General features: G+C 46.6%; 1 protein-coding gene across 1 annotated transcript; it reads left to right on the top strand.

Annotated features, from left to right (window-relative positions):
* The first annotated feature begins 15,413 nt into the window (after positions 1 to 15,413).
* Positions 15,414 to 42,689, top strand: PSAT1 (phosphoserine aminotransferase 1). Its single transcript, XM_046021736.1, has 9 exons — positions 15,414 to 15,546; positions 19,414 to 19,474; positions 20,824 to 20,893; positions 23,715 to 23,920; positions 24,722 to 24,894; positions 26,712 to 26,881; positions 33,847 to 33,975; positions 40,089 to 40,226; positions 41,477 to 42,689. Exons 1-9 carry the CDS (start codon positions 15,487 to 15,489, stop codon positions 41,580 to 41,582), a joined length of 1,113 nt encoding a protein of 370 aa, XP_045877692.1. The 5' UTR covers positions 15,414 to 15,486; the 3' UTR covers positions 41,583 to 42,689.
* Positions 42,690 to 71,079: the final 28,390 nt, after the last annotated feature.

Raw genomic sequence — 71,079 nt, 5'->3', positions numbered from 1 at the left:
CCAGTCTGAGAGAACAAAATGATGTGAAAAGAAAAACAAAAATGGGGGAGAAAGACATGTGCAAAAACACAGCTTACCGTGTGTGGGGGTTTTGTCCAGGTTGTCCATGAAGCAAAGTCTCCCCCTTGTCCACCGCCTTGAGGTTTGGCTCCCAGTTCCATGAATGGATTCATTTCCCCTCTGCCTAAGCTGGTCAGAGTTGAGTTTCTGTCATTTTCAGTGGAAAGAATCCAGGGATGCAGCCTAGTGCATATCCGCATGGGCCGCCCAGCACCAAAGGACGAGGAGAGTCCCTCGAAGATAAACCAGTGCAGGATTAGGCTACAGCCTTCCCTTCCTGAGGAAACAAGGAGTAGCAGGAAGTAGGCTTGAACACTGGATTCTGCCTTCTGCTCCATCCCTAACTGTGCCATCTTAGATGAGTTATCTTCTAGAATTCCATAAAACGAGGGGGCTAGACAATGCCATCCGAAAGGCATTTCAGCTTATATTCTTTCAACTATCGAAATGTCAGTTTAATTTATGCTACTGAGTCTTCTCTTGGTTTTGACTCCCAACTCTGCCTTTAATTCTTTTTCTGAGTCTAGCTCATTTTTTTTTTAAAAGATTTTATTTATTTATTTGTCAGAGAGAGAGAGAGCACACAAGAAGGCAGAGAGGCAGGCAGAGGCGAGAGAGAAGCAGGCTCCCTGCCGAGCAAGGAGCCTGATACGGGACTCAATCGCAGGACCCTGGGATTATAACCTGAGCCAAAGGCAGCGGCTTAACCCACTGAGCCACCCAGGCGTCCCAAGTCTTGCTCATTTTAACAGGGTTTAAATGTTAGTCCTTCCTGTGTTGGCTAGAGGGAGTAAGACAGGAAGAGATGGTGTACCCTGTATCTCCCCAGCTGAGATCTCAGATATTTAATAAAGAGAGGATACCTGTTAATGACAGCATAGGGCATAAAAAGAAGGCAGAAGAAAGAAGAATCACCAACTGTCCTTGGCATTTTCTGCTCCTGAGGCTGAATGCTACCATGCATTCAGCTGATGTTTTGTTGCAGGACAGAAGTGGTCGAAAATGCAGGGGATATGCAGACAGAGTTGAGTTCTGCTGTTTGGGCAGTGGTTGGAGTTGCTACTTTGGAAGACTTGGAAAAACTCCCTGTGTAGGTGTGATTTCCCCCAACCTAACTATGTAAGAGCCTCTCAACAGCCTGGGATTGTTGTTCTTAAACGAAACACTTTGGGGTTTCTCTGTTCTTTTCAGGAAATATCTTGTCTATGTTGTGAGGAAGGGGAGTAGTGTCGTGTCTCTTGAATAGGATAAGTCCCTCTGAAAAATATGCTTGCTTGTTCCTTTGAAGTGTGTGTGTGTGTGTGTGTGTGTGTGTGTGCGCGCGTACGCAAAAAGTTAAAGATTATCATTGGTTGACCCATGAACTTTTAGTTTTTGTTTGTGCTGGGAGAAATTAAAAAATGGGCCAGGGGCACCTGGGTGGCTCAGTGGGTTAATGCCTCTGCCTTCAGCTCAGGTCATGATCCCAGGGTCCTGGGATCAAGCCCCGCATCGGGCTCTCTGCTCCTCAGGGAGCCTGCTTCCTCCTCTCTCTCTGCCTGCCTCTCTGCCTAGTTGTGATTTCTCTCTGTCAAAAAAAAAAAAAAAAAAAAAGGGCCAGAGGATTCCTTACAATAATTCTGCTTTCAGAGAGTTGGCTGAACTTCACAGCAAAAAGCCTTTGTTGGCTGCCTGCTAAGGAGTGAGCTTTACCAGTTTGGGGCCCTGAGGCTATCTGGACTGTGGGGAAGTCATATTCTCAGAGAGATGAGGGAGGTCTGTATTTATATTGACACTGTATTTAAAATAAAGAATAAAGAAGAAGAAGCCCATTCTCTAGTTTCTCTCTCTCTTGGTGTGCTCTAATTTTCATTTCCTGGTGATAGAAAGAATCAAAGGGTATAATGGTTCCAGAGAGACATCCACAAATTTGGTTCTCCCTAAAGTAGCTGGATCTCACAGTTTCTTCTAAACAAGCAAGACAGGAACCTGAGTAGTTCTGGCCCCTCCATGGGCTCACCTGCTCCCACCTTCTGCTACGACCCATCAAACAGAATCTTCTCGTCAGATCTTATCCCTGATTTGTTTCTTCCTCCGGCCCATGGAGAGGAGTAAATTGAACAATCATCAGCTGAATTTATCTTGCTTAGTTATACAAAAGAAAGAAAGGGAGAACAAAAGTGTGTGTGTGTGTGCGTGTGTGCATGCCCGGGCACACACACAGATCTGTGTGTATGCATGTGTGTATATATGCATATGGCTTTTCTGTTTTTTTTTACATTCTGAATCAAAATTTGCTTATTATATCTATTATGTAGAATAAAAAAGCAAGATGTGAAACAGTGCTTATGTTACCTTATGTGTAATAGGGAGAGAGGGAATAATTATATATTTATATTTGCCTGTATTTCTTGAAGAAACTTGGAAAGACACGAAAGGAAATGACAAAAGTATCTACTAGTGGAGTTGAGATAGGAGCTAGCTGGGTGGAGAATAAGGAAACGTTCACCGTACATCTTTTATATGTTTGATTTTTAAACCATTTGAATGTATTACCAATTAAAAAAATAGGGGTGCCTGGGTGGCTCAGTGGGTTAAAGCCTCTACCTTCAGCTCGGGTCGTGATCCCAGGGTCCTGGGATTGAGCCCTACATGGGGCTTTCTGCTCTGCGGGGAGCCTGCTTCCTCCTCTCTCTCTACCTGCCTCTCTGCTTACTTGTGATCTCTGTCTGTCAAATAAATAAATAAAGTCTTAAAAAAAAATAGACTCAGTACCTAAACTAAAAGTGTCTCAAAGTTGGACATTCTCTGCCTATCATCTGAATTTCTATAATGTTTGAATATTTTATTTTATTTTTTATTTTTTTTAAAGATTTTTATTTATTTATTTCACAGAGAGAGAGAGAGATCGATCACAGGTAGGCAGATAGGCAGGCAGAGAGAGAAGGAAACAGGCTCCCCACTGAGCAGAGAGCCCGATGCCGATGCGGGGCTCCATCCCAGGACCCTGAGATCATGACCTGAACTGAAGGCAGAGGCTTAATCCACTGAGCCACCCAGGCGCCCTTATTTTTATTTTTAAAAATATTTTTTTATTTGAAAGAAACAGAGAGAGCATGAGCAGGGGTAGGGGCAGAGGAAGAAGCAGGCTCCTTGCTGGGCAGGGAGCCCAACAGGGGGCTCAATCCCAGGATCCTGGGATCCTGACCTGAGCGTAAGGCAGATGCTTAACTGATTGAGCCACTCAGGCACCCATGTTTGAACATTTTAAAAGCAATCATGTTTAAATATGCCTTGGGAAAACTTCACTTCACAACTTCACAATGCTGTTAACATTTTTCCTAGGTACAGAGATCCAAGAAGACAAAGGCAAAGTGCCAGATATTTCCCCGAGGACCCAAGACTGTGTTTAAATGCACCGAGTTCAAAAAGTAGGGAAGAAGAGGGACTCTTCCAACCACTGGGTTTCTAACACAATCGTCTCTAAACATAGATCACCGGTGCTTCTCCTCTGAGTCACCCTCTGCCACCCTGCTCCTCTACTCAGCAATTCCAGAAGGACTGACGACCAGCCTAACAGCAGCGGCTAACTTGCTGGTAAGTGGATGAAATCAGGTGATAGAGCTTGGGATGGAAAGGGACCACAGATCTACAGAAAAAAATGGGGGAAGTGTAACCAAGGCTGTTGGGGACACCTTGGATCAGTTCCAGGGCTGGCAGAGCAGGGGAGCAATGCGTATCAAAAGGCACGGGAACACTCTATGAAGTTCTTGCCTGCACTTTGGAGAGGTTGCAGCATTTTCCTGGAGGAGCAGAGGTGGGGCTAAGTGGGGCGAGTGCAACTCCCTCCCCAGCCCATGCCCTTCCCTTTCTAGATCTCAGATGGCCCAGGGTTCAGTTTGTATTTCTCTGAGCTTGCGCTCTTCTGGGAGAATTTAAATAATCTTGCTGACACCTCGAAGTCATTTTTATTTATTTATTTTTAATTTTAATTTTTTAAAATTTAACTTCAACTAATTATCATATAATGTATTCTTTCAAGAGTACAGGTCTGTGATTCATCACTCTTCTATAATACCCAGTGCTCATTACAACACATACCCTCCTCAATATCCTCATTGAGGACATTGCTCATTACAACACATACCTTCCTCAATGTCCATCACCCAGTATTTTTAAAGTTTTTATTTATTTGAGAGAGAGGGAGAGAGCGCACAAACAGGTGCAGCAACAGGCAGAGGCAGAGGGAGAAGCAGACTCCCTGCTGAACAGGGAGCCCAAAGGGGGGCTCGATCCCAGGACCCTGAGATCATGACCTGAACTGAAGTCAGACGCTTCACCAACTGAGCCACCCAAGTGCCTCTGAAGTCATTTTTGAAAGCAAGGAAGTGTGTATAAGACAAAGGGTATGTTTTCGGGACTCAGAACGCAATGGTTTGGTATCTTCTTGGCTCGATTGACCAGATTCTTGGTGACCCTAGACAAATCCTTGATCTGGGTTTCGGTTTTCCTTCTGCCAGGTGGACCAGGTGTTAGTCCTCAGCAAGAGGTAGCAGCCGTGGAGCCACAGAGGGCAGGACCGGCCCTAACTGTCCCTTTTCCTCGTCAGAAGTTGGAGGAGTTGCAGCAAATGCCTGAGATCTACGATGTGAATGCTGTTAGACAGATGTTAGATGTTAGACGCACCAGAAATAGTTCAGTTTAATACCTGAAAAGCATCCCATGATATTTAAAAGAGGACAGGTGCTTTTCATTTTATTCTTCAGAAGCACACTTGGTCATTTTCTTCCATCTGTAACCTTGGCACCTGGGTTCCAAATGGTCAGTGTACCTGGTTAGTGATGCAAGGAAGTTTAGTCATGCTTAGAGATTTGAGACTCAGGGGGCCAGCCTGGCACCAGGTCATCCTGTGTAACGTGAGGATTTTTGGCGATATGAGTTACAGGGATGCCAGGACCGACATTGTCAATATAAAGATGGCTATCAATTAAAAAGTCTTCAATCTTTCATCCCCTTCTGCAGTTCTGTAAACCTCCACCCCAGTCCTCAGGCAGTCAAAGGGGAGGGACTTCATGGGATTATAGGGGGAAGTCATTTTCCTCCCTGCTGCCCCAGGACAATGCTTGGAGAGGCTGGCTCTGAGAATGTGTGGGTGGATGATTCCAGATGACATTCCAAGATTCCTTGAGGCTCTGCAGGTACTCTGTCTCCACCCCCTGCCCCCCTGCTCCTCTATCCACCCCTTCTTCCCCGACAAAATGCATCGCTTCCACAACCTGCAACTCACCGAGGGCTGCCGTGAACCCTGGGGGTTGCGCCAGGTCAGGGCAGCACGGACAGGTCCAGTGCAGTGAGAGGTTTGCTGAACTCCCCCCTGCAGCCTCCCTTACCAGTGAAAACACTTGCCTAGAATTCTAATTGCATGGCGACATGTTCATACTCGATGCAAAAGGAAGCCTTCCAGTCTTGGCACATGCCCTGGGCAGGCGGGGCCCCAGCAGTCCCCATGTGGCAAAGTGGTAGGCCAAGATCACCAGACTTTCTCATGGTTGAATGCCTGCCCCCACCTACTCTTTAAAAATAGTCAACTTAAAAAAAATTAATTTATCTATTTGAGAGAGAGAGCGCGCACACATGAGCATGCAGGAGGGGTGGGAGGAGGGGCAGAGGCCAAAGAGACTCCCCACTGAGCAAGGAGCCCGATGTAGGACTTGATCCCAGGACCCTGAGATCACGATCTGAGCCAAAGGCAGATGCTTAACCAACTGAGCCACCCAGATGCCCCTAAAAATAACCGACTTTTAAAAAATGATTATTGTTTTTAATATTCACTATAGAAAATTCTGGAGCATTAGGAGATGCAAGTTCTTTTTCCTAGCAACAAAGACTGTCAACCTTGTTAATTCCTTCTTCCTGCTCTGGACATTGGCTCAAAAAGTATCACCAAGCACATACTGTGCTGATGCTGGGGGGACGGTGTGAATAGGGCAGGTGTGGTCTCAGTTCTCAGAGCACGTGTGTTCTAGTGAGAGGGTGGACAGTGACTAAGTATACGAGTATTTCAGACTGGCAAGTTCTGAGAGAAATAACCTAGGAAATATGGTAAGGAGCCGAAGGGTCTGCTGGGGCCACTGTGGCTGAGGTGGCCAGGCAAGACGTGGGAGGTGGTGTGAACTGCAGACTGTGGGATGGGCAGAGCCAGCCATGGAGAGGCCAGAGAATGCCAGGGAGGAAAAGAGCTTGAGAGGCTTCCAGGACTGACGGAGTAAAAGGGAGCTAAGAGGGGGACCAAGGACCAGGCCAGGTATTATCTTGTGGGCCTGTTAGGAGTTTGGTTGTTTTTCTAAAGGTAATGGCACGCTGTTAAAGGCTTTAAGCAGGGCAGTTATAAGATCTACTTCATGTGTGGTTTAAACTGTTGCTCTGTTTGAAGAATGGATTCTAAGAGGGCAAAGTGAATGCAAGGGGGCCAAGTTCTAGGAGTCTGGAAGAGAGAGACCATGGGAGCTTGGCTAGGGAAGCAGAGACAGAGAGAAGTGATGGGGTGGAGAAAAGTTCTGAGGTTCAACAGACTTGCTAAGAGATTGAATAGTATGGTGAGAGAAGGTGTACCCTCCTCTGAAACCTTGCAGAATGGGGTAGGGAATCGTTTATTACTAAAGGCAAGCAGCAGGGCACCTATGTGGTTCAGTCATTCGAGTGTCTGACTCTTGATTTCAGCTCAGGTCATGATCTCAGGGTCATGAGATCGAGTCTTTCATCAAGCTCCGCTCTCAGGGGGAGTCGGCTTGAGATTCTCCCACTCCCTCTGCCCCTCCCCCATGCTTGTACACCTGGGCACGGGCTCTGTCTCTCAAATAAATAAATAAACCTTAAAATAAAAATAAAGGCAAGCAGCTTTCTGTCCCTAAAGGAAGAGAGTACAACTTTGGCACAGACCTCTTTGTTTTAGGAAAATTATCATAGTAGATCTAGTATTTATTTATTAAAAGATTTTTATTTATTTATTTGAGAGACAGAGTGTGAGAGAGAGCATAAGAGGAGAGAAGGTCAGAGGGAGAAACAGACTCCCCGTGGAGCTGGGAGCCCAATGCAGGATTCGATCCCGGGACTCCCGGATCATGATCTGAGCCGAAGGTAATTGTTTAACCAACTGAGCCACCCAGGCGCCCAGATCTAGTATTTATAATCTCAATCTTTCTCATTCAACGAATCCTTGTGAGCTTACCCTGGACTAGACATTCATCTAGGTGTACCAGCAAATCCACAGACTCTGAATTCTACCACACAGGCTGTAGGTGGAGGGGCCAAGGACAGGCTTCCCTGAAATGTTCCACTTTGGATATTGATTATTAAAAATAAACGTTTCTTGTGCAAGAAGGACACTCAGCCCCTCCCCCATCCCCCTGAAAGCAGGAAATAACACTCCCCCGTGAAAAGTCCCCTCCCTCTACCAGGCCGTAAAGAGACATCCTTTTCACAAGTGATGGAAAATTTAGAGCAGAGAAGCCTGAATAAACAACCCGTGCTACTTCTTACTAATCTAATTTACTACCCTAGCCCAAACTCAGCTGAGAATTCCTTTCTAAGTGAAGCTCCCAGTTAACTTCTCTTTGTCCTGTCAATTTCTCACAGGTTTATTGTCTCTTTGTCTAAGAAGTATGAAATCTGCCTGCTTTGATCATTTCTTTAGGTCCCCATTTCATTACTGGGCCTCTATGAGCATGTAATAAAACTCTGCTTTTTCCTCTTAGGAATGGGTCTCATGTCAATTTAATTCTTAGTCCAGGGAAGACCCTGAAGGATAGAGAAGAATTTCTCCTTCCCTTCATACACACGAATAAATAATAAATGGAGGAATTCTATTGCATGTGAGAGGTGATTCATGCTTTGGAAAAAAGAGAAATGTTAGCAGGGTAAGAGTAATCAGGAGCCCCAGGTGTGGAGGGCGAGGTTTTGATATTATCAAGGTGATCATGGCAGGCCTCATTGAGCTGATGACATCTGCAAAATAGGAAAAGATTCTCTATAAACGTATCAAACCGCAGAAGCTGTGGGAGGGCAAGGACCATGCTTGAATTCTTTGAGGTACATGGTAGGAATGCAGTATTGTGGAATGAATAAATGGGACTGAATGCATTTGTTAATGTTCTGGTTTGGGACTATAAATTGTTGCCTAAGTGTAAGTAGGAACTGTGACACCAAGGAGGAGGCCTTTTTTATTTAAGTGGCTGAATCACTGTTATGTTTGCAGAATGGAGCTGGTTCATGGTTGCAGAGATGGAAAGCAGCTTTTGTTTTCATTTGATTTTTTCATACTGAACATATTCCTGTGTCATTAAAAGTCTTCATAGGAGGGCGCTGGACGGTTCTCTTGGTTGAGAATTTGACTCTTGATTTGGCTCGGGTCCTGATCCTAAGGTCCTGGGATCGAATCCTGCGTCTGGCTCCATGCTCAGCAGGGAGTCTGCTAGAGATTCTCTCTCCTTCTGGCTCTCCTGCTCATGTTCTCCCTCTGTCTCTAGTAAATAAATCTTAAAAAATAATAAAGGTCTCCATACGCATCATGAATAGGTATGTATTCATCGTGTGCTGAACAGTGGTACAGCAGTTCAGGACGTGCATAAATTATTATGTATTGAGCTGGTCTCTCCATGCTTCTCAGTCACTGCCCTCCAGCCACACTCCCCACCCTGCCTTTCCTCCATTTCTTCTCTAGGATTACAGAAATGGCTCTCATTTGCAGCCCTGAATTCTTGCTATTTTTTATTAATCTTTGCTGCCTTTCTGTACCAAATGTAAGCTAGTCAATCAATTAGATAAAACCACCATCTGTTTCTGAAGCAGTGTGTGTTGGAGTTGGGATTTAGTTTGGGGGATGAGAAAAAGAAGGATCAGGAACAGGAAGTTCTGAGTCCTACATGGGCTCTGCCCCCATTACCCTGGCTTTGCTCTATCTCCTTCCTTTGTCTGGTATTTGCTCTGGCCCCCAGAAAGAAAATAAAAGGAGAGGCACCCACCTGGTTCAGTGGGTAGAGTGCATAACTCTTGATCTCAGGGCTGGGAGTTCGAGCCCCATGCTGGATGTAGAGATTACTTAAAAATAAAATCCTAAAAACAAGTAAATAAATAAAAGGAAAAAACAAAATCACTACCACATCACTAACATTCTGAGACAAGTCATTCTGAGACTTGATGATTTCTATAATAGGTACACGTAGACTTTGGGTTTTTTGTTTTTTAAAATTTATTTGATATAATGAGAGAGAGAAAGCGCACAAGCAGGAGGAGTGGCAGAGGGAGAAGCAGGCTTCCTGCTGAACAGGGAGCCTGATTCGGGGCTTGATCCCAGGACCCTGAGATCATGACTTGAGCTGAAGGCAGACACTTAATCCACTGAGCCGCCCAGGCACTCTGACATATATGGACCTAGACAGGTGATTAAACAAGTGCTCTGCGGCCATTTTCATGCCTCCATGTGGAACCCTGGCATGAGGTAGCCCAGGTGAAGAATGCTGATCCAAAATGCACCTGTGAGCCCGGCTGGGCGTGGCGAACACCATGTCTACACACCAGATGGATGGTGGCAAGGAGTTTTGCTCCTTTCCTTAAAAAAAAGTACTGAAATAAGTACATTCTCAGGTTAAAAAAAAAAATCCTAATGCCTTTTCCATACCAGAATCTTTTTAGGCTGTTGAGAGATACAAGCGATGTGCAGTCCCCTGTGTAATTTTGCCCACTGGTCCACAGACAGCATTTCTCTTAAAAGGATTCCCTTAGAGCTTTTACTCGTGCAAAGCTTGCAGTAGAATGCTCTCTATACTGATCACTTAAAAAGGGAGACAGAGGACGCCTGGGTGGCTCAGTCAGTTAAGCATCTGCCTTCAGCTCAGGTCACGATCCTGGGATCTTGGGATAGAGCCCCACATTGGGCTCCCTGCTCAGCAAGGATCCTGCTTCTTCCTCTGCCTGCCACTCCCCCTGCTTATGTGAGCACGCTCTCTCTCTGACAAATAAATAAATAAAATCTTTTAAAAAAGGGGAGGGCACCTCATTGGCTCAGTTGGTAAAACATGTGACTCCTGATCTTGGGGATGTGAGTCTGAGCCCCACATTGGGTGTAAAGATTACTTTAAAACATTTTTTAAAAAGGGAGGGGTGTCCGTGTGGCACAGTTGGTTGAACATCCAACCCTTGGTTTCAGCTCAGATCAGGATCTCAGGGCAGTGAGATCGAACCCAGTGTCAGGTTCCGCACTCAGTGCAGAACCTTGGGAGTCTCTCTCCCTCTCCCTCTGCCTGTCCCACTCATGCTCACTCTCTCTTTCTCAAATAAATAAATTAAAAAAAAAAGAGGGGAGACAGAGGGATGAATGGGCAGAGCACTGCACTACTCTATATGATACAATGATGGTGGATATACATCATTATATATTTGTCCAAACCCACAGTAGGTGTGACAACAACATCGATCCCTAATGTAAACTCTGGTCTTTGGGTAATAATGACGTGTCAATATAGGTTCACTGATCTGTAACAAATGTACCACTCGGGTGAGGGATATTGATAATCAGGGAAGCTATCTAAGTGTGTGTAGGGGCAGGGGGTAGATGAGAAATCTCTGTAATTTCCTCTCAATTTTCCTCTGCACCTAAAACTGCTCTAAAAATAAAGTCTCCTAAAAGAAGTTTAAAAAATAGAGCAAAATGGATGCACCTTGAGGACATTGTGCTAAGTGACAGAAGTGACATAAGCCAGTCACAGAAGACAAATTCTGTATGTTCCACTTACAGAAGATACTCAGAGCCATCGAATGCATAGGGACAGAAAGCAGAATGTGGTTTATAGGGGTTGGGGGAAGGGGAGTGGGGACTTACTGTTCAATAGGTACAGTCAGAGTTTCAGTGGGGAAGAGGAAAAAGTCTGGAGGTGGAGGGTGGCAATGGTTGCCCAACACTGAACTACCATTAAAAATGGTTAAAATGGTAAATTTCATGTTATGTATATTTTATCACAATTTTTTTAAAAGATTTTATTTATTTATTTGACAGAGAGAGATCACAAGTAGGCAGAGAGGCAGGCAGAGAGAGTGAGAGGGAAGCAGGCTCCCTTCAGAGCAGAGAGCCGGACATGGGACTCGATCCCAGGACCCTGAGATCATGACCTGAGCCGAAGGCAGCGGCTTAAACCACTGAGCCACCCAGGCGCCCCTTTTATCACAATTTTTAAAAATGAAGCAAAGTAGGGGACAGAAATAAACTGAGGTAAGCAACATGGTTGCCCAACACTGAACTACCATTAAAAATGGTTAAAATGGTAAATTTCATGTTATGTATATTTTATCACAATTTTTAAAAATGAAGCAAAGTAGGGGACAGAAATAAACTGAGGTAAGCAACATGAGTAGGATGAGTAACTTTTAATGTCTTTTGGGGTCAGAATGAAGAATGTTATAGGATTTTGACTTTTTGTTTCTTTTTTGCTACTTAAACTACAATGACTCCCTTGTCCATCTCTCATTTCCTCTGGGAATAATGAATGATACAGAAAAAGGATCTCAGCTCCAGCTACAAAAAGGGCAACAGAAATCATCTCACCTCATTCCAAATGGGGTTCCTTCTCTCTTCAGTTGTCTACTCTCCTTGTGCCTCTGGAAATGGGATTGCCAATCTGACTGGAAATGGCAGCATTTTCACGTGTGTATAAGGGCCCAATAAATAATACTTCTGGAAGTTAACATTTACAACAAATGTCTTTCATTTGTCACCTTCTTTTTACCTACTCAACACAGCCCACTAAAAGGGGATAGGGACCTTCCTGAATGCGGGAATTCCCCGGGCTGCCCTTGTACATCCGTATTGCAAAATCGGCAGGGGAGCCTTATAACCAGTTACCAAAGGTATTTGTGCACTGAGTGTGAGGAAGAAACAAAAAGAAGTGGATTCTCTCTAGGACGAAAAAGAGGCTCCCTTGGGCTGGGAGGAAGAGAGAGATTGAGGCAGAGGTCTGCAAGTCTGTAGAGGGCAAAATGGAGTCTCTCATGTCACGCAGGAGCCTGTGTCAAGCAAGGGCCCATGCTCAGCAAAGACGCAAGCAGTTAAGGTACTGCAGCTAGGAGATATCACCAGGACTGACGTCAGCGGACACCCCAGAACTGAGAAGAAGGACCAGAGGAGGTCTGCAGAGACTCAAAACTGACTAAATCCCTTTGAAAAGGGGAGGACTTGGGAGTAAACTGTCAGAATCTTCAGAATTGACCCCTCTATGTCTGACCACTTAAAAAGGCAATTGCTGCGAAGGCTCTGCCCGACTGATCTCCGAACAGAACTGAGATCCTTCCCTGCTCGAACATCAGAAGCAATAAGTGCTGAGAGCTGACCCACACCAGACAGTGGCCTTGTCTCAGCTTCGCCCCCACAGACTGACTTTGCATTTTGGTTCATTAACTTCCTGCTCCCTTCTGTTATCCTGTTTATTGTGTGGTTTGTCTTCTGTCCTGCTCTGTGCACTGTGTAAGAAGCCAAGTTTAATCACATGGTGAACTGTCACTGAGTTTGGAATCCTGAACCCACCTTCTTTTTTTTTTTTTTAAGATTTTATTTATTTATCAGAGAGAGAGTACACACAAGCAGGCAAAGAGGCAGGCAGTGATAGAGGATGAAGCAGGCTCCCCGCCGAGCAAGGAGCCCGATGTGGGACTCGATCCCAGGACCCCAGGATCACGACCTGAGCCGAAGGCAGTGGCTTAACCAACTGAGCCACCCAGGCATCCCTCCTGAACCCACCTTCTAATTGTGATTTAACTCTGCTTTATGTTGAATAAATCCGACATTGTGGAAAGACACAAGTTGTGTGTGCACCTTTATAGCAAGCACGCTCACGACGATGTCCCTGAGTTGAGGGTCTGTGCGCCTCACTTCCCTGAAATATCATCTCAGAAACTGTAAGGCCCTAGATGGAATGACTGAATGTGACAAGTGTTGGCAGGTGGGATGATAGCCTACCCCCCCCCCAAATTTCCTATGTCTCTTTGATGAGGGAAACAAAGGCAAGAGAAATCCAGCCTGAATTGAATCTCCTTATCGCTGACAGCCCACTGATGGATACCTGAGACATGCAGAGCCTAACCTTCCTCAAGGAACTCATGGCTGCCTTGGTGCCTTAATGTTTATGTTTTATGAAAGACTGAAAGTAGCCTTATCTTTTTTTTTTTTAAAGATTTTATTTATTTGACAGAGAGAGATCACAAGTAGGCAGAGAGGCAAGCAGAGAGAGTGAGAGGGAAGCAGGCTCCCTGCCGAGCAGAGAGCCCGATGCGGGACTCGATCCTACGACCCTGAGATCATGACCCGAGCCGAAGGCAGTGGCCTAAACCACTGAGCCACCCAGGCGCCCCAAAGTAGCCTTATCTTAATGGCACTGAGCCCCTCAAGGACCAGAAAGCCTTGTTTCCACATTCCTTGGAGACATACACTATCCCTAAACCCCGCTCATTAAAAAGTGTGTGTGTGTGTGTGTATATATATATATATAAAATCTCCTCACAATCCCGGTATAACTCTTTCTACCCGTGGGTTCTGTCTCTGTGCTATAATACAATCACCTTTTTGGACCCCCAAAAATTCATTCTTCACTCATAAACCCAAAAACATTCACATTTAATCACCTTGTGAGACATAGAAGTGGTAGAGAGCTAATTGGCTGAATCTGCCATATAAACCTGGATGGCGGACACAACTCAGCCATATTTTCTGGGAATGGAGGACTAAATTAATGCCTGCTTTCCCCTCCATCCCAAACCTTAGGACCATGTAAATCCCCGTGGTTAGGGACTCCAGGAAGGAGGAAGGCCAGCTCTCCCAATCGACTTCCCCAGGGGACTAGCTAGAGCTAGGACTAGCTGTAGAGCTAGGTCTCTACAGATAAGTCATGATATAAAATAATGGATAAGTGATGATTCTTGCACATCTTAGTTTTTGGACTGAGATTCATATCCTCTACTCAGTTTTGCAATTTTTTTTTAACAGAAGCTGCTATGGAAAGCAGTGATCTTGTTCACTTCAGCTTTTTCTAAAAACTGCCTTCCAGCTCACAAGTCCAAAGCAGTACCTCTGCCCCCTGCCCTATCCGACACACATACCACAAAAAAAACCAAACCAAAACAAACAAAAAAACAAGCAAAAGCCCCAAACCCTGCTAGTTTACAAGCCTTTTCACACTGGGGTAATCGCGCTGTGGATGGTGTTAAAAAAGTCCCAGGATGGGCACTGCTTATATTCCTGGAACATCAATTTTGCTCAAAGATTTGGTACAATATTTTTATGTTCAAAGAAACTAGGTTAAATGAGGGAGTAGAAGGCAAACTTTGTAGTTTAAAAAATGATGAAATTCCGGACTTCAAAGAAATGTCTTTCCTGTAGGGAGGGGGCCTCCTTATTTCAGAGCCCCATGGGGGTTCTTTTGAGAGGGGTGCATCTGTGTAAAAGTTTGAGCAGCTCTGGCCCTGCGCCGGGCTTGGCTCAGGGCCTCTCCCCAGGCTTGCGCTGAGTCCCTAGGGACATCGTATTGCAGTTAATACCTCCTCACGTTTCTAAACTCACAGCTTGTCGGCGGTGGCGCAAACTGAGAGCTAAAGTCAGTTCTAGCTCGCTCTTTTCACAGGAGTAAACGGAGAATCAGCAACCTACAAGGACTCCCAGGGCGGGGGACTGCAATCCAGGTGTCCCAGGCTAGTGCCCCTCCCAGAGTCCTTGGCTGCCTCCATCCTTTCGTCCTGCTGGAACTCCTGGCCGCCGTGCAAGTGCGGAGAACCTCATTCCCCACCCACCCACTCCCGGCCCATCCTTCACCCGCCAGTTCCTTTCTTGGGAGCCCTGCCTCTCCACTGGAGTATCTGGGGTCCGCGGGGGAGCTCAGAAAAGCTTGGTGAATTAATAACTGCTGGCTCTGAAATATGCATCAGAACCCAGACCTGGGGTTGGTGAAGGAGAGGTGGTTGGATTGGGGAGCGATTTCCTCCACATCTTCCGGTGCGACCGAGAGAGAGGGGCTGGGGTCAAGGTTGGAGGGCGGAAACGGATTTGATCCAGGATGCAGAAGCACTAACTCACGTTGGCAGGGGCAGCCTTCTCCCGCCGCCCACGATGCTAGGGCGGGCACTCTGCGGAGTCCGATGGCTGGTGCAATCTCCCGCGCGCCTTGCATTCATCAGAAAAGAGTTGAAACAGTACACGAGAGGAGGAGCAACTGCTCCTGGGACTTGGCCGTTGAGCACGACCAATGGGGATGTGAGCCCCGTAGCGCGAACCAATTAGCGCAGGGCCTGCGACTGCGCGGCCCAATGGTGGCGCCGGCTGGGCGCTGGAAGAAGACAGATGGTCTGCGCCCGGAGCAGACTCGCGCCGCGCACGCTTCTCTCCGTTGTCCTCGTCGCCTGCGCTGCCGCACCATGAGCGCCCCGACGCAGGTGGTCAACTTCGGGCCCGGGCCTGCCAAGTTACCGCGCTCGGTAAGTCCCCACGGGCGCGCGCCGGGGGTGTGGTCCGAGCGGGAGCCCGCGCTCGGGTGGCTGTGCATCTCTGCGCCGGGTCTTAGTATCCCCTCTCCCCGCCCGGAGCCCTCCGAACCCTCTGCACCAGCGTGCACGCCCAGTTCGGGACCCCTAGCAAGTGGGCTTCTGGAAGAATGCACTTGGGAGAAGGAAACTGGGTAACATGATTGTGCAGCTGCCCCCGGCGCCGACTGCCGGTGAGCGGCTTTCACGACGTGGCTCGCCGGCGCAGCGCACCTGCAGACTCCCGGGCTGTGCCTTCTCCAGTCCTGGACCCGGGCGCGGCGGAAAGCAAAAAGCCCTCATCGCTGGGTTCGCCTTGCAGGGCACTGCTGCGAGCCTGGCAGTATTGAGTGCATCCGTGAATGGACACTGAGTGAATGGTGAATGGGGATCGCGTTAAACTGGAGGGGATTGCAGACTGGAGTCCCGCGCCTGACCCCTTGTACGGAGTGTTTGGTTTAGCCAGCACTCGGGAACATTGCTTTTCAGAAATATAAATTTGAAAGCCTTCAGCCCTGGCTTTCCTCCCTTGTTTCCCAAGAGAACCTTCCCTTCCCCCGCCTTTTTCAGCCGTACTTTTTTTTTTTTTTAATTTTAACTGGCTTGACTCGTAAGGCATTCGAGTGTTCAAATTCTGGTAGGCAGTGGGCTGCCAGCCCAGTTTGCTTCACTTTGTTTTGGAGGAAATGGAATGATTGAATTCTCCCCGGGGCCACAACCAGACTTTTCAAGTGCAAGTGGAACTCACTCCCTTGCCTCCCTAGGCCCCTAGCCAGGTTTCAGCTCCTCCCCACAAACGCCCATTCTCCTTCCCACATCATCTTCAGTCGCCCCCCCAGCTGTGAAGAAGGCAGTTTGTGGTGTGCCTTGATTGACAAGCTGCTATCTCTGCTGTTATATTTTTATTTTTCTAACCACATTGACTCTGATACTATGTTGTAGCAACATGGGGCTTAGCCAAGTGCTTTACAATTATCTATTGTTGAACAGAGTAGAAATCTCCCTGGGATAGAGCCTCTTCTGTGTTTTAAGAACAGAGAATCTTAACAATTTTAGAAGGGAAAGGACTCAGTGCTTTCCTAGGGGCAGAGCTCATAGTAGTGGAAAGAGCAAGGCTTGGTTTTTCCCACTTCCTGCAGCCTGTTTTAGGTGAAATTCCTTCCCTGCTTAGAGCTGTGCAAGTGTTTCTTGTACCCTCCTCACCTTTCTCTTGTCTCCATGGTTTGGAGCCTTCTGAGTATTTGTTCCCTGTGCAATTTCTTTTCTTTCTTTCTTTTTTTTTTTTTTTTTTCTTTTTCTTTAAAAGTACTTTCTCCCCTTTGGGGCTCGAACTCAGGACCCGGAGACCAAGAATCTCAACTGAGCCAGCCAGGTGTCCCTCCCTGTGCAATTTCTTATGCTTTTCTTATAATGGAAGTTGTCATCAGTAATACAGTTATTTCTTATTTTCTTGGGAGGATTTTTCTCCTCAGATGCCTTCTGTGAGGGGTGAGGGGGTGGGAGGAAGTGGCAGATGTTACTTTTTAATTTTTGATTTGATTTGATTGTAGGGATTAGAGAAGCTTTTCAAATTTTATTGCTGACCGTGACCACAATGAGAAATATAATTTTACAAAATGATGAAGTATATGTATATAATGATAACTAAAACCTTACGAAATATTTAGCCTAAATAACGATGACATCCATACTTTTTGTACTCTGTTCCACGGTAGTCTGTTCTATTTAAAAAAATGTGTTGTGACCCATAAGAGTGATTGCATTCTGCAGTTTGAAAAAAAAAAAAACTCCACTGGAGTAGAGGGGCATGCTTTTTGGGTAGAAGTCTTTAAAACTCTTTGTAATGATTTGGATCAGAAACTCATTTCAAGGGATACTGCCCGTAAGAGAAATCCCATCGTAAACGGGTTCAAAGATGCCTTTACTATCTCTTTATGTTCACCAAAGAAAGGATTCATTGAATGTGTTTAATCGGCCAGTGCTAATAATAATAATCATCCCATAGTTTGCAAAACCAGTGACAAATACTTTTTTTAAATGCTAGCTTTTTATTATTATTATTATTATTGTTTTTAAAGATTTTGTTTATTTATTTGAGAGAGAGAGAGCATGAGAGGGATGAGGGTCAAAGGGAGAAGCAGACTCCCTGCTGAGCAGGGAGACCCATGCAGGACTCCATCCTGGGATGCCAGGATCATGACCTGCGCCAAAGGCAGTCGCTTAAATAACTGAGCCACCCAGGTGCCCTATTATTATTTTTAATTAATTTCTACACCCAAGATGGGGCTTGAACTCACTACCCCAAGATCAAGAGTCACATGCTCCACAGACTGAGCTAGCCAGATGCCCCAACAATGACAAATTCTTAAACTAGCCTCCCTTGCCGGGAAATCTTTTGTCTAATTCTTTAGTGTTAAATGTTGTATTTCAGACAAGTTGCCATCCAGTTAGATTGTTTTGTGACATCTGATTTAGTCTCTGTCTTTCAAGGAAATTTGGTGGCAGGTTGCTTCTACAGAGAGCTTGTCTCACCTGTTTCGTGTACATTTTTAGAGCTTTCCCCCTCCTCTTTGCATGTTATGACAGTTCTCACAGACACAAAGGTAGGCAGGGGAATCCATGCATGCATCTCTGAGGATTTTAACTTGCAGCACCTATCTACACCCTCTTTCTCCCTACCTGCTCCTGGATTCTTTTTTTTTTTTTTTGGAGGGAGAGGGAGAACCCTGAGGTCATGACCTGAGCCTAGGGCAGATGCTTAGTTGACTGTGCCACCCAGGTGCCCCTGGATTATTTTAAAGCCAATCCCAGGTATCATGTCATTTCACAAAAACACTTCAGCATTCATCTCTGATAGGACTTTCTATCTGTCTTCTTTTAAAAACATAAATAAATAAAGGATTGGTTTTTTTTTTTTTCTCATTGTGTAGTTACTTGCATTCTACGCACTTTGGGGGAGAAAACAGCCATGGGGCTCCTTCCAGGTCAGCTGTGTTTTTCAAGGGGTGGTGAGCCGTGACCCTGTTTCCTGACTCTTTGGGATTGCCAGTGCACTAGGTCCCGCCTGCCCATGTGTCCCTGTAAGACAGAACGTGATTAAGGGGCTGCAGTCATTTTAGTAGAGGGGTCAAGAGACTGGCTAGGTGTCTACCCTTCAGAGCCTCTGCTGATCTCTTTCTTCTGCAAATTGGGGACAGGAATATCACCCGCATAGCTCTGTTGGCAAGAGGGATCAGTATGTCATTATTCCTGGATTGATCTTATTCAAGGCCAAGCTTCCTAATTTCTGTACACCCAACCTGTCCCAATTGAGCACCTTAGACTGGCAAGATGGGAAATTGATTTACCTGTTTAATTTCAGCCCAATTAATCTTTTTGTTGTTCCCTGAACCCAGGACTCAATGCATTTTGTTGTACTTTTGCTTTCAGAGAGTGGTAAGTGTAATTGTGGAGCAGACTTTTTTCTGGGGAATCTGGTTTTTCCCAAAGGTCTTATCTTGATAGTTAAGGGTTGTCATCAGAAAAATTCTCTATTTGAACTTTTTTTTTTTAATCTAGGTGAATTTTTTTATCTAAGTAAATTCGTTTTGGGAAAATTATATTTTAATATCAATCACATGACATAATTTCACACTTAACTTGTGTGTAAGTTGCATCATCAGGGCTCTGTGGACTGGTTAAGGAAGGGGATTGGCCGTGGGCGGTACAGAAGTTTCCAGACCTCACAGGCTCTGTGGGTAGACTCCCTCCCTGGTCTGATGTCCAGAGGCAGAGCACTGGGCCGAATATTCAAATCATTTTATTTTCTCTTATTTCTTCTAGGTATTGTTAGAGATCCAAAATGAAACATTAGACTACAAAGGAATTGGGATTAGTGTTCTTGGTAAGATTCACTTTTTGACTCTGAATATCCAGGTTCCAAAGAGAACTGATGAAAATGCATCAAACCTTGACTTTTCACCTCTGTCTCCTTTAGGCCTTTGTAAATATATTTTTAAATATTAGTAACTTTGGTGGCATGTTTGATAGAAACTTTTAAAAATTTTTTTCTAAAGAGTTTATTTATTTATTTGAGTGAGAGAGAGCATGAGGGTGGGGGGAGCAGAAGAGGGAGAGAGAGAAGCAGACTCTCCCCTGAGCTTAGCAGGGAGGCTGACTTGGGGCTTGATCCCAGGACACCAGGATCACGACCTGAGCTGAAGGCAGATGCTCAACTGACTGAGCCACCCGTGTTCTCCTAGAAGCAGTTTTGAAATCAGCATACATGCTGGTGAGGGGTTCTTGCGTGTCCGTTTACCACTTCATGATTACTTTTGCTATTTATAGCATCTGAGATCAGAGGATGCTGGACATATGCATCCCAGGGCTCCAGCCCTCTTTTACTGAACTTGAAAATGAACTTAGTAAAAGTTTAAAAGTCTATAAGCCTCTGCTCAGATCTTGCACCTTAATAATTGCATTAAGTTTCTACTTTATCATTGAGGAAGGGGCCCTTTGAATTTAAAAAATTTTAAATTTTAATTTCCTTTTTTTTTTTTTTTTTTGGTAACTCCCAAGGCTGCACAATATGGAGAGATTATAGGGTTAACTGTAGGATCACTGCTATTAAATTTTGTTCCTGTGGGTTTGGAACGCATGCTGGGGTTTCTGCGCAGTGAAAGCCACAGAGTGGAATTTTGTGCTGTTGTTTCTATGGGGCAGTCCTTGCACACGGATTCATATTTGTGAGAAGGATGTTGAGAAATCACAGGGATGGAAGGATGAATTAGTAAATGGCTCATTCAATGAGTATGTCGCTTGAAAATCATTCTTCTGTGACTAGAAGGCTCCAATGTTTGCAATTTGAAAATTAGTTTGGATTTTCCCCCTAAACGAAGTGAGCCTTGGCCCACAATTTGAGTGCAAAATAACTGAGTTTTCCGTTTATCATCTTATTTGCAAACTGTGTAGCTACTTTTTTTTTTTTTTTAAGATTTTATTTATTTATTTGACAGAGATCACAAGGAGGCAGAGAGGCAGGCAGAGAGAGAGGAGGAAGCAGGCTCCATGCTGAGCAAAGAGCCCAATGTGGGGATGGATCCTAAGACCCTGGGATCATGACCTGAGCCGAAGACAGAGGCTTTAACCCACTGAGCCACTGAGACACCCTGTGTAGCTACTTCTAACGTTACTTCTGTGTGATTGGTTTTAAACAGGAACTTTTTTTCTTGTTATTTATCTTTCCTTCCACAGAAATGAGTCACAGGTCGTCGGATTTTGCCAAGATTATTAACAAAGCAGAGAATCTTCTGCGGGAATTGTTGTAAGTTTAAAATTTTAAACAGAGTCGTTACTCTTGGTCGATAATCTATGTATGTGAGTATCTGTTAACATATTTACTTGGCTGTGTGTTAAGAATATTTTGTAGTTGAAAAGAATCTTTTGAAGAGTTTTCCCAATTTCACTAAATTAGTATATAATGGTTTTTACTTGTTTGCCATCCTACCTTTGTGTTTTTATTTTCATTTGTTTATTTATTTATTTATTTTTAGAGGGAGAGAGGGGGAGGGAGAATCCTAAGCAGGCTCCATGCCCAGTGCAGAGCCCCACTTGGGGCTCGATCCTACAACCCTGAGATCATGACCTGAGTGGAAATCAAGAGACAGATGCTTAACTGACTGAGCCACCCAGGCACCCCTGTGTGTTTTTATTTTAAGTGGTGTTTCCAATGATTTGAAATCATCATATCTAAGATTTTTCAGGCTTAAAAGGGATTTAAATAACAGAGAAATGGTCATCTTGGTCAGTGTACTGGTTCTTAAAGCAAGGGCCTCATAGTACCTGTTCAGTCACCTGTCTGTGGGCAGGTATTAAAAAATTCAAGTACAGGGCCCACCATGCCCAGCTGAATCAGAATCTCCGTAGAAACTTCAACTTTAACAGACTCTTTGGGTAATTTTAAGAGCTCTTCACTCCAGGAACTTCTCAAATGATCCCTCTTAGCTTATCTGCACTACTCTCCTTACCCAGAGGAAACCTTACTCTTAAATAGATTGCTGTTTAAGGGATAGATTTACATACTATCTAAGTATAGTCACATAAACGTTACAAATACGATAAGCTTAAACAAACAAACAAACAAACAAACAGGGGTGCCTGGGTGGCTTAGTGGGTTAAAGCCTCTGCCTTCAGCTCTGCCTGGGATCCAGCCCCGCATCAGGCTCTCTGCTTGGCGGGGAGCCTGCTTCCTCCTCTCTCTCTCTGCCTGCCTCTCTGCCTGCTTGTGATCTCTGTCTGTCAAATAAATAAATAAAATCTTAAAAACAACAACAACAACAACACGTTTTCTGCTCATAAAACTAGTGTATATTCATGGTAGAAAGTTTAGGAAAAACTGAATGTCACAAATTAAACTGAAATTTTCCATAACCCCATCTGTCAGAAGTAATTACTGTTAACATTTTAAGGGTGCAAGTTTGCATGATTTCATTAACACGATTGGTATTGTACTGACTATTACTTTCCTTTTGAACTGCCTTGATAAAAGTCTTCAGGTGGGGCAGGTTGGTGCCTTTTTTTTTTTTTTTTTTAGATTTTATTTATTTGACAGAGAGATCACAAGTAGGCAGAGAGGCAGGCAGAGGGAGAGAAGGAAGCAGGCTCCCCACAGAGCAGAGAGCCCTATGCGGGGCTTGAACCAAGACCCTGAGATCATGACCTGAGCTGAAGGCAGAGGCTTAACCCACTGAGCCACCCAGGCGCCCTGGCTGGTGCTATTTTTGTGAGGAGCACTAGAGCCCATTGCATTGTGGGTGGCCAGAACCGGTCATCATTTGCTTGGCCCCTCACATGGGGTGTGCCTGTTGGGTTCCATGTCATGTTCACAGCACAAGTCCATCCTTCATGGGACAGGTATTTGGAGCCCCGGCCCAGAAGATGTGGCATTTGACCCGTACGGCTGCAAGCCTCTTGGGACCGGATTCCCCGTTCAATTTCTGGCTATCCTTTATTTTCCTAACCAAGTGCCTACCTTGTGTCCCTCCCTGTACCTGGGCCTCTGTCTCCTGTCCTTCCATCCAGGTGCTGGCCTTCTTATCTATCTGGCATCTGAATAACATAAACTTGGAACCATGCCAGTCCTCCCAGCTGCCAAGAACCTTGAGAACCTCCTGTTTAGAGTCTCCCAGTGCGAGCTGCCTGCTAGCCTGCATGATCGCGGGCAGATGGGTTTCAGGAACAGACACTTATTTGCACACCAGCCATTCAACCCTCTCACATTGCCCTGCCCTTTGGTACTCAGGCCTCTGGACCCCAGCCATCTGCCTTCTGTATACCTGTTCCCAAGTTCTGAGCTTCCTCAAAGGCTGGGGTCCAGTTTCCATGGCCTAGTTCCTCTGGGGCTGGCCTTCTACTGCCTGCAGCCATTCCAGCAAACATCTTAATTTTGTACGTTGGAGTAAAAAAATTTTCACTGGTAATCTCGATGTTTATCAATATGTGATGACGTGCTTAAGCCTTTGCTAGGGTCCACTTGGTTCCTGGAATGGACCAGCACATGTCTATTTTTAGGACTTCTGGTTGCAGGTGATGGAAGCCCAACTCTCAGCAGAAGAGGAAATGTATTTCCTCGTGTAACTAGACAGTGCAGGAGCGATTGAGGAGGAGCTCAGGTGATGTCCAGGAAGGTCTTTTACTCCATCTCCTGGCTTTGCTTTTGGATGTGTTGGCCCCACCAGATGGCCACCAGTGGTTGCAGGATTAGCTAGTTTATTCGTTCCCTCAATAGAGACCATTCGTCTTTTCCAGATGTTTGAGCAAAGGTCTCAGAACTGAACTCCACTGGCCAGCTTGGCTTGTGGGCTCATCCTCTGGAGTCAGGGTTGGCCACCCTAGATCCGTGTGGACTGAGAGTGAGAGCAAGGTGATTCCCTAAAGGAACAGCAGAGTGTGACTGGCTTCCCTCCAAAAAGTACCCATAGGCTTCTTCAGGAAGCCCAAGGAAGGGCTTTGGGGAAGGCAAAGCAGGGGTGGGACTTTACCACATTTCTTGTAGTAGATCCACCCAAAGTAAAGTGCTGAGAGCCTCGCTCATTCTTTCTTTGACCTTGTGTGTCTCTGTTTACTGTTTCTCACCTTCTGCCCAGAGCCATTCCAGATAACTACAAGGTGATTTTTGTGCAAGGAGGTGGGTCTGGCCAGTTCAGTGCTGTCCCCTTAAACCTGATTGGCCGGAAAGCAGGAAGGTGTGCTGACTATGTGGTAACGGGCTCTTGGTCAGCTAAGGCCGCAGAAGAAGCCAAGAAGTTCGGGACTGTGAATATGGTCCACCCCAAACTTGGGAGTTACACGAGTAAGTGCTGGGATCTGAGCTGTACTGTGATAATGGAATGTGGATAAATGCTGCCTGGTGGGTGGTCCCTTTTCAGATACCTGGTTATCCCTTCCCCGGGCAACCTGCAGTTTTTAATTCCTTCTGCTTGGTAGCTGATTTGATACCATTTAGAGTGGATAGTCTCCCTTGTTAAGATTACTAACTGGCTGCTACAGAAAGAATATTCTTTGATTTACTCAGCTGGAAAGCCTATGGCTGATTTGGCTTTAGGTATGGCTTGATCAAGGGCCCCAACAATGTCTGCAGGTCCTGATGCTTCTCCCGGTCTCCTCTGTGTGGCTCCACAGTCCCTTCCCTTTTAGAGTATGCTCCTGACCTTATATTCTCCCAAGTTTCAACGACTTTGTTCAAGCATTCCCAGTCACAGCCTCACATGTCCTGTGTCCCATTCCCATTCAGTCATGTGGCTGTGGGTGAAACTGACTACATCGGAACTACATGGGCTGAGTTGGGGAGGCTGGAGCCCCAAGAAGGAACTCAGTGGACATAGGGTGGATGGATACTGGGTAATAGGAAAAATTTCCACCATACCATCCTTGAAGATTAGTTGCCCCCAACAACCATCAAGAGGATGGGATGGATCATCCTTTTAGGTTGTTGATGGGGATTATAATATAAAATGGATAGGGTGATTTCCCTTGGGAGGACTTTGGAATCAGCCTTTCACAGCTAGGGGAGGGCTGTCCTTCTTGGCCATTCCCATCTACATGAGCAAAGAGGAATGAAAGCACAGACTCTCCACCTGTTCTTCTGTGATAGAAATCCCAGATCCAAGCACCTGGAGCCTCAGCCCCGACGCCTCCTATGTGTATTACTGCGCCAATGAGACCGTGCATGGAGTGGAGTTTGACTTCATCCCTGATGTCAAGGGGGCAGTGCTGGTTTGCGACATGTCCTCAAACTTCCTCTCCAAGCCGGTGGATATTTCCAAGGTAGAGTGTAAAGGAGTCTGGCGGGGGAACCCCTGTGTCTTGGATTTCGTGAGGGCATTTTAAGAAATACGAGAACAAGGAAAGGCCCAGAATGTCTTGGGCCAACAGAGACTGTGAAGCCAAGACAACTCACGATGCCCAGGCAGAAAGTTGCTTATTTATAGTGGATTATCGGGACATGTGAGTCTTGATGGGTTCCACCCTGTGTTAATGATGGCCTCACAGAGTCACACAGAATCCTTGTGGCTTTCATCTGCCTTTGAGGGTGCCTCTTAGGAACTGTTTTGGTCAATACATTGGGAATAGCTCGCTGATTTCTGGGGAAGCTGCAGATGATCCAAGCTCGGGGGATCTGGGAAGGGGCTCCACCTTACCTTGAGCCCCCCTCAACTCCAAGAGCATCAACAGCACACGTGGGCTTTCCAGGCGGCACGTCAAGGCGGGCAGGGGAGCAGTGCACTCAGGTGCGTGCCGCGAGGGCGCATAATAACTGTAAAGCATTTAGGAAAAAACACACTAAATGATAGCCTGCCTTTCAAAAAAAATATTGTGGTACAATACATATAACATAAAATTTACCGTTTTAACCATTTTTGCATGTACAGTTCAGGGGAGTTAGATACATGAACACTGCCGTGCAAACATCACCTCCATCCGTCTCCAGAACTGTTTGTCTTCCCAAACTGGGACTCTGCCCCTGAAACAGTAAGTCCTCAGGCCTCCCCCAGGCCCCGGGAGCCTCCATTCTCCACATTGGACTTCTCTGGCTCCCTCATAAAACGGGACTCATGCAGTATTTGTTTTTCCGTGTCAAGTTCATTTCACTTAGAGTAATGGCTCAGGGATCAGCCATGCGGTGGCTGGTGTCAGACGTCATTCCTTTTTAAGGCTGAATAATATCCCATGGGGTGGTTCTCCCACGTTCTCTTTGTAGCTTGCTTTTTATTACCAGATCTGTGCATTGGCGATTCTCAACAATGCTAACTGTGACATACTCCCTAGCGGGCCAGACCCTCTTCCCTCGGACTTGGGATGCCATTCGCTGTTTAGAAGGGTTTCATGGGAGGAGATGGGAGAGGGCTGTGTGTCTCATATGACAACGTTTTCTGAAGTTCCTTTAAGCTAAAGGTTCATTTAGCTTAATTTCTGTTTGCTAAAATTTCTTCTCAGGTAGCTTGTCTATTATTTCTCAGCATCTTCTGACTGTCCTTTTACACAAACATGAATGCGTTAAGAATGGTGTCTTTTGGTTACGAGGAACAGTTAGCAGCCTCATTTTACTTTATTTTAAATTTTTAAAAAAGATTTTATTTGTTTATTTGAGTGAGAGAGAGCCAGCAAGTATGCACACACTAGCAGGGGGAGGGCCAGAGGCAGAGGGAGAAGCAGGCTCCCTGATGTGCAGGGAGCCCCATGTGGACTCGATCCCAGGACGCAAGGATCATGACCTGAGTCGAAGGCAGACGCTTCACTGACGGAGCCACCCAGGTGCCCCAGCAGCCTCATTTTAAATACTGGTTTGGGTGTAGAAAGGAGGTATACAGAGTGAAGGTGAATATGTATAAGAGCTTTATAGAGATGCTCAGACTAGCCTCTTGCTGGTGAGAAGGACCAGGCACAGACTTAACCCGCAGGCCCCAGACCTGGGGAGGACTGATGTGCTGTCCCAGATGGAGATGCCAGTAGAGAACGGAATGCACTTTGAGCAGCACTGGAATAAAATCGGCTCCTCGTGCTTTGGAAAGAGACCAGGAAATGGGGCTACATGTGTGAAAAATGGCCGTGGCATCTACAATAGCGTGTCTTCTCTTGCTCAGTTCGGCGTGATTTTTGCCGGTGCGCAGAAGAACGTGGGCTCTGCTGGGGTCACCGTAGTGATCGTCCGCGAGGACCTGCTGGGGTTCGCGCTTCGAGAGTGCCCCTCGATCCTGGAATACAAAGTACAGGCTGGAAACGGCTCCTTATACAACACGCCCCCGTGCTTCAGGTGAACTCTGGTGGGGGGTTGGGGGGCGGCAGGGGGCAGGGGACTGATGGAAGGCGTCTCCCCGTTTCCCATCAAAGCGAAGACAGATAGCTGTTTAAGGTAGAGAGTGTTTTCATGAACCAGTGACCTCGTAGTTCAGACATCCTATCAGGCTTCTCTGCCCAGCCCGCCTCTCTCTCTCTGTTAACCTTCTGTGCACTGTCAGATCAGTTTTTCTTGCCCTTTCTCTTTGGGGGTGGTGTTTTGTTTGATCTCCATAGCGTTAGTGGTTCACCATTAACCCAGACGCTCTCTGCAGATGAAGTGGCAGGCTTGTCTCTCAAACAACCGGTGAAGCTTTGGAAAAGGACTTTGAAAGGCCAGGCCTCCCCCACTTTCTTTTCTTGCCCTCCTGGGCCTGCCTGAAGCTGGCTGCCGTGGCAACGAACATACTGGCTTGGAAAAAATACCATTCTGGTTTTTCACCCAGTCTGCAGGTGCCCTGTAAGGAAGCTTGGCTTCCCATTAGCCAAGGGAGAAAAGGGTGTTGAAACACATTCAGGAAGAGCAAGGCTTCCCTCCCACGCCACCCATGATCTTTGAACAGCTGGCCTCGGGTTTTTTGTGAAAATCTTGTGACACCTAGGATTTAACAGTTGCCTGGGGGATTGTAGTGCTCACTGGCTGTGTGACCTTGGGCAAGTCACTTAACCTCTCTGTGCAGCCATTTCCTCCAGGAGTAGTAACAGTACCGACCACGGCCGACTGGGTTGCTGTGAGGAGAGAACATATACAAAAAGCACTTCGTGGGGCGCCTGGGTGGCTCAGCGGGTTAAAGCCTCTGCCTTCAGCTCAGGTCATGATCCCAGGGTCCTGGGATCGAGCCCCGCATCAGGCTCTCTGCTTAGCGCAGAACCTGCTTCCTCCTCTCTCTCTGCCTGCCTCTCTGCCTACTTGTAATCTCTATCTGTCAAATAAATAAATCTTTAAAAAAAAAAAAAAAAAAAAAAAAAAAAAAAAAAAGCACTTCGTGGTTGTCACTGGTGATTATGCATGCTACCTGCTGTATTATTATTATTGCTGTTTTTCTCGGTGTTAGTTCCCAGAGCCTTAGCAGGGGAGGGGAGAGGCGCAGTTTATGGATTTATCTTTCAGGGCAGATAATGGTGTAGAATGCCGACACTTTATGTGGGTGACCCTTTTCATCCTCCCAAGCACCCTAGGAAGTAGCATCCATTTTGCAAGCAAAGAAGCAGAGGCCATACTTGGAAGACACGGCAGAGCTGGGATTTGAACCCAGGTAGCCCGGCTCCAGATCCGGGGCCTGTATACCCTGTACCTTCATGCTCGCCACAAGAGCAGTTATCAGTGTGCATTTATTTGTGTCTGAAGGATTCCGTGTTAGGAGACTAGGTCACTGTTAGAGTCTGGCTCTTTCACTCACGGATTTTTCTGTGGCAGGTGGAAGGGTGGGTTCGGGCTGGGTCAGGCAGTGGTTCCGTCCAGGTTGGGATTTTGTAGAAAAATATCCCACCTACTTGGCTATAGAAAAGAAAGGTGTTGTTTTTCAAAGTTAGATTTCCAATGGAACTTTCTGCTGGATTTCTGCACAGCAGACGAGGACGCACAGCCGCTCATTTGTGTCTCCTGCTTTCCTCAGGGAATGGGGTGTTCTGGTGCTTACTCTCTCAGTCAGCTGTAAACCCCACTCTGTTTCACCATGGTTGAAAGGGTTTCTGAAATGCCTATTAAGGGTGGGGAAGGGGCGCCTGGGTGGCTCAGTGGGTTAAAGCCTCTGCCTTCGGCTCAGGTCATGATCTCAGGGTCCTGGGATCGAGCCCTGCATCGTGCTTTCTGTTCAGCGGGGAGCCTGCTTCCTCCTCTCTCTGCCTGCCTCTCTGCCTACTTGTGATCTCTGTCCGTCAAATAAATAAAATCTTTTTTTTAAAAAGGGGGGTGGGGCAGTAGGGCTGAATCTCACTCTCATCTGTCCTGTCTGGGGGTTCCTGCCAGTGAAACAACCAGGGATCACTGGCCTAGTTGGACACGGGAACTGGTTGTGCTGAGCAGTGAAGACACGGGTGCAGGGACCCTGGGGATGGGGCTTAGATGCCAGGTTGCACAGTGACAGGGGGTGTTTGTCCCCACCCTGGGGCCAGGCCCTGGCTCGCAGTTAGGCGAGTCCTTCAGGACAAGGCAGGGGCCACCATGGGCTCCATGAGGAGGCAAGGAGAATGTTGTCCCTGAAATGTGGCTTGAAAGCTAGCAAGTTCAAGTCGGAGGAATGCCCAGAGGAGTCGGGGGGGTGAGGGGGGGAGGGCACACCCTCTGCTACCTTCTCTCCTAACTACGAGTTGCTGGGAAGCAAATTCTGAAAAAGGCATTGAATATGTTAAAATGCTGTTTGTTAATATTAGGGTGAAAAGTCAGTGAGAAAGCAGGTCAGTCTGTCTAATAAATATGACAATGATAAGAGATAACAGGGTCTGGAGTCAGACCTAGACAGGCAGAGAGAAAGGGCTCCTTTCAGTGGCTCTCACATAAGGGCACTGCCTTTCCAGCCCCTCGCAGGCATCAGCCTCAGGCCTGTACCAGTCGGGTCAGCGGGTCGCCTGGGGGAGGGTGGTGTGGTGGGCGGTAGGGAAGGGCAGACACTGCCTCCCCAGGGCTTTCCTGCCTGAGGGGGGTTGCTGAGCCAGAAACAAGGGCAGAAAAGGGGCAAACTTTTTCCCTTAGGCGGATCAGAATAGTGTTAACAGACCACCCCAGGGCAGGATTGTTAATGTTGATTAGAATGGTCGAAATGGAGCAGGTGAAAGAGTCTGCGTTAAATGTGTGCTGACCGAGACCCCCACTGAGTGTCGCTTTGCTTTCTTTCACCCTGAAAGAAAAATAAAAGTGTGTACAATTGAGCAATTACCCTAAATCTATGATTCGAAAAACTTCGGATTCGTGGTATGTAAACACTCAAGATTAGAAAATTACAGCTTGTCCAATGAGAATAAGCTCCAAGTTAGGGGAAGATTCGTGCCAAATCCTCTCCCTGAGTCCTTGACGGTGAGCTGATAAGGCAGCCTGAAGGCTTCCGAACTTTGTGTCACACAGAAGTCCTTGAAAAGGCCCCATATTTGAAAAGAAGCCTTTATTTACTTATGTATTTTCTTTTAAAACCAGAGCTGAATGACCACAGGCTCCAGGGATTTTGTGTGAACTAGGCTGGGTAAACGAGCCTTCATGGAGTGGGCCGTAGCCCTGAGCAGTGAACTGGGGTGGAAGAAAGGATCACGTGGTCATTCTGTTTTCACCCTTTAGTAGGTCACGCTGGAGCCCACGAATGAACAGGCAATAAGATGCCTAAGCTTCCCTTCTGTCCCCACAAAACAGTTATTTACCACAACTAAACTTGTATTAATTTGTTTTTGCTCTAAATAAAGTAACCAAGAAGAAACAAAATAAGCCCATCCTCTATCAAGCCCACGTTTCTCAGCAGAGTAGGATTGTGGGGCTGCCTCAGGGCCTTAGCCTCACTCACCATGAACCCCAGAGGCAGATAGCCTCTGCGGTTAGATTCTTCAGAACAAACAGTTAGGGAGAGTTTTCTCAAGGACTTCCTGGTGTGCTTTTCTTTCTTTCTTTTCTTTTTAAGATTTATTTGTTTGAGAGAGAGAGAGAGCGTGCAGTGCACACTTATGGGAGTGTGTGTGAGCGCGGAAGGGGCAGATGGAGTGGGGAAGCAGACTCCCCGCTGAGCATGGAACCCCACCTGGGTCTTAGTCTCATAACCCCACGATCATGACCATGAGTCCGATGCTTAACCGACTGAGCCCCCTGGGCGCCCCTCTGGTCTGCTTCTGTAAGCCTCAGCACACAGAATACATTGTATTACTTAAAAAAATTCACATGTGTTCTTAGCAAAGGTTTCTGGAGTGAACAGAAACTGCTGGGGTAGCCGCTGTTAACTGCTGTGTGTCCTGGGCCTATGGAAGTACCCAGAGCCCTATATTCTGCGAGTGGAAATTTACCATATGGACGGTTCTGTAGATTTCTTTTTTTCTCCCCAGCAATATGCCATGTGCACTATACTCTTAACACTCTTACACAGCTTAAATATCTGCCTTTTTTCTTTCTTCCCCTTTGAGGCGCTGTATGGTATTCTGCAGAGGGGATCTCCTGTGGTTTATTGAGTTACTTATCAATAGGCGGCTTTGGATGGTGAACTTGCTGCCCTGTGATGCCGGTGGCGTTTTAGAAGGAAAGGCAGAAATCAGGCACGTTCCACTGATGTGTGGGGAGAGCTGAGATGAAGTTGCAAAGCTGCATAAGCATCGAGGTCCCCTGTGTTTTGAAGAGTTTGGATTGTGTGGGGGTAGCAATCTGAGTTAATCATGAATGAGAAGCCCCAGGGAGAACCTGCTTCCTTCTGAGGGGTCAGCTTCAGGCTGAGGCCTCACAGAAGGCTCGGGGCTCTGGGCAGCCAGTGTGTGAGGCAGGGCAGGGAGGGGTGGGGGGTGCTTTCTTCTCATCGGCTGCTCAGATCACATTAAGATCAGCAGGGTGCATGGGTGTGAGTCTGAGCTCAACAGCCACAGAGAGGGAGGTGTGTTGGGGCTGAGGACTGGCTGGGTTTGGGGGCCTGCCCTGGGCCTTGCTGCAGCCTTGGACTTGAGTAGCGAGAAAGCAGTAAGGGAACTCCAGGGTCACAGGGCTATGGGTAGAAGCACAATGTGGCCTCTGAAGAGTAGTGAACGGGCACCCGTGGCTCTGCTTGGATCATGGGGCAGAGTTTGTGGGGAAGTGAGCAGTTTGGGGTTAGATGGGAATTCCAGAGCATCTTCCTGAACAGAGGGGTGGGCGGGCAGCATCCTGTCTGGAACACACATGCACACGTGTGTGCCGTGAAACTGTTGTAGCCCCTGCACTTGGCAGCTGTGTCTGGGAGGTTTGGTGCCAGCCGGGCTGCCCTAGGAGTAGGGGAGATAGTGGTGGGGGTTCCCGGAGCCCCTCCTGAACCAGGTGCCTTGGTTACTGTGGAAGGAGCTTGGGCTTTGGAGTCAGAGCAACCCGGTTGTAATCTTGGCTTTATCAGCCACTTAATGGGTCACGTTGGCCAAATTCAGCTCCCCAAAGCTCAGTTTCCTTATCTGTAAAACAGGCTGATGATAGCTTTGACCTCAGGATTATTGTGATGAGTTAAAGGGAGAACAGCTAGCAGGGCACCTGGCCCCATAACAGATGTTAGGAAATACTCTGGCCTCTTTCTTCTTTGTCTTTGTCTCTCTGATTCTCAGTCTTGATCCAGAGAGCTACAGCTCTAAATTACTCAGGGACTGTTCTCTGCTTTCTTCTTTCCTTTTCTGCCACTAGCTACTGTTTCTCATTCCTCAAGCAGGGAAGCCTCAGGAAAGCCTTTTACATGGTTTTGGGTGCCCATTGCCTACCGAGCAGCCTGGCATTGACTTCTGCCAACTTCTGGAAACACCTGGATCATCTACCTACCAGGTTGAGACAGTGAATGAGCTGGCCAGAGCCTCAGGCTTCCCCTGGCACCAGCTTCTGGCTGGTAGAGCGTTTTCCAGATCCAGTGATCTCCTGCTTCAACCTGTCATGGTGGAAAGAGACCCGCAGTGTTAATAAACAAGGTAGCTCTTGTCCAGAGGTTAGCATCCTGGATCATCACTGGGCATTGACTCCTGGCAACTCAGTTTGCACAGATTCCCATGGGGGACCTTTATCCCACCCCTGGAGAGTGCCTAGCTGAGAGCTGGTCTTCAAATTCCCAGCTCAAGAGGATGGAGTCTCTTCGCTTGGACACCTGTGCTCCTGCCCCCACAGACTTTCAGGGAGGAGGTGCACATGGAGTCCTCCGCACCTTTTTAAGAGATGGGCTTTCAGAAGACCACCACGCTTCAGCACTGTGTGTGTTTGGTTTAGTTTTGGGAGGCTTCGTAATGAAGATGCCACTGTCTATACTTGTGTGACCTAGCTACCAGGTGCTGGACCCTGCACTAAGCACTTTCCCCAACCTATCTCCTAGTCTCTCTTCTCTAGTCCTCTTGGGCCCCGAGTTCTTACAGCTGGCAGAGTTGACATTCTGGCTCAGAAAGGAACCCTCCCAAGTTCCATGAGCAGCCGAGGGGCCGTGGCTTCTGGAACCAGGGACCCAGATTCCCCCCCGCCCCCCTGCCATCTGCTGTTTCTGATCATTGTTTCTTCTGCTGGAATATTGACTTCATTTTTTCACATGAGTCTCCTTCAGAGACTCACACTGTCACCAACACACAGGTCTGCCTCTCTGTCCTCACTCCCAAGTCAGAAAGTCCCAGGGAGGGCTCTGATTGTCCCAGTTAGGTCCCCAGCCCTGCTGTGAGACCAGGAGACAAGGGACCCAGCTGAGTCTGCCTATTGGGTGGGGGTGGGTTTAGGAGGATCAGGGCAGCTAAAATGCCAGGTGTCCCCCATAGGGTGGTAGGCCTCCCTCTTTCCAGGTGGGAAAGCCAAGGTTTGGATTCCCAAGGTGAATAACCCAGAGTGGTCTTCTTAGTGGCAGCAGCCGTGGGACTAGAGTCAGGACTGACTCAGAGCCTGGGCTCCTAGCGTCTTGCCACACTGCCTCCCGCTAAGTAGAGGGCCACATGGGAGGGCTCGGGGGCAGAAAAGGTGAACGCTGCTTCAGTTCTTCCACAGCCATGGAGTCCAAGTCACGGGCACAGAGAAATAGAAAGTAAGGGAGTGAATGGTACAAACTATGGGATGGACAGGCAGAGGGCTCTGTGAGTGTAGGAGTGAAGGGGTTAACTGGGTGGGGGTGGGGAGTCAGGGTCCTGAGGACGCCTGGTGCAATGAGAGAGGAGAGTTTACATTAGGGCTGGAGCTGGACAGGTGAGGATTGGTGTGAGCTCGAGGGGAGTCTATAATTAAACCTTTTTTCTGAATGTCTTTGCCCTTTCGCAAAGCAGAACTAAATGGATTTTTAATCTTTGTTTCAGCATCTACGTCATGGGCTTGGTCCTGGAGTGGATTAAGAACAACGGCGGTGCAGCAGCCATGGAGAAGCTCAGTGCCGTCAAATCGCAGATGATTTATGATATTATTGATAATTCTCAAGGATTCTATGTGTAAGTTGATGCACTTTCATCTCACAATGTGCCTCTTGTGTATTTAAAAATGTGTATATGTCATGTGCCTTTGAGCGGTGTACGTAGGACTGGGAAGTCCAGGGCCCCAGGATTACGGGGCAGGTGAGTTCTTCCCTTGTGCATCCCCACCCGGGGAACCCCAGGGGTGGTGATGTTTCTCACACCAAAGATCTCACCTTCCTCCCAGCGCTGACCCCTTCTCCCACTGTCTGCTTCCTCTGTATGTCTCCTGGGAAGAAACACGTGTACTTGCTAGAAACTCTCAGCATCACTCAGGGACTCTCTGCTGGAGAACCTTGGTATAAATACCCATTCCGGGTCCCCTCAGCTGGGTCACTTACCTTTTTCTTTAAATTTTCTTTGTTTGAGAGAGGGAGAGAATCTAAAGCAGACTCCACTTTGAGCTCAGAGCCTGACCCGGGGCTCGATCCCACAACCCCAGGATCACAACCCGAGCTGAAATCAAGAGTTGGACACTCAAGCAACTGAGCCGCCCAGGCGCCCCTAGGTCACTCACCTTTTCTAGGAAAGTCCACTGCTCCCCTTCTAGGACGGATGTTACCATTCCAGACCTGCCATCTGAGAATGGAACTGGCTATGGTATGAGGAGACTTCTAGTTAAACATTGTCGTGACTAGATGATTCATGAATGTCTGTTGACTGCTGGACGAGAGTGTATGGGTCTTGCATTAGCCTCCTAGGACTGCTGGAACAAAGATGCAGGAAACTTGGTGGCTTAAAACAACAGAAATCTGTTCACACTCCTCTGGAGGCCGTGCTCCCTTCTGGGCTCTAGGGAGCTCAGGTAGCTCTTGGCTCGTGGTGTTGTCAGCCTGGTCTCTGGCTTCGCCTTTGTTGGGTGTCTTCACTTCTGGTTGTTGGATTTAGGGCCTCCCCAGATAATCCAGGATGATTAATCACAATTAGAGACCTGTAATTTAATGACATCTGCAAAGACCCTTTTTCCAAATAGGTCACATCCACAAGTTCTGGGGGTTGTCCAGTCCTTTACCAGAGACCTCTCACCAAAATGCTGGGTGTGAAACACCCAGTACAGTGCCTGGCACACGGGGAGCTTGATAGATGGCTCCTTTCATTAGCGTTTCCCTGCCTTCAAAGTGGCAAACGTATGAGGCTTTATGCTGTGTGTGTGTGTACGTGCGTGCTACACATAGGTGTTTGTACACATTTGCACGCATATACATAAACACATACTCATTTTCCAAGCCTGGGACCTCCTCCTCAGGGACCACTACCATTTTGGGTTCAATGATAGTAACTGACCAATAGTAACAGGAGAGTGTACACTCTTCTTTAAGAATTCAAGTGCCACACGGGATGGACAAAATGGTGCTTTAAGCCTAACTTCTAATATGTCCTCGTGACCACCCAAGGGTAGGGGTTGGGGGGGGTTATTTTCGGAGCAGATAGGATAAAGCAGCATGTTTCTGCTATGTCTGCCCTTAAAATGCTTGTTGCCTGTTCCCCTGAGTTCTTGGCGTGCAGTGACCCTCCAGCCATAGGCCCTGGGGGAGTTGAGTTTGGCTGGATGTCTTAGCCTCTAGGCTCCTCTCCCGGCTGGGGGAAGGGGTGCACGCTGTGCTTTCTGCCTGCTCTGGGTCTGTGCCACAGAGCCAAGTGCAGACTGGGGGCTTGGCAGATGGTCCAAGAAGTTGCCAGCCAAGGGCTAAATAGTAGTTAGAAGCTTGGAGCAGTAAGATGATACGACTTTGCCTGTAGGGGTGTAGGCTTGTTGTTGTTGGTTTCTTGTTTTTTGTTTTTGGTTTCTTTTTGTGTGTGTGTGAATGAGTTTGAGTAAAGTTAGTCAGAGGAGGGCAAAACTACTGTTAGAGATTTTTTGGAAGGCAGAGAATGATCCCTGCCAAGGTACTGAGGGAAGAAAGGATATTGTGCTTGGGGAGCAAAGACTGGGTTTTCTGGAGGTGATGGTTATGGTGACTTAGAAGGAAGATGGGGAAAGGTCTGAAGACATGTTTCGTCCACCTGTTCAGTCCTCTGTTCACCTATCTACCTATCTACCCACCATCCACATTTCTATCCGTCATCTATCCAGCCACCCATGATATCGCCCATCTCTCCGGCAACCACCCACACCCCTGTTCATCCATCCATCCACCCACCCGTCTACCCACGCGCTTACCCACACATCTGTCGTCCACTCACACATCCATCCGTCCGTTCATCCATCCACCATCCAACCATCCAGCCCATGTTCCTGAGCACCTACTCTGGGCTAACTGTTCTAGGCCCTGGGATGCCCGGGAGAACAGGCATCTCTCCTGATTCCCCAAAAGTGCTCAGAACTTGAACATGAGTAAAAGCACTTGGTTATTGTGGAAGCCAAATTTTCTAATAGCTTTTGATTCCATTTATTTCTCAGGAGATGTGTAGGAACAAAATGGGGAGACAGAAAGAATAATGATGCCTCTGGAAAAATCCAGGAATTAGAAACAAAACAGAACATAGGAGGAAGCCCGGGAATCCCTGGAATTCCTTTTCCCCCAAGCTTCTTAAACTCCAAGCACCCAATCCGGCATTTCTCGGAAGGTAGCCTGCTGTAGCCAGCACGGCGGGTGGGTTGTCTCCTGGGCAATTAGGTCACCTTCCCTCCCATTCCCCCAAACGTCTCATTTACTTATGTACAGCCTTGACCCAGAATTTTCATCTTCTTCAGAGTAAACCTCTTTCTGGGAACTTCCATTCGCCCTGGGCTGCCTGCCCAGAAAATGTCAGCCTGGTGCCTGAGTTCACGCGGGTCGCCGTTAGTGGAGTCCGCAGGCCTTCGCTTGCTCCCTCCTCCGCGTTCCCTGTGGAGTGCTTGATAGCTGTTCCTGGGATCACTTGGATTTTCAGGAAATGCTCCACTTTTCTTTCGAACTATAGAAATATGGCGCCAAAAGGGAGGTGAACAGTTTTTTTTGAAGATTTTATTTATTTGAGAGAGAGAGGGAGCACACAAGCAGGGGGAGCAGCAGGCAGAGGGAGAGGGAGAAGGATGCTCCCCGATGAGCAAGGAGACCGATGTCCGGCTGGATCCCAGGACCCTGGGGTCATGACCTGAGCCGAAGGCAGAGGCTTAACCCACTGAGCCACCCAGGTGCTCCCTGACCAGGACACTTCTTTTTAAGAGTTTTCTAGCAGGTCTCTCCACCTTTTGTTGTTCCCACACTCCATTCTCTCCTCTGTGTGCTAGTGTTCCTTTCCTAAAATTCACATTTCATATGGTGGCAACCTGATTGCTCCTCATGGCTCAAGGACCCAGTCTAGTTCCCCTCGGTATCTGCAGGGCCCCCCACCGTCCGGGCCCAGCCCCTGGCCAGGAAGCCCAACACTGCAGTTCCTAGAGTTCTTGCTGGGGGTCCCCCAGGCCTTTGTAGATGCAGTTTTGCCAGAATGGCCTTCCTTCTGGCTCACCCATCCTAACCTTGCCATGTCGCTCTGAAACATTTCAGCTTTCTCTTGGGCAGAATTCCTTGCTCACCTCTGTGCTTCTTGCTCTCACAGACTTCTCCCGTGGCATGTTAATTCCCTACACAGCCATTTCACTAGATCGGGAGCAGTGAATCCCCTAGAATCTTTGTTTCCCTCCCTGATCCTTCTCCCAGAGACCGTCTTGGGCGCCATGTGAATAATTTGTTGTGTGCCGACTCATGGTTCCCGTGATACTATCCACTTTCATGATAGGACGGGTCCATTTGGGGTGGGGCTGAACTGTAAATAAGCCTTCCTCCTTTCAGTTTTTTTCCCCTTAAATTAGACATGCTCTTTACCATGGCATCTCTATAATTAGACCTTCCTGTGGGGAGCCGGAGGCAGCAGAATATCAGGAGGGTAGCCAGTGAATTTTTAATTTAATGTCAGCCATGAAACCTACCACCTCGCGGAATTCAGGCTCAAAGCCCATTCCAGATACTTGGTTTCCCTGCTTGGCGTCTCTTTTGCCTGTAGGTGCGCACTTGACTCCTATTAACTTTAGCAGGAATTATGTATGTGCCCTTAGGGGAGAGCGTGACTTTCCACGGGGGCTTCCTCACACTGCTTTTATTTGCTGTTTAATTTTAATGAATCACATCCTGTACAAGTGTAAAAATAAAACAGGGTGAGCTTGAAAATGGAGAAGGGGTGATTACATATTCTCCTCCTACTTTTATTCTGGAGTGGATGCCCGTTCCTCCATTTGTCTCCTTTGATTGTCAATGGACCATAATTTTGGCTGCTGATTTTTCAAATCGGAAACTGAAGTCAAAATACTAACCTCTCCTAGATAAAAATTCACACATCTTTCATTTTTGAGAGTTTAGAGAAGTCTTCTGCAAAATGCTGGGACCAAAAAGATGAATTTGTTGAATTTAACTGATACTTAGCTTGTTTTACTATGTTCCAGACCCTGTTTTATTTTTATTTTTATTTAAAAAAATGTTTAAAACATTTTATTTATTCATTTGACAGAGAGAGAACACAAGCAGGGGGAGCAGCATAGGGAGAGGAAGAAGCAGACTCCCCCGCTGAGCAGGGAGCCCGAAGCGGGGCTCCATCCCAGGACCCTGAGATCATAACCTGAACCGAAAACAGATGCTTAACTGACTAAGCCACCCAGGCACCCCCTCAGACACTGTTTTAAACTGTATCAGTTATCCATTTTTGCATCACAGAACACACAAGACAGTTGTTGTTAAAGCAACAACTTAGTAATTTTTTTTGCTCTTGACTTTGGGTCAGCAGGCTGGGCTGGGCTTCGCTCGGTGGCTCTTCGGCCATTCTCACCTGGAATGTGTATTCAGAGTCCATGGTAATTCACCTGCAGCCAGCCGTCTACAGTGACTCACTCACATGTCTGGGAGTTGGTGCTGGCTGTTGCTGGTCTCCTGTTTCCAGCAGGCTAGCTCAGGCTTGCCCACATGGCAGCCTTGTTTTAAGAGGGCAGATATAGAGGCTGTATTCCCCTTGAGGCTTGGGCTTGGAGGTTGCATAGCAACCCTGATGGTGCAGTTTCTTGGTTAAAGCAAGTCACTAGGCCAGCTGGATTCAAAAGGTGTGGAGAGGAGCGCCTGGGTTTCTTAGTCAGTTAAGCAGCTGCCTTTGGCTCAGATCATGATCTCAGGGTCCTGGGATCAGCAGGGAGTCTGCTTTTCTTTCTCTCTTTGCCCCTCTCCCTGCTCATACTCACTCTCTCTAATCAACCAGCCAATCAATCAATCTTTAAAAAAAAAAGGTGTGAAGAAATAGACCCCACTTCTTGCCTGGAAGGCTGTAGTGGATTTGTGGCCACTTAGAAGCCACAAACTTCCCCTATAAATACTGGCTCACTTAAACCTTACATCAACCTTAGTAAGTAGGTTCCATTAATCTTCCCAGTATTCATGAGGAAAGTGAGACACAACAGAGAGGTTTAGTAAGTTGCTCGGGGTCACACAGCTTGGGGCAGTGCGGTGTGACAGGGGCTTTGAAAGCTGTTAATGGCTGAATCCCTCAGCCACTCTTAGCATATATATGTATTTTTTTCCTCTAGCCTTGTAGAGAGAGGGTCACTCACATCGCTGTGTGGTTGCCATGTATTGAAAGCTTCCTATATGTTGTGCCTCTGAGCTCTCACAGCTGGTTTGAAATGAAGGTATTATTTCCATTATTCAGGTGAGGGAACTGAGGCTCCCTGAAATTAAGTACAAGTCATACAAGAGAATGCTAACTCACTGTTCCATATGCCAGAGAGGTCTCCTTTAAAATTACCACTGTTGGGGCACCTGAGTGGCTCAGTGGGTTAAGCCGCTGCCTTCGGCTCAGGTCATGATCTCAGGGTCCTGGGATCAAGCCCCACGTCGGGCTCTCTGCTCAGCAGGGAGCCTGCTTCCCTCTCTCTCTCTCTCTGCCTGCCTCTCTATCTACTTGTGATCTCTCTCTCTATCAAATAAATAAATAAAATATTAAAAAAAAAATTACCAATGTCCTGGGGCAGATTTTTTTTTTTTAAACTTCTGTTTGTATTGACAAAATGTTTAAAGCAGTGTTTCTGTTGATTTATTAGTGGCTGTTGCACATTTCAGAAAAGTAGCTGGAACAATCATGTTTTTCAGATGTCCAGTGGAGCCCAAATATAGAAGCAAGATGAATATTCCATTCCGCATTGGCAATGCCAAAGGAGACGATGCTTTAGAAAAAAGATTTCTCGATAAAGCTCTTGAACTCAATATGATCTCCTTGAAAGGACATAGGTGAGTACACATCAATCCAAAAACTTACCAGAGAATTGGTTTAGTGTTTTTTTTCTTTTTCTTTAACTTTTTTTTTTTTGAGAGATAGAACACCCACATAAGTGGGAGCGGGAGTGGGTGGAGGGAGGGAGGGAGAGAGAGAGAATCTCAAGCTCCACTCCCAGCATGGAGCCCGAGGTGGGGCTCGATCTCTGACCCTGAGATCATGATCTGAGCAGGAATCAGGGGTTGGATGCTTAAGTGACTGAGCCACCCAGGCGCCCCATAGTTTTTCAAATGTAGAACAAAACCTCTCTACCCATCTAGGAGTCTCCTGTCTTGGAGTAGCAGCTGTTGTAACTGTTGGAAAGACCAGTTGTCACAGGATAATCCTCCTTTTTTTTTTTTTTTTTTAAAAGATCTTATTATTTATTTATTAGAGAGAGAGAATATGTGAGTGAGAATGGGCATAAGGGGAGAAGGAGAGGGAGAGAGAGAGACTCTTAAGCTGGCTCCACGCCGAGAACAGAGCCCAACATGGGGCTTGATCTCATGATCCTGGGATCATAACATGATCCCTGAATGAGCTGAAATCAAGAGTTGGATTCTCTAACAATGGAGCTACCCAGGCGCCCCTTGGATTTTATTTTTAAGTGATCTCCACATCCAACATGGGGCTTGAACTTACAACCCCGAGACCGGGAGTCACATGCTCTACCAGCTGATCCAGGCAGGGGCCCTTCTCCTTTGGCCTGTGGAACCCTTAGCATGATTCCCTGGCTGGGTGCGCGGTGGGGCCACCTCTGCAGGCTTTTGTCATAATTCCCTTCGACAAATCTCTGAAATGGCTTTTACGGCCCTGGCTTCCATCCCGTGTCTGGAGAAAACAGATCACTGTTGCTCTGGCTTAACATCAAATAGTTAATCCTGCATGCTGTATGAAAAGTGTGTGTCCTTACCACAGAGGAGGCGGGACACCGGCCGCCAGTGGTTGCCTGCTCCCGCCTTCCTCCCAGGCAGGCCCATCAGATACCTGACTGAGTTAATCCAGGTTACGTGTGGGCGTGATAGTCTGCCGCTACATTAGGGAGAATTTTCTTATGATGAGAACGTTTGAACCTGCTGGCCACCTGGGGGCTTTCAGGTGACAGGTTGGACATGATGGCCTCAGGTGCTGTCTCTCTCTCAGGAGTGGGTGACTGGACAGACCGTCGTCTCAATGCTCAGTTAGATGCTTTTGTTCTCACTGACTGCATCTTTGGTCGCTCTAGGTCTGTGGGAGGCATCCGGGCCTCTCTGTATAATGCTGTCACGATTGAGGATGTTCAAAAGCTGGCGGCCTTCATGAAGAACTTTCTGGAGATGCATCAGCTATGAACACATCTTGACCAGTATATACTCTGCCCTTGAACAGTGTATAAAATCTAAAGTAACTTGGGAATGAGGACAGAAACCTAGCAAACACGGTATTTTTCTCGAGTGAACGTGCTTATTACAGATCTCAGTTTTGTTTTTTTTTTAAAGAACGATAGCAAAACATCCACAGCTCCGCAAAGCTGGTGGGTCTTAACAGCCCCCACCTTAATTCTGACGTGAACTGGAAGCATTTTTTTAAAAAAATCTCCCTTTAGCTTTTCTAGCGAATTCCAGCTAACTTTGTCTTTGCTGCTACTTTTTCTAGCCAGATCTCAGTATTCAAACCTGCCTGTGGACTTAATTATGCAAATTGAAGTTACTGATTTCTGGAGACACTCAGACAGGGCACAGAGGCTCAGTGGGGACCGGGATTCAACAGGTGCTGAATCTTGATCCTTTACAAGATGACATGATGGAGTCTCCTGGGTTCTGCTCCTGGTAATTCGGGTCCACATTGCCTGTGTGGTGATGTTCAGGGGTTCCAGGCTCAAGGGCAAGCTGGGGGATCTTTCTTTATCCTGTTACTCTCATTAAAGAGATAAAAGTGACATACTGTATGTTAACATAGCAAAGTCTGTTTTTAATACCAAATAGTTTATATCTCTATGCAGTCTTTTTCTAATAATACGGTTCTTGGTGATGCACGTAGAGACTTAAGAGAATTTGTTAGAATCCTTGACCTCACGTATTATGGGTTAACGCTTGCAACGGTGTGTCCCTTCCCTTCCTCTTCCCTCTCCCAAAAACCTGCTTCACAGGATTTAGAAGTTCTCTGATTTCCTTTAATGTTCCTTTTAGTGGGTAGAAGAGAAGGTTGGTTGGTTGCTATGTTTTTTATTTTTCGGTTAGGCTGTTAAATTAAAATTCTGTTAAGCTCCCTTCTCGTTGGTTCACTTGACAGTTTTTTATAATGTTTGACCAGTGATGCTGTGAGTTCTGGAGAACCTTTGCTGAAGAGTTTTTCCCTGTTGTTTGTCCATTGTCAGTATTTTCTCTTGACTGTGTGGGAGACACGAAAGTCCTAAAACATCTAAATGTTTGTCAATAAATTTCTTTACCTGCTATGTATTAATGTATGTGTGTATGTTAAGAAACCTCTACAGCCAGTGTGGGGCTTGAACTTACAACCTGGAGAGATGAAGAGTCATGTGCTCTATTGACTGAGCTAGCCAGGCACCCCACTTCACCTGCTTTTAAACAGATTATTCTGTTAAAAACTTTGTGATGGAAAAACTTGAGTCTGAAAGTAGCATCTGATAAGGGTAATTTAGTTCCACCAAAGGTGTAAGTCTTGAGTCCTGGGCATCCATTTTTTTTAACAACTCAGTATACCATGGTGGCTTTCCATTGGCTCTTGGAATGGACATTATCGAGAAACCACCTTCCAGCACAGCTCATGGTGTAAAGGTCTTTGAACTCTGTCCCACAAAGGCCAGAAACATGCCCATAGGACACTTCTGAGCTATCTCTCTATTTTGTTGGATTATGTAACAAGGACTGTGCTGATCTCTTATTCCAGCTCAGCATCAATTAATTGGGTTATTTGCATTCCCCTGGTCAGGGCTACGCTTCCCTTGTCTTCGTTCTCATCTGTAAAAAGGATTGAAGTAACTTCCCCACTTGTCCCAGAGATGTTTAAGGGCTTCAAACAAGGAGTCAAGGCAGGATATGAATAATAACTACAATAAATATTTATATAGCAGATCCAGCCGGTCCATGGAATCCTCCTCAGTGTTTACATGAAACAGTGCTCAGAGTCGACCTCACTTTTCTCATCCTTTCCTGGTGGTTGCAAGACCCTGTGTTTTGTACCGACCCCAAGTCTCAAACTTCCACTTACTTCCATTCCTGTCTCCAGGGTCTGCTCTGATGTCTACCCTCGGCAGATTATTTCTGCAGCCTGGTCTCCCCCGACCCCGCTCCCTTGCACAGCTAGTGGACATGGAGTTCCTGCCTTATTTGTGTCTCCATCGGAATGGTGTTTTTTGTTTTTTTAGTTTTTTTTTTTTTCTTAAGATCTTATATGACAGACAGAGATCACAAGTAGGCAAAGAAGCAGGCAGAGAGAGGAGGAAGCAGTCTCCCTGCTGAGCAGAGACCCTGATGCAGGGCTCCATCCCAGGACCCTGGGACCATGACCCGAGCCAAAGGCAGAGTCTTTAACCCACTGAGCCACCCAGGTGCCCCCGGAATTATGTTCTTACAGGTTGACCCTTTTGCCCCTCACAGGCCTGCATTCCCTACCAAGGTATCTGCTTCTCTGCCCCTCCCCTTAGAGCATCATGGAAGGAGCCTTGTTTCGCCACTTCTGGTACCTGGCATCCTTGCCCTTCAAGGGTACTCAATAGTTATCTGTTCAAGGAATGAGAAGTCTAATGCAGTTTGTATTGGTCTTCCTGCGTTTCACAAACTGAACCTGGAATAGAGGCAGACCTATAATCTTAACAGATATGGATTTTTTAAAAAATTTTTAAAACCTGAGTATACGATACAATTTCAGTTTCCACTACAATGGTCAACTAGGACTCTGTGGTTGTGGTTGAACAGGGTTATTTAAAGTCTTGGAGAGCTCCTGACTCATCATTACAAATCTGTGAAAATGGTCAGTGGACGGTGTCCGTACAAGTACAAAGGGTAGTCACTTGTTGGGACACAGATTGCTGGAAGATGCTTGGCAAGTGAAAACCTTGGCCTTTGTGTGTCGCAGGTGAATGAACTGATGCCAGTCTGCTGACCACAGGGAGAGAAGTGTGAGGGACGATAAGGATGCAGACTCCCGGGTCAGCAGGCTGCGAGAGCCAGAACCAGCCAGCCTTCCCTTGAAGATAAGCAGAGCAGACAAAATCAGTGTCTTTCAGGCCTTGGGGAGTCTGTAAGGCACAACGGCCTCACATTCCTCCAGATACTCCCAAATTCTACTCCCCCGCTAACCCCCCGCAAACTGAATTTGAGGTTTTATTTTTCTCCTTCAAAATTCTTCCCAGTACATAGTCATTCTAATGCTGCTTGAGTGAGAAAAAACAAAATTGTTTCCATATTCCTTCCTTTTTTTTTTTTTTTGAGATTTTATTTATTTGTTTGACAGAGAGAGATCACAAGTAGGCAGAGAGGCAGGCAGAGAGAGAGGAGGAAGCAGGTTCCCCGCCAAGCAGAGAGCCCGATGCAGGACTCGATCCCAGGACCCTGAGATCATGACCTGAGCCGAAGGCAGCGCCTTAACCCACTGAGCCACCCAGGTGCCCCCATATTCCTTATGTTTACCTCCACACACTACTTGGTCTCCCAACACAGTGGTTCTGTTCTTTGCACAAGAAACAAATTGTGTTCTGTCCCCAAGTCTTCATTCCCCCTGGTCTGTGTTTATCTGTCCAATGAGCCTTCATCACCATTTAGCCAATGCTGGAAGGTTTGACAAGCCCTTTGGTGAACTAGGTGATGTAACAAATAATTATTCCTTTTCCCCCAGTTGGGAGCTGAAGGAACCACTAAGACCCATACAATGGACAAGAACCACTGAGAGATTAGATGTTCATTTCCGCTGAAGGCATTAGCAGGTCTGGCCTTGTATCACTTCGTGATTAATGTTTGTTGTAACGTGGTCTTTGGAAGGAAAATAAAATGAGGAAGAATTTTCTCACATTTGATCAGAATGAACATAATTAAAAAGTGAAATGCTACTGGGTTTGGGAAGAAATCAATCACTGTAATTGGAAAGAAGATTCCTTGCCTCCGTCGGTAATTGGACTCTTGGTAATTTAGATTCGGAATTCATGGCAGTTTGTGATAAATTGGCTCCTGTTGGGCTAAAGAAGGTAAGAAGTTCTAATTACCCCTGGATTATTCCAGAGTGGATGGAAAAGCTTAATCACAGAAGGAGGTGCTGGGGAAGAGACAGAAAAGCCAACGGCGAGCAAAGATTTATTGAATTTCTTTTTAAGAAGGGTAAAGAATAAAATGGTTCATTTGATGTGACAAAAACAAGAGCATGGTATTTGTGGTATCTGGCACCCTGGGGATGTAAATTGGATTTTCTAGGAAAGTAGGGAACTGGGCATAATAGAAAAAGTTTATGTATACAGAAGTTCTACAATTGGATTATACCAAGTAGCCTTGCTTACTTGTTAGGGCGCGAGAACATTGACAACCTTGGGCCTCACTGGGGGGGAAGAGTATGGAATTTGTATTTTGAGTGTTTAAGCGTGTAAGTCATCAGTACTAAGTTTAAGGAAGTCTGATACGTTTTATTCAAGTGAAACATAATTTAAGCTAGTAGAAATGTAGACAGACTAATTAGCCTGCTGACCTGGTCACCGTAGGTTATCCTAGCCTTGTTTCGTTACAGATTGCTTGAGAACACCCGAGGAATAGGCTGGATTTTAGGTTGATGCCCTGGGTAATGAATGCATTTTGAATTTATGTGGTTTATTTTATTTATCTATCTAGTTGTCGATGTATAGATGTAGAGAGATCTGATTTCAAACTTACAGGGAAGTTGCAAGATTAGTACAAAGAGCTCTTGTATTTGCTTGATCTACATTCATCAATTATTAACATTTAGCTTCATATGCTATGGTAGGCACTCCTTTATCTATACTTTTTTTTCCCCCAGAACCATTTAAGGATAAGCTGGAGACACTATGCTCTTTACCTCCAAATAGTGACAATTTCCAGAGAATAAGGGCAATTTCCTGTGTAACCACAGCGATGATCTAAATCAGAAATGTAATGTTGATACCGTTGACTCATCTGCAGTCCATATTCAGATTTGCCAATTATTATAGTAACATCCTTCAGAGCTATTTATTTTAGTCCAAGAACCAGTCTACAAGCATGTATGGTACTTAGTTCTTATGTCTCCTTTTTAAAAAATTTTAGTTATTTGAGAGAGAGAGAGAGAGCATGGGCAGGGGGAGGCTCAGAGGGAGAAGCAGACTCCCTGATGAGCAGGGAACCCGATGTGGAACTTGATCCTGGGACTCTGGGATCATGACCTGAGCTGAAAGCAGACATTTAATTGACTGCGCCACCCATGCCCCTGGCTCTCATGTCTCCTTAAGTTAAATATGAAGCAGTTCTTCAAACTTTTTGTCTTTCATGTCATTGACCATGGCAGAACGCAGGCTGCTTGTCGTAGAAAATCATGGAGTGGGTTTGAGTTCGTCCTGTTTCCTGTTTTGGCAGGGGTACCACAGAAGGGATGTCCTTCTCTGTGCACCCTGACAGGAGGCACCTGATGTCCGTTTGTCTTACTGGTGTCTTAAGGTGGTGTCCGTGAGGATTCTCCACTGTCAAGTTATTTGTCCCTTTGTAGTTAAAGTATTTTATGGAGAGAGATTTCAAGGTTCTGACTATTCTGTTCTTCATCATGAGAAGGTAAAGTGATTTATGGCTAATTTTCCACCAATATTTCTACAACCTGCTCCTCTCTCTCCCAGAGGGAAAAGAAACCTTAAAATATAAGCAAAGGTGTGTAAAAAAAACAAAACAAAACATTGGGACGTCAAAAGTCAACAGTTGAGATTATAGATCCCAGGAGCCCTGAGAGTAACAAATGTGTTTTGAGAACATGAATATTATGGGCAAGTGTGCTTTTTGGTGAAACAGGAAAGAAGGAAAAGAATCTTCTGATCAGGATATAGGGACCAACTTGTAGAATTTTCCCTCCCTGTCCAGTCAGGTTTCTTTAATTCTCAATATTTTTAGAAGAACATCCCTTTGGCAACACAGACCCTTAATCTAATAGCCGGATTGTGAACCACACAGATGTCCTATAAAAACATAAAGTTAAGGTTGCTTCTGATATTTCTAGCCTAGCAGAATAGCCCCCAAGAGAAAAATAAAATCTTGGCTTCCACCTAGCCAGGTAAAAAGCTGAAAGCATCTTAAATGCCTGAGAAATAAAACTTGAAGTTGAAATGTAAGAAACATAAGAGGTTATAGGGCATTCTGGGGGGAAAAATAATGATCTTACCCAGCAGAGTAAAAGTTTTCCTGCTGGCTCAGTATTCTTTCCTGCTCCCTTCCCCCACTTTAAAACCATATTTTCTTTAGGGTGAAAGTCCAGGTGTTGAAGCAAAAATCCTCAGAAGTTGTTAGGAAATGACAGGTGAGCAGGTTAATAACCTTAGGTAGCAAGCATTGTGCTATAAAATATACACTGAGGGAAACATTTCTGAATTTTTGATGCATTTAAATCTTGGGTAATCTTACAGGTTCTAAAGAAATACACTCAAATTAACGCTCCAACTGGCTTTCACCCAGTCATTTCCTCCATTAAGCCATTTCTGATCTCCCAGTAGCACATTGTTCAGCGGATATTTTATTTATTTGAGACAGAGAGTGTGCACGCAAGTGCAAGGGAAGGGACCGAAGGAGAAGGAGGAACAGACTCTGACTGACCGGGGAGCCCCACTCCTGAGAGCATGACCTGAGCTGAAGGCAGATACTTAATCAACTGAGCCACTCAGGCATCCCTGTTTAGCAGATTTTTAATTCAGTGTCTTCCACGAGCAAGGTTCTTGTTGCCACAGGGGCAAGCAAAGTGACCAAAGCAAAATCCTGTCACTTAGGATTTTGTTAGTCATAGTAGATAGAAAACTTGATCTGAACTGACTAAAGCAAAAACATGCCAACAAAAGCAGAGAAAGGAATCTATTGGCTGATAGAACTGACAATTCAAAGTAGTTCCGGCCCAGGTCTGGTTTGCCCCAGAGGCCCAAGGCATGTGGCCTTTGGGTTCACCTTTCTAGGACCTTTTGCCCTTCATCCCTGGCTGCACAATAACCGTGGAGGCAGCAGTCGACCAGACACTGGCTCTGAGTCCTTCGGTTGACCATGGGATGACAAGAGGTCTGTACTTGTGCCTCCCCAATGAGAGTTCCAGGCTCGCTCTGCTTGGGCTGCCCTAGTCAGGTTCTTTCTCCTGAACCAAATATTAGGGCTTGGAAGAGGGGATATGCTTGGTAGCTACAATACATCAGAGCTCGTCCTTGGGGCTGGGTGGGCAGCCAACCCCACCAATACCCTATGGAAGCCTACACGGCTTGCCAAATAAATTCTGCTTTCTGTTGTCCTCATAGAGCTCACAGCCTACTGAGGGGAGGCAGACAGTAAATAAATTAGATCCAAGATAGGAAGTAAAGGAACAGACCGTGAGACTGCCGGGGGCTGCAGTCCGGACTGGGAAGTGGGAAGTGATGTTTTAGTTGATATCTGAATGGTAGAACAGGAGTTAATCAGGAAAAGAGATTAGGGAGAGACAAGAGAAATTTGGGCATCTGGGGGGACAATTATCATTTTATTTTCTCTTTGAAGAATTGGTCTGTGGTGCCACAGTTTGTACAAATGGCCACAGGAGGGCAACTGCAGGAAAGGGCCACCTGGCCACATGTGGCCACAACCACAGGGGGTGAGGTGAGCACCCAGCATTGGCCATTGCGGTGCGTGGGGCCCTCTCCTTCCTGCAGGGATCTGAGGGCCAGCAGGGCTGGAGTTTGGATGGGGTCAATTAACCAAGTAGGTTGGATGTAGATAAATAGGTAAACAGCTGGTAGGGCTACAGAGGTGTGTACCACTGGATTTCAGCCCTGAGTGTATCTTGTTCTTCTCAGCCTCTTCCCACAGCCCGAGGACCACCAAACCTTCTGTAGGTGATATCCAGTAAATGTTGACCAAGCATATCGACGACTATGTTGATAGCCATGGGAAAAAAATCTATGTTCATATTGATTGATATTGGTAAGATTTCACCCCGGAACAAATTAGCAAATGTTTTCTTATATTCTCTGAAGCGTCTGAGGCATTGATTCTCTACTAGAGGCTTCTGGAAGTTGGGATCAACATCTGCCAGAACTTTGCCGAGTGAGGGGATCTCCGCCTGGAGATACACGTTGATTCTGTTGTGCAGTTTTGGAAGCCCATACCGAGTGATCAGTTCAGTTGTGTTTTGGTTGAACCATCTACTACTTATTATTAAATTAATGACCATATTAAAAGATCATGAGATGAAGGCTTAGTATCTTGATTCTTGTCTTTTCTTAAAGGGGTAGAACATTTGGGCCTGCATTCCGCTATGGTGACATATGTCAGGAACCAATAGGTGCTGCTCTTTAGACGGTGAGAAAGGCTCTAACTTGCCTTTTTCCACCTCGCCCACTTTTTTTTTTTTTTTTTAAGATTTTATTCATGAGAGAGAGCGCCAGCATGAGTGGAGGGAAGGGCAGAGAGAGAAGCAGACTCCCCACTGCTCAGGGAACCTGATGACATGGGGCTCAACTCCAGGATCTTGAGATCATGACCTGAACTGAAGGCAGACACTTTACTGACTGAGCCACCCAGGTGCCCCCGACCTTGCCCACTTTTTTGGTCATACTTTTTACCTACCTGACCCTTGGGTACTGGGTCTGCAAAGAGCAAAATCTGAGCATTCTATTAGAAAATGATCCCAAGGCAAAAAGTGTAAGATGTTTTATCTTTGGTACCATCTTTCCGGCCTCTTCTGTCATTTTCAGCTCTGCAGAAGCACAGACAAGCTTTATAGCTGGGCCATGGACTCTTAGAACAGAGCCGGGCAAGTCATTCATCCATCCACCCAAGGCACTCACACTTACCTATTCATTTAATGAAACAGGGAACAGCATTGACAAGATCATTATCCCGAAAGGATTGGAGTCTGGTAGGGAAATGAAAATCTGAACACGCAATTGTCATACTCTGAGACAAGTCAACCAGGTCAACGCTGCCAGATAAAACACAAGCTGTCCAGTTAAACTTGCATGGTTTATTTGTTAAATCTGGTAACCCCACCACCTGCGGAAGGGTCAGGCCCAAGGGAACACACACACAGGGGGATGGGGCAAGCCTTCCTAGGAGAATTCCCATGGAGACCCACGCGACAGGGATAAGGAGGGAGAAGATTGAGGCGGCAGGTGGGGGGAGTGTTCCACGAAGAACGTGCTATTCTGCACACGTAAAGACCAGGAGTTAAGCTGCCCCCAGGGAACTCAAGGGCAAACATGAAGTTCAGGATGTGGGTGGAGGAGTTTTGTCACCACAAGAAGACGAAGAGGCAGCCAAGTCCTGCCTTGGCATCTGGACTTGATCCTAAGCACAGTGGGTAGCCGCTGTAGGACATGAAGCAGCAGATGTGCTTTTGAGAGGAGTCCTGGCAGGGGTGCAGTGGCTGACCAGAGAGGGGGAGTCTGGAGACAGGAGACAGTGAGTGATGGCGGTGGCTGTGGGGAGGAGAGGGGGATGGATGAGCTCCTTACAGGGTGAATGACTAGATGTGGGAGGTGAGGGGAAGGGAAAGGTCAAGTGTGGTGCAAGTGATGAGTGAGAGATGCTTCAAGTCAATGGGGTCAGGGACACAGGGAGACATGGGTACTGTGCTGACATTTGCCCGTTTGCTACCGCCTTTCCATGGCTCTGCCCCTGCAACCCCTGTTGCTCTGATTTCCTTGCCAACTCTTGTCCCGGTAGGCTCAGCCAGTGGGAAGCATTGGCAGGAGTTTGGAGAGTGGGTGGAAGGTCGAAGCCAGGTTTATCTCCTGCCTCCCTCTCGTTTCGCTTCAGGCACCTGCGGCTGGGCCTCTGAGTTCCCGTCCCAACCAGGCAGGCTTTCCCAGCTCGGGCCTGGCAGCCTGGCCCTGGCCATGGCAACGTCATCCCTTTCTCAGTCCCTCCAGTCGCCCCATGGCTTCTGCTGCTGTGACTCTCTGGGCAGTCTTGCCATCCTGTCCTGACTTTTAGATTTCTGTCGCCATATGAAATTTGCTGTATGGAACTGCCTGTCTTGGGGTATTTTCCTGAGTGGGCCTTGAGTAATATGGACGTGTTGAGTTTGTGGTGCCTGTATGAGACATTGGAATGAGGGTGTTCAACAGGCAGTCACGTGCATAGGTGGAAAGCCACAGTGAGTGGTGTTGGGTGGAGACGGGGGCGTGGGTGAGATCCTCTGAGAGACAGCAGAGGGGAAGGAGAGCAGAGATGGTCCAAAGACAAAGTCTCAGAAAGAGACCGACTGGCAAGAGAGAACGACTTTGGGAGGATTGGCCAGCACAGAAACTGAAGACAGAAGATACTGTCGCATTAGAAACTGTGTGAGTTGGTGACTTTGCTTAGAAGTCACATAGATGAGGGGGAGTCTGGGTGGCTCCGATGGTTAAGTGTGGGACTCTCCAGGGTTGTGATTTCGAGCCCCACGTTGGGCTTGGGCATGAGTCTTCTTTAAATGAATGAATGAGTGAATGAATGAATGAATGGATGAGGCTTGAGAAGCACTTCTTTGAACTCATCAGCAGAGAAAGCCCTGGGGCATCAAGGAGAGTGCTTTCGTGAGGGTCGTGGGGGCAGAAACCAGCTCCGGTGGATATTTGCTTGAAAAACGCAAAAGGACATCAGCGCCGGGATGGCCCAATTGGTTGAATGTCTGCTGTCACTGCAGGTCCTGATCCCAGAGTCATGGGATCAAGTCCCATTGTGGGTTTCCTGCTCAGTCAGGAGTCGGCTTCTCCTCCTTTGCCCCTTCCCCTAGCTTGTGCTCTCTTCCTCTCAAATAAACAAATAAATAAATACAACATTTAAAAAAAAATACAAAAGGAGAGACACTTTGCAAGGACAAGGCTCCAAGCCCTGAGGCTTCCTGAGAGGACTGAGGGCAGACTCACACTCCCATTTCCCTCTCTCTCTGGCTGGGCGTTCGTGGAGTGCAGTGGGAGGTATAATCACCCACACGGTTTAAAGGATCCTGTTTTCCCCCTTTGGTATTCAGAACGGTTTTAATGGAATTTATATAAAATATAATATGTAAATTAACAGTGTCCTCAGGATCCCCCCTCCCTTTGTTGCCACCCACCCCCATCAGAAGGGGAGTTCACTGAATGCTGCTTCTTCCTCCCCACCTGGTCCTTGTCGACAACCTGTTTCCTCTCCTGACTCCTGGTGGCCTCACTCCTCCCAGCAGCTCTTGGGTCCCCAAGCTGGTTCACTGTGGGAGGGAACTGCCATTCACACTGGTGGGCAGAGGTGAGGAGGCCACCGTGTGAGCCAAGCCTGAGGCTAGCGCCGAGGGATGGGGATCCAGGGGACGGGGAGAGATCGCAGGTCCGGAGGCTCCGGTTCCGAGACATGCGCCCTCCGATCCACAGATCACTGCACACCTGAACTTGCCTTTCCTGTTTTCCCTTTTGACCCCATCCAGCTTCCTGCCATCCTTGTCCCTGAGGGGAAGGAGGTCGGTACCAGCCTAGGGCTCGTCCCCAGATGCTTCCTATTTCCAAGCCCTAATTAGACTTGTGAATCTATCTCCCCCTTGTGTTGCCCTGGCGCTCACCGTAAGGTGGAGAGCGGTTTCTGCCGTGGGCTCTCTTTTCTGGTATCTTTCTTCGTTCTTATTGATAACGTTGGCAGAGGTCATTGAGAGGTCCTGTCCCCCAGTTGACCTGCAAGCTGGATCTGGGCAAGTGGGGGCTCCCCACTCCCTCTTGCCTGCCGTTCCCATAGCGGGAGCTGCTTTCAAGGACACAGCCCTGGCAGAGCAGTGGGTCGTTGGGATTGTCTGAAACTGTTTAGGGCTCTGTACGAACTCTGAAGATTCTCAAGGGTGCAGAGGCGCTCTGTCTTCACGTCCACCCAAGACAAGCCTGGTAAGTTCCCTGGCTTAACACTGCTGCCTGCCCCTTTGCAGGGCCTGCCTCTCTCTGCCCTCTTCCCCGGCCCTCCGGCAGCCGCCAGTTTGCAAACCCATAGAAAATCTTAATGCTTGTTTTCCTTCTAAGCCTGTACAATCCGATAATGCTTCGGTAATCCGAACAATAGAAGAACCAAACATACACTTTCCATTAGGCCCTTGAGGCCTAGTAGGCGTCACACCGATGTGTTTCCTTACCCTCCTTGTTCTTTGAACCGTTTTCTCACCCGAGTCTGTTTTCCCTCGGACGATTGTCTGCTCATTTATAAACATCTTCAGTGAATTTGGGTATGCTAATATATTTTCCTTTCAGTTTCAGTGTGCCTTCTTTACTCTGCATAGTCACTGACTGCAGGGGTGTTTTCAAGATGGCCGTGCAGGGATTCACCACTGCAGCAAAATGCTTTTGAAAAGTAGTATCTTACGTATGCGGAGCACTTTATACAGCCTACTATATGCTGGTTCTTCTTCCTCAAAACCCAGTTTATCACAGTGGGTCAGCTCAGGGCCAGCTGTCCGCGGGGTGGGGGCCGCAGGTTGGTCATCCCCCCCCACCACCCCGCTCCGGCCACCAGAGAGCCAGGGCTTCTCCTCACGGTGGTGACAGGGTTCCTGGAGGGAAGGGTAGACGCTGTGTCTTGAGGCCTGACTCCAAAGTGGGACACCGTCATCCCTGCTCCATTCCACTGGCTGAGGCCTGTTAAACGGTGAACCCAGATTCCAGGGTGGGGAAACTGAGTCTGCCTCTCTGTGGGAGAGGCTGTGAAAGTCACCTCACCAAGGGTGAGGTTACAAGGAGCTTATGTGGAAGACAACTTTCTTGCCATTTTGGAAGACAACAAAGAGGTCTTCCAGAACCTTCATTTTTCAAACGTCTCAGATTCCTGTAATTCTCCATCTCTGGTTTGGTGGTCTCTAGAAATTCCCAGTGACTTTTGGTGAGGAGCCATTTTGGGACCGGTGCTGTCATTCCAAATGAGGAGTTCTAGGATTGACAGTCTATGGCTTCTCATACATATTTATAAGGTTTCTTCTATGCATGTGCAATTATATTTCTGTGTATATTTTGAGAAATAAATTGTACAGGCCTCTTTTCTTTCACACCCCCTAGAGATGTTATAGAGGTAGTAAAAGTGTCCAAATTTGTGAGAAATTGGAATAATCAAGAGTTACCTGTATGGAATGCTATTAACGATAGCAATTCACGCTAGAGTACCTTTCATCTGAGACACTCAGGGTCTGTTAACAGATTAAAAGTAGTAAAAGACACCGAACTAGAGAATTTTCATTATCTTGTGCTCTGAAAACTCAGATTTTCATTGGTTTGAATGGGCCTGAAAATACATTTTTATTACTAGGGGCATAGAAGCCTCTAGCAGTGTTCTTAATAAAGCAAGGTGACTTATAAGCAATCATCTGATGAAGGGTAAATGTACCATACTCCATTTTAAGAAAAACACAATATAAAAGTCTTACCATGGAAGAAAATCTTTATATGGTCTTTCAGGAAAACTTCAAGAAAAATAAAGACATGACACTATATTAAATTTAAAGCCGGTGACTTATAAGCAAAGAAAAGCAAAGACGGTCTGATTAAGGCTATTGTATTGTTCTGCCATTTTTTATGTCTCCCCCATTTCTGTGGCCTTTTTAGATCATAAGCTTTTAGGGCAGTAAGAACAACTCCATTTTGATGTAGTGCTGAGCAAATGCACTGAGAGGTTCTCAATAAATAGGCATTAAATTCTAAGTCCGGAAGGGGCCTGGAGACACCCTCTCTTTACTCCCTGGTAATACTGTTTTAACCAGCCCAGAAAAAGACTTTTTCTTCTCTAAATCTCAAAAGTCAGAGACTCCACAAAAAGAAGTCATGTCTCACCTTTGCTCTGTGCTCTGCCGAGGATCTCCTTAACCCACAGCTTGGGCTGCTGTGCTAAGGCACTGTGTGGAGGGGCTCTTCTGATGGGGGCTCTGGGCTCCAGTGGGCCTTCTTCACCCTGGGTGCTTAACCACTCTGACCCTCAGGATCATTGCAGGCCTGGGAAGGATGCAATGAGCTTGTGCTATATCCGGGTGACTGAGGCAGAGTAGGCGTGGAAGGCGTGGAATGAATCTTTGCTTCTTTTTCATTAGTTGCAGAGAAGAACTTGGACCTAGGGCTGGGATACTTGGACTCCAGCTTCATGCTTCTCAAACTTTGAGATGTATATGACTCTCCTGTAGATCTTATTAGAACGGGGGACCTGATCGTTCTTCTGTGGGTCTGCATCTGTTTCCAGTGAGCTCCCAGGTGGTGGTCGTGGGCCGCTCTTGAAATACCCAGGCTGTAGCTCTTGCCTTTGCAACTGCCTCCTGGGAGGGCTAGATGTCTTCTGCTGAAGAAGAAAACTTCTGTAACGGGAATTCTATAACCCACCTCCCTCGCAAGCCTGTACCACCAGGTCAAGGGGAGCGGAGGTAACCTGTAGACTGTGGGTCTGGTTCCCCACACTTGGAATTGGAGGCACGTAGTCTGGGTTTAAAAACTGGCTCTCTTGCCCACTGGCTGTTTGCTCTCGGGTAAGTTATTTAAACTTCTGTGTCTGTTTCTCCATCATCATAATCTCTCAGGGCCCGTTATGGGGATTGAATGAGATAAATAGCCCAGGTACATAGTAACCCTTCAGTCTGTGTTACCTTAGCTCTGATTTCTACCAGGAGACAAGTATTGTTAGAAGATAAGGTGTCAACAGAACTAAGTATTCTCTAGAACAAAATCTCCTACAGCATGTGAGCCTTCTTCTAGGGGGAGTAAATAAGCCCACAGAGAGGTGCCCCTTGCCTCCAGCCACCAGGCTCAAAGGATTGCTTTCAGGGTCAGAATGTCACTCCCCAGGATGCCTGGGTGGCTCAGTCAAGTTAAGCATCTGACTTTGGCTCTGGTCATGGTCCCGGGGCTCTGGGATCAAGCCCCAAGTCGGGCTCCCTGCACAGAGGAGAGAGCCTGCGTTTCCCTCTTCCTCTGCTGCTCCCCCTGCTTGGTCTCTCTCTCTCTCTCTTTCTCTCTCAAATAAAAAAGGGGTGCCTGGGTGACTCAGATGGTTCAGAATCTGCCTTTGACTCAGGTCATGATCCCAGGGATCAACCCCCGCACTGGGCTCCCTGCTCTGTGGAGAGCCTGCTTCTCCCTCTTCCTCTGTCTGGTGCTCTCCTTGCTTGTGCTCTCGCTGTCAAACAAATAAATAAAATCTTTAAAATAAATAAGTAAATAAATAAATAAAACATTAAAAAAAAAAAAAAAGAATGTCAGCCCACGTCATTCCTATTCTTTCTTGCACTTCTTCCTTCCCCTGATCCCCAATGGGTGGATTCACCTTTTATTACAAGACGAGAAAAGGAACATACATTAAAGCAAATGCATATTTACTTGGAAACTTCTCCACTTTTTTAAATGGAGAAAACTCCTGACCAAGAGAAAGGAGCAGATTTAGGATAGACTTTAATTGGCTATTAGTGTGTGTACTGGGCGGTGGAAATTGCCTGGCCTTTGGCTCCAGACCGTGCAGGGCACCCATGGCAGGCATTAATAGCCCATTAACGCACACCCTGTCACTGCTTTATTTCCTAATTAATACTTCCTGCTTTAGGGATAGGGGAACACAGCTCTAAAATTGTTTTATCTATCGCTTCAGCAATGAGGGAGAAAAAGGATTATTAGCGCCTCATGCCTGTCACGTTAATGGCTGGACTAGAAAATCAGAAGGATTAGTATAGGTTTTATTTTCTTCATCTTTACCTCAGGGTGGAGAAAGGTCAGTCCCAAATCCAGCCCCGAGCTTAGGTCAGGAAGCAAGGATTTTGACAGGATAGTCAGCCCTCAGATTCCTTGTGGTATCTCAGAGTCTAGGAAGTGGAGAAGAATGATCAAGAGTATGGCAGATTAGTCTCATTCTCCTGAGAATGACTTGAGAGGGAGAGAAGGAGGATTGCCATGGGCATTTGGGCAGGTTGTGCACTATACAATATCATAGATGTAGAACATTTGCATATATTGCTATGAAAGCTTTCTAATAGATGGAAGTAAGTGTCTTGAGGAAGTATCTTTTTCTGTTTCTCTTCAAGGATAGAAAATTCTTCTCAGTGGGGGTGATTTTGTCCCTTAGGAGATCTTTGGCAATGTCTTGAGACATTTTTGGTGGTCACAAGTGGGTGGTGTGCTACTGGGATCTAGTTGGTAGGGAACAGGGGTGCTTATAAACACCCGATAGTGTACATGACAACTGTCCCCTCTCCCCCACCCACTCCAGCTCAACAAATAAAGATCTAGCTCCAACCATCCCTAGAGCCAGGGCTGAGAAACTCTGGTCTGGAGGATGAAGGCAATCCTCCCTGCCTCTCAGTCTGGCATCTTGTCCCTGCTTGTTCTGGAGAAAGAGCTGCCCGAGAGGGAATGAGCCATTTCTGACTCCACATCTTGTGCCTGTTAGGGCCAGTGTGCCTGAAGGAAGCCAGGGTTCAAGGCCGTATCCCTGCAGGGCTGTGGATTGGGATGACAGCCATTGTGAGGAAAACCTCTTGGCCCTCAGCTGACCAGGCCCACGTATCTCCTTCCATCCCATGGGGCTTCTAGAGGAACCAACTTTCCTTGTCTCTCCAAAGCTTTCCAAGTGGGGGTTCCTTGCCTCTCAAGAGAGGGGCACAGTATCCTCAGATTTGCCTTCTTTGCTGCCTCCTAAACCAGTCTTGGAAGGTATTTGGATTTTCTGGAAGGTTTTGTAGATGGTCAGTTGGGGGATACAGGCAGGAATTTGAGGAAAAACAGAACTCCCAGGCCGGTAACTGGGTTCAAATTCCAGTGTTTCCACATACCAGATGTATCGCCTTAGGCAATTCACCGAGCCTCTCTGTGCCTCAGTTTCCACATCTGTAAAATGGGGATGAGAATGATGGTGCCCCCTGCACCACACATGTGTTCAGAATAGTGCTTGTCACGTGCCAGATGTTCCAGACTTTCTTCCACGTTCAATTTGGGGCACTGTATTGGTTTGCTAGGGTTACCATAACAAAACACCGCAGTCCGGGGTAGTATAAACAACACATTTATTTTCTCTCAGTTCTGGAGGCTGGAAGTCCAAGATGAAGGTGTCAGCGGGGTTGGTTTCTTCTGATGGCTGTAAGAAGGAACTTTCCAGACCTCCCACCTTGGCTATCAGACAACTACCTTCCCCCATGTCCTCACAGGGCCTTTCATCTGTGGGCATCTGTGGTTTCTCTGGGTCCTGATCTCCTCTTCTTAGAGAGACACTAGTCAGATTGGAGCAGGACCCACCCTAGTGGCCGAATTTTAACTTAATTACCACCTTAAAGTCCCTAACTCTGAATACAGTTCCATTCTGAGGTACCAGGGTTTAGGGCTTAGTATGAATTTTGGGGAGATACGGTTCAGCCCCCCACACCTGACAAGGGCCTGGTAATAACCCGAACATGGTTCTGAAATGTTTGACTGTGAAACCAACTGAAAAAGCCAGGATGGACCTTGAGAGCATGATGCTAAGTGAAATAACCCAGAGAAAGAAAAAGTCTATGTGTTTTCACTTAAATGCAGAATCTCAAAAAACAGAACTGCTCTATACAGAGAACAGACTGGTGGTTGTCAGAGGTGTGTGTGTGTGTGTGTGGGTGGGTGTGTGGGTGGGTCCACTTATAAAACAAGTCCCAGGGATGTAACGTACATCATGATAGCTGTAATTAATACTGTATTGTGTCTTTGAAATTTGTTAAGAGAATAGATCTTAAAAGTTCTCATCCCAAGAAAAGAAAATTGCAGCAATGCGAGGTGATGGATTTTTTTTTAAGTTAATTAATTTATTTAAGCAATCTCTACACCCAGTGTGGGGCTTGACCTCCTCACTTCAAGATCAAGAGCAGCAAACTCCTCCAGCTGAGCCACCCAGGGGCCCTGAGGTGATGGGTATTAACTAGACTTAGTGTGGTGGTCACTTCACAAATATACAAATATCAAGTTGTTATGCTGTATAACTCAAACTAATGCTATGCATTGGTTGTATCTTAACACTGGGAAAAAAGCCAGCAGCTCAGGGATGAAGTCTCTTCCCTTCTCCCCCTTATGTTTCAGGTAAGATCTCAGACCTAGGTTTTATGCCTGCTTTAAAGATATTCCTGAGTTGGGGGGCACCTGGGTGGCTCAGTGGGTTAAAGCCTCTGCCTTCGGCTCAGGTCATGATCCCAGGGTCCTGGGATGGAGCCCCGCATCAGGCTCTCTGCTCAGCAGGGAGCCTGCTTCCTCCTCTCTCTCTGCCTGCCTCTCTGCCTACTTGTGATCTCTGTCTGTCAAATAAATAAAAAATAAAATCTTTCAAAAAAAAAAATTCCTGAGTTGGGGCCCCTGGGGTGGCACATTGGATTCTCTGTTTCGGCTCAGGTCATGATCTCAGGGTCGTGAGACTGAGCCCCACAGAGGGCTCCACACTCAGTGTTCAGTCTGCTGGTGATTCTCTTTCTCTCTCCCTCTCCCCCTCCTGCTCATGCTCTCTTTCTCTCTCAAATAAATCTTAAAAAAAAGATATTCCTATGTCAGTAAGGGCAGGTGCTTCCCTCCCACATCTTTTTTTTTTTTTTATATTTTATTTATTTGACAGAGAAATCACAACTAGGCAGAGAGGCAGGCAGAGAGAGAGGAGGAAGCAGGCTCCCCACGGAGCAGAGAGCCCGATGTGGGGCTCGATCCCAGGACCCTGGGATCATGACCTGAGCCGAAGGCAGAGGCTTTAACCAACTGAGCCACCCAGGCGCCCCCCACATCTTCTTTTGGCAGCCTTTCGGGGTTACGTTAGAGCCTCGCGATTAGAGTGATCACGTATCTTAGATTTTTCTGGAGGTTGATGATTTCAAAAGTTCCGTCTTCTTGACCCTCTAAGAACACTTGTATATTCCACACAACAGTTTCCAAAATTTGGTTCAGGAATTATGGCCATTGTGCCTACCGTGCCAAGATGGCAGCTTGGAGGTTGAGGAGGGAGGGGCTGATGACAGGGGGGCAAGGTGAGCCGAAGGGGGAGAGAGAAAAAGAGCCAGAAAATCCATAACCCTAAAACCAATCCCCAAATAATAATGCTTTTCTATGGCCTCAAGTATTAGCCTCTAGTTTATTCCTTAAATACTGTACTAGTAGGAACGTTTAAGACAAAATTTCCTGGCTAAAGTGGAAATAGAAATACTTGCTTGTTTGAAGGTTATTTCAAGGAGTAATGCTAATATCAATAAATCCCTTCAAAAATGAACAAAAGGAACTTGGAAAATATTCCTTTTCCTCTCAGTCACTCTTCATAGCTCACCGAGCAACGGTTCTATTTGTACTGACTGCTGGAAGTATGTCTGAATCCTGGGTCTGTTGCAATGGTCGTCTTCCTACCCGTGCAATATTCATGCACGATGCAGGCAAATGATGATGGCTCAGCTCTTGGGCCTCATCCAAGAGCTGCTGCAGGAGGGAATCCAATCGATATACATTAGGGCATCCTCAAGCGTCTTTGGCAAGGGCCTATAGATTATTTTGCTGAAGGCATTTGTTAATTTGACAGCAGACCTGGAGTGGCAAGAACAATGCACTTGTCAGTCAGGAAAAAGCCCCTGCAAAAATCAGCACCTCCAAGCAAGGCGATCTCAGTGTGAAGGCTGATGAGAACATGGCTTGTATTTTGGACAATAAACTCTATTTATGCTGGGCTCCCGATCGTTAAGTGTCTCTGCTCTAAGAGAAAACAGGGGCTATTAAGTCCTCCAGATAGAACCAGGGGGAAGAGAGATCATTTCTTTTATAAGCAGAAGGGAAGGTTCTGCTCAATAAAGATCAATTAAACATCTCTGTTAAAAGGTTGCTCGGGAGCCGGTGCCAATAGATATTCCACTGTATTAAGCCACACGCCCTCATTCCCTTCTCCTCTCCCACCTCTGTGTCTTGCACTAGGGAGACTCTTAAGAGGACATTGGCTGTTGGAAGTGGGATGAGGGGACAGTGGCTCTCACCCTCGTGGCTGAATGATCTGTGATGTTGAGTGGCTTTTCATGCCTGTAGGCAGGGGCATCCCAGAGGACTCCAGACAAATCAAATGCTCCTTTAGACTGAGCTGAGCATCAGTCATTCTGATGGAAGAGTAAAAATAAATAAATAAATAAAAATAAAGGCTGTAACCACAGGTGCCCTGAAAGATTATGTGGTGGTCAGAGCTACTAAATCCCAGGATGCAGGAAGAGATTTGGGGGGTCCTTGGGGTCCGTTACGGGAAGAACATAATCTAAAGCCCACCCCCACCACCGGTCCCCTTTACACTTACAACCAGCTTCTACTTCTTTAAAATACTGTGCACTTCTGTTCTGTGGCTCAGACAGTGGCCTCCCATGTAAATTCCATTTTTTTGGGATCAGAATTAACTGTCCTGCTTTCTAAATGTCTGTAATTGAGTCTAAATAAATAGATTTCGATTATAACGCCTGCCTGATGTCACCCAGGTGACATCAAGGCAGGATGTAAACTCCTTATTTACCTTTTCACCCCCTATCACCCATCTACCGCCCAATATCTGATTTGATGCTTTGCATGGGACAGGTGTGTTGAAATAAGCCTGCAAGCTGATCTTGGATAAACACCATTGCAGGAGACATCTTTAACTACGTTCCTTTTTCTTTTTTAAAAGATTTTATTTATTTATTTATTTATTTATCAGAGAGAGAGAGAGAGAGCACACAAGCACGGGGAGGAGTAGGCAGAGGGAGAAGCAGGCTCTTCAGTGAACAAGGAGCTTGATGTGGGACTCAAACCCAGGATCCTGGGACCACAACCCAAGCCAAAGGCAGATGCTTAGCCAACTGAACCACCCAGGTGGCCCTAACTATATTTCTGAAAGGTGGGCAGTGCACACAGGCCTGAGTCACAGGAGGATCTGGGCACAATGAATGAATGTGGCTGTAAAAAGACACCTCCACCTACGTTTAAATCCAGAAATGTTTGGACTTAAAAATCTCCAGCAGCAGTGGAGACATGAAAGCCCTGGACCTCTCTAGAAGAGGTTTCTACTGCTGTGTAACAAATGACCCCGAACTCAGCAGCTTGCTGTGCCTCCGTTAATTCTCTTGTAGTTTCTGTAGGTTGCAAGCCCGGCCGGGCAGGACACGGCTGGATCTCCGCTCCGCTGGAGTCTCACCCAGGGGATGTCAAGGTGTTGGCCAGGGCTCGGTGCTCATTTGGGGATCAGTGTCCTCTGCCAAGCTCATGAGTCATTGGAAGAATTTATTTCCTTGAGGACCCCTTTCCTGGCTGGCTGTCAGGCAGGTACTCTCAGCTTCTAGAGGTCACCCACTGATCCTGCCTCGTGGCTCTCTCTCTACCAACAATGGAGACTCTTCCCTCAAGCTGTTTCTTCCTCTCGGTTGATTCTGACTCCTCTGTGACTTCTGGACTCAGGTTTAAAGAGCTTCATTGATTTGCTCAGGCCCACTAGGATGATGTCCCTATCCCAAGGTCACCTGATTTGGTGCCTTAAATACTTCTGCAAAATCCCTGCAGAGTGGCCCTGGAATGCGTGCGTGATTGGATAATTGGAAGAAGGGGTGAATCCACAGGGGCTGGAAAACTTGGAGCCCATTTAGAACTCTGCCTACCACACATCCCACTAGGCGGAAGCGAAAGCTTTGCTTATGGGTCTGGGCCTGACCCCTGAATGTCCTCCCCTACTGTCATGAGTCGTGTCGACAGAGTTAGTCGCTAACCCACCTCCAACATTAAAAGTACAGCTACCTGAAGAGGGAAAGAAGACCCAGCCTTGTCTTCATCCCTTGCCGTAGGTGATGTGTCATGGTGTTGGGGAGATTTCCATTGGATCAGCTGCCATTTGAGAAACAACCTTAGTAAGGTGACAGATAGCAAGCATTCATGTGTCTTTTTAATGGTATTATGAAGGGTCTACGTTAGGCGACAGCAAACTAGAGCCAGCCATCTTCTTTGGGCAAATAAAATATTGCACCCCAGCCATGCCCATCATTGATGACATTTCTCTGGTTACGTTGGTTACTGTGACAGAACCAAAGTGTTGCGACAGAGACCATGGGTTCATCAGAACCAGAAATACTCTCTCGCCCTCTACCTTGCTGACCCCTGGTCTAAGGCCACTCCCATAGTTCTCTGAGGATAAGAATCACCTGGCTCATTTGTTCAAAGCACAATTTCTAGGCTGAACACAGACTTCCTGAGTCAGAATCTCTAGGGTAGGGAGTTTGGGGAGGAATAGAAAACAAGCTTCCCAGGTGATTGATATCCCTGGAGAAATACTGGTCTCAGGTATGCCTTCCTGCCACGTCAGAGCTTTTATTTATTTATTTATTTTTTTAAATATTTTATTTATTTGACAGAGAGAAATCACAACTAGGCAGAGAGGCAGGCAGAGAGAGAGGAGGAAGCAGACTCCCCGCGGAGCGGAGAGCCCAATGTGGGGCTCGATCCCACAATCCTGGGATCATGACCTGAGCCGAAGGCAGAGGCTTTAACCCACTGAGCCACCCAGGCGCCCCCACGTCAGAGCTTTTAAAAGGCCGTAGGTGTTGCCCTCGAGAGCTTCCGTCGACTGGCGTTGTGGCTCTGCCTCTCGACCCTAACCTGCCACCTCAGGTAAGTTCCTTTACTTATTTATTTATTTATAAAAAGATTTTATTTATTTATTTGAGAGAGAGAGAGCCTGAGAAGGGGGAGGGTCAGAGGGAGAAGCACACTCCCTGCTGAGTGGGGAGCCTGATGCAGGACTCGATCCCTGGACTCCAGGATCATGAGTAGAGCTGAAGGCAGTCGCTTAACCACCTGAGTCACCCACGCGCGCCGGTAAGTTCCTTTATATTCTATTTCCTAACCCGAGAAACAAAGATAATCATAACTCGTCGTATATATGCACAGTGCCTAACACAACGCTCGCTAGTGGTCCCCCTCCTGGGAGGAGCACCTCTGTATGAGTACCAGACGACCCCATTGCGGATACAGCTCATCATTAAGTGGAGGAGGGGGCGGCAGCAGCAGAAACTTCTAGTAGTCCATGGTCTACGGGCATCTTCCCCAGAAAGAAAAACTCCCTTAAACGAATCTGCCATTATGTTTTGGAAAGTATGAGGCCCTTTACAAATTCAGGCTTCCCTGTATATCACTGAATATCTCAAGTGGTCGTAATTGATTATTTTAGGATATAATGGAGTTTGCAAAAGAATTAATTCATTACTGAGATTTCTGGTACTCAGCAGGAAACTTGAATCTTTTTTACCCCCTAGTTGTGAGGTTAATGCTTTTAAAAATCATTGACTGGTGAGATCATGCAAATTCAGCCATCAGTAGAGCTGTTGAAAGAATGCTATGCCTTTGCCACGTAAATTCTTGCAAGATACTGGACTCCAGTAATACGTTGGGTTACCAGGGAGTTTTGTATTTTCCTAAAAGGGGGAGAAAAATCAATCCTGAACCTTTTAGTCCAGTGATCAAGGAGTCTCTGCATCGATTTTGTTCAATGACTCAGGTAGTGTGCCATTTATCCTAATTTGATCTGATTTAAAGGTTATTTTTTCTGGGAAGTATTAATCTGAGTGTTCTGTGGGTAACACTGTAATACCCCACTTTCTTTAAATACACTTTACACTGCTTATGTAAACATCCCGGGGTAGAGTTTCCTTCTAAGTTTTCTGAAATACTGAATTTGAATTGGCGGCATGTTATTTCTGTTCTCAACTGAAGAGGGAGGCAAAGACTTGGCTAAACACCTTACCTAAACCCTAGGCCAGAGAGAAATGAATCCATTTTCTTAGAGTAGGTCAACAAGAACAGGATGAATTCTGCCAGGGATGACAGAGCCTCTGCGGAAGAATAAAAAAACATAAACAATTAGCAAGCCAGAGTGTTTTTTCAGTTTCTTAATTTTGTTTTTGTTGTTGTTGACTTCAGTTTGAAAAGATAGTACCAGTTGGGAACCCAGAAAAACAAATCCTCAGAGGGCAAGGCAAGGGATGGACTTCAGTTTTATCAAAGGCAGTGTTGAGCTCTTCAGTACTCCAAAATGCAGCAGGAAGGACAGCATGGTTCAGCATCCGCCTGAAACCACTCCCTTATCAAACGTACAGGTAGACAGGCCACCTGGCTAAGCTTCTAGGTTAGTGGCTACTGGTGTTATATTATCCCTTTTGCTCATTTTGAGGAGAAAAGTAACAACTGCTGACCCCAGTAGCAGCATGCATTCCTGTTAGCTTTTTCTTTTTTTTTTTTTTTTTTTAAGATTTTGTTTATTTGACAGAGATCACAAGTAGGCAGAGAGGCAGGCAGAGAGAGAGGAGGAAGCAGGCTCCCTGCTGAGCAGAGAGCCTGATGCTGGGCTCAATCCCAGGACCCTGAGGTCATGACCCGAATGGAAGGCAGAGGCTTTAACCCACTGAGCCACCCAGGCACCCCTGTTAGCTTTTTCTAAGTCCGAAATTTCTCTTAGGTTCATGTCTTCTGTGCAGATGCACCCCTCCCCCGGGCTTCCAGAGTGTTTCTATGGCTCACACCTGGTGCCAACCAGCAGCCACAGATCTGCCTGAAGGCCCTCGTGGAAGGCGGCTCTAATAGAGAACTCAGGGGCTATGCGGGGGGGTGGGGGGGGGCGGCGGCCATCTTGGCGGGAGGGTGCCTTGGTCTCCGGTGGGCTTCTGCCTGCTGTGGTTTGGAGGGGGGAAAGGAGGGACGCACAGCCTTATTTGATGGAAGACAAGAGTATTTGCTTTAGGTTCACTTCAGAGGTTCATATTTCTTTGATGGAAGAACAATACCAATTTGTGTGTGTGCTTGGTATCATGGAAACACTAGGGGGATGGGAAATCGTTGGAATGAGTCAGCTGAACTGGGTTGAATTTACCGCCACTTGAGCAGTCTGACCCTGGATTGGTGTCTTAACCTTTCTAGTCTTGCATCTATAGAATGGGAATTCTCACGCCTATCTTGTTTTCCTCCAAGATTGTTGTGAAGAATCAGTGAAATATGTATTGAAAATACTTTTGAAAATGACAGCCTCCTCTGTATGTAGTGTGTGGCAGATGGCATCCAGCTTGAACTGAGATTCAGAACTAGGAGCGTGAACTAGAAAAGAGGCGAGCAGGGCCAGGACAGGGGTGAAGCAAGAGGGGGGACAAGGGTGCTAAATTTAAGTAAGCCATCCCTCACAGGGGCGTTTGCCAGCTCTGAGCTGGCAAGACCCCGAGAGCCAGTGTTTCCTTAAATTCTGCACCCTACCTGCCTCGCCCAAGTTCCCGTCCCAAGTATGAATAAAAGACACGTCTGTTAAAGACATAAATAAAATATATACTCATTGTAACAAAGTACACTAGTACCTCATCTAACTTTGCAGAGGTAACCACTGGCACAATTTCTGGGATGTCTTTCCTCGATGTTTTCTTTCACCTGTAGCCTTCAACTAGGCTTTTTTTTTTTTTTAAAGATTTTATTTATTTATTTGACAGATCACAAGTAGGCAGAGAGGCAGGCAGAGAGAGAGAGGAAGGGAACAGGCTCTCTGCTCAGCAGAGGCTCAATCCCAGGACCCTGGGATCATGACCTGAGCTGAAGGCAGGGCTTTAACCCACTGAGCCACCCAGGTGCCTTTCAACTAGGCTTCTTATCTTCCTCTCATAGGTAGCACAGAAACATGCAAAAGAAAGCAATCTGATTTCCAAACCTCAGTGGTGTTCTAGATCTTGGTCAAGGGTTTATTGGCAGACTCTGTGGTTGGGTCATACGGCACATGACCAAGCAGTAGATGGTTAAATGTGACTTCAGCCAGATTTCTCTACCACGGTCCAGGTCTTAAGCAATTGAAGACAATTGGGCCAACTGAGGACTCTAGCACTTGTCTGTATTTGTCTCCCAAATAAGTTCGAGATGGGTCGGGGTGGTAAGAAACCACTTTTCTTTAGGTGGGGCTGGGGGGGGAAACGGTTGTCAGTACTGTAACAGACTTTGTTCCTGACATATAATATCCATGTGTAACACTCTCCCTGCCACACCCCCCTCCCTCCATTTGAAATGGGGTCATGCTATACCTAATGCCTTCTGATGGTGGAACCAAGCCCATGTTCTTCCACCTGTTCAGCAAAAGCCAGTCACTGAGACAGGAATAGGAAACAAAGACAGGGTTTATTGCAGAGGCGGCCAAAGGAGGAGATGGAGGGGCAAGCCTCAGATCTCCCTCTGGGAAGGGGGAGATTCTGGGATCTTTAAAGGCAGTGGAAAAGGGTCTGGGTAAAGGGGGCAGAGGTTATGTGACTCAAACTCAGACAAACAAAGTTAATGAGTTGGGGAGGGTTTCTTTCATTTGTTGTGCTAGAGAGATGGTCAAGGGTCCTGACCGGTGCTGGCCAGCTTCTTGATGAAACCTCGAGTCTCTGCAAAACAACTAAATTAATACTTGGTTATCAGGGTGCCAGCAAGAATATTAGAGAAATATGGTGGCAGACCACACTCACAGAATGAGCAAATTTAGGTAAAACGATTGTGGCTGTGCCCACCTGCCCTATTAACTCTTTGGTTACCGGTTTCAATTGCCTTGTTTCATTTAATACGGCTTGAATCTTCCAGAGCGGTACTTAGAAGCCAACCTCATTGTTTTTAACAGCTCCTCATCTCCTTCCCTAGGACTGGGTAATTAATTTAACCCTTTCTGTGCCAGATGTTTGGGTGCTTTTCACTCGCACAGTTAGAAGTTTAATTTGGGTCAAGGAGGGATGGACATTTTGACAGCAGATTACAGGAGACAACGATGAGCACAGAATGGGATCTGTCCCTGGTATTTTTTCTTCCTGACCCACCACCACCGGGTTCACGTTCAAATACAGTTTTCATTTCTAGTTTAGGAGCTTTAAGTGAAACCTGGAAGCACTCCTTTTGTTCAAGACCAAATTCCTTGGTAAAATAGTGTGTGGCACAAATACGCCTGCTTTGGGCATGGTAGTTCAAAAGAGGAGTGTGCAGCGTTTTCCCCTGTTCTGTATCAACCATCCTGCACCCTTGGTCTAGCTGGGGCCGGAGGCATGGGGCACAGAAAGAAGCCGGAGAGGGAGCTGCGCAGACGCAGCGCCACCCAGTGGCTGTCTGGGGAGAATGAACCTGTTTGCCGGCACAGGAGCAAAATCCCTGGACACTACTAGAAAAGTGTGAGGGGCGTTTTATTTTACGTTTTGAGGGGCATTTTAATGGAGGCTGAGGTACTGCATGAGCAGGGAGATTGGTGCCATTGACATTGGGGTTGTTGTCCAAGTGACTCCATGTGCAGCCACAGGCTGGTGCCTGGGGGCAATTCTGGTTACTGTTGCTTTTGAATGAATTTGCATTTTATGTCTCCCCATTTATTAGAACCAGATAGTGGCAATGTTCCGGGAGCAAGTCATTTTCTAGGCAGTGCTTATTGGACTTCGGGGACCTCTGCCATAACTCTGTGGCCCGTAAGTTGAGAACCACTGAGACGGGATATTGAAAAGCTGAGTGCAAATGAGTTCCCCAACTCCGTGTCAAGGGGCACGTGTTCTTTAACGCAATCTTGGGGTGAGTTCTCTCCTTACTATTGGAACACCCTGTTACTCCTCCTCAAAGATCCTAAAATGATTCCCTGATGTTACAAATCAACTTCTCAGGCAGCCTGTTAACCCTTTCCTCTATTACAAGCTGCTCCCCTATAATGAGCCTGTTTCCCTGCAGCTGTGGTCAGGGCAAGGGTTGTCCTAGCTCTCAGCAAAACAGGATGCTTGTTTCTGCTGCTAAAGGTTTGCTTGTGGTGTTCTACCTCCAAGTCGTTAGTAATCTCCAGTCTACCATCATGCCATGTCCTCAGTGAGCCCTGTTTCTTGTCCTCTCCGTCAAACCTGGTCCTGGAGTGCCTTTCTCTTCTGTAAACTCTTGAAGCTTTAAAGCTGGGATCCTATTTTTTTTTTTTAAAGATTTTATTTATTTATCTGACAGAGAGAGAGATCACAAGCAGGCAGAGAGGCAGGCAGAGAGAGAGGAGGAAGCAGGGTCTCTGCTGAGCAGAGAGCCCGATGTGGGGCTCGATCCTAGAACCCCGGGATCATGACCTGAGCCGAAGGCAGAGGCTTTAACCCACTGAGCCACCCAGGCGCCCCTGGGATCCTATATTTGATGTGACCTTCGTTTCGGGCATGTCCCTTCCTCGTAGCTAGATTGTCAGTTCTGATGTTGAATGTCTTATAGCTTCTTGAAGATGTTAGACCCCCAAATAGTGTAATGTTTAAGTAGCCTGTTACATGATAGAAAAAAAAAAGCCAAGTTTTTTTTTTTTCCAAACTTGTTATTGTATGTTGGATCTGCTTCAGATAGATTTTAAATATCCATGCATCCATCCGTTCAGTCGTGTGCGTGAACACATAGAGCCAGATACATGTCTGGCAATCCCTCTTCGGCAGAGAGTGGAGAAAACACTTTGATTTTCTGGAATAGTGATAAATGGGGCTGCCCATGCTCTAAGGACAAGACCCTCGTGACTTACTACCACGACTCTGAAGATGCCTGTTTCGCAGTTGTGGGGATAAGGTGGTTCTCCGATTCTTACCTGCCCTTTTGTAGACATGAAACGCTTACGAGGCATCGTCTTCCACTAGATTGGACATGTATGCCTGTTGAAAGCATGCTTGCCAATGTGGGAAATCAAGCCATTTGCTCCTGAAAATGAAGTTAATCTCCTTGGATCAGGGATCGAGACCCCAGACCACCTCCATCCTGTATCCCTGCATTCCTGGGCCTGCTGTGCACTCAGGAAACACTTCTTGGATGAGCGGTGTTCATACTTTGGTTGGCTTCATCTCTGCTTCCTCTTGCTCTGCTCTGTGTTGACTTTTTCTGTGTGCGCATGGCTTGCTGTCCTCTAGGGTAAGACAGTTCAGTGTCACAGAGGCCAATAGGCAACTGCTCACTGGTAGAGGTTCAGGGGGTCTAAAATCTTGGGAGGATTCATCCCAATTATGTAACCGCCCCAATCGCGTTCCGTCATATGAGCTTTATAGTACGATGAGCCAGGTTTCACATTTATCCCAAGAAGACAGACTTATCCAGATCATCTATATTTTAGCAGGGAGTACACAACTTCAGGCCTCAGAAATGCACTTTAAATAATTCTTGCTGTGCCATATATTTTAAATATCATTAAAAAGCCATCTTCTTTTAAAAATATGTGCGTGATATATTTTATGAAACCTATAACAAGTCTATGAAAAATTGATTATTTTTTTCCACAGGGATACATTCAAATGATTTTCATTCTGCTCACGGAATGTGAAATCCAGTGCTCGTTATGTCCTTTATCTTATTTATTCCCTCGTGTGAGGATAATCGCCGTGTTCCCAAACAAAGAGAAATGGGTTACTCTGGATGAGTAACCAAATAACTTCCCGCTGTGGGCCAGAGAGTTGGTGCAGATCTAAAGCTTGGATTTTCCTTCCAGGGGCCTTGCTTTCCTGATCTATGCCTCCTTCCGGTCAGCTCCATGTAACCTGGGTCCCAATATAACCTGAGAGCTGAGCTAAGTTTCAGGTACAGGTGCGATGCACGTGTGCGAGAAGTAGGTCACTTGAGGACCTAAGGAAGATGCCAAGAATGTCGCAAAGATGATAATGGTTCTTTTAGTTAGGTGGGGTTTGTTTGTTTGTTTAATGAAAAAGATGTGCCGATGCCCTCACTCACGTTGGTGCTGGAGTTCTTTGGTTTTCATT

This window comes from Meles meles, chromosome 11, assembly GCF_922984935.1.
Source record: "Meles meles chromosome 11, mMelMel3.1 paternal haplotype, whole genome shotgun sequence".
Taxonomy (NCBI): Eukaryota; Metazoa; Chordata; class Mammalia; order Carnivora; family Mustelidae; genus Meles; species Meles meles.
Note: the sequence above shows the minus strand (reverse complement) of the source record. Positions and strands in the feature narration are given on the sequence as shown.

Excerpts from the sequence above, each read along its gene's own strand:
- PSAT1 (XM_046021736.1), top strand. The coding sequence starts at position 15,487 with ATGAGCGCCCCGACGCAGGTGGTCAACTTCGGGCCCGGGCCTGCCAAG. Across the intron at positions 15,547-19,413 it reads CTGCCAAGTTACCGCGCTCG|GTATTGTTAGAGATCCAAAA; the intron begins GTAAGTCCCCAC and ends TATTTCTTCTAG. Across the intron at positions 24,895-26,711 it reads AGCCGGTGGATATTTCCAAG|TTCGGCGTGATTTTTGCCGG; the intron begins GTAGAGTGTAAA and ends TCTCTTGCTCAG.